Source organism: Chelonus insularis, unplaced genomic scaffold (assembly GCF_013357705.1).
Source record: "Chelonus insularis isolate UGA/USDA-ARS -01 unplaced genomic scaffold, ASM1335770v1 contig_13_pilon, whole genome shotgun sequence".
Taxonomy (NCBI): domain Eukaryota; kingdom Metazoa; phylum Arthropoda; class Insecta; order Hymenoptera; family Braconidae; genus Chelonus; species Chelonus insularis.
The window spans coordinates 34,070-106,158 of NW_023276380.1; the positions used below are offsets into that span (position 1 = coordinate 34,070).

At 31.0% G+C, this 72,089-nt stretch overlaps 5 protein-coding genes and 2 long non-coding RNA genes across 7 annotated transcripts in view; 3 read left to right on the top strand and 4 right to left on the bottom strand.

Annotated features, from left to right (window-relative positions):
• Positions 1-658, bottom strand: part of LOC118074958 (uncharacterized) — a 1,652-nt gene extending 994 nt beyond the window's left edge. Inside the window, exons 1-2 of the long non-coding RNA XR_004691248.1 lie at positions 397-658; positions 14-172 (exon numbers count right to left, since the gene is read on the bottom strand). This is a non-coding gene — a long non-coding RNA (uncharacterized lncRNA). The remainder of the gene's footprint in view (positions 1-13; positions 173-396) is intronic.
• A 689-nt stretch (positions 659-1,347) lies between these two features.
• LOC118074961 (uncharacterized) lies at positions 1,348-2,443 on the top strand. The gene is made up of 3 exons (XM_035096532.1): positions 1,348-1,442; positions 1,953-2,192; positions 2,306-2,443. The coding sequence occupies exons 1-3, from the start codon at positions 1,367-1,369 to the stop codon at positions 2,440-2,442; spliced, it is 453 nt and encodes a 150-aa protein (XP_034952423.1). The 5' UTR covers positions 1,348-1,366; the 3' UTR covers position 2,443.
• A 15,872-nt stretch (positions 2,444-18,315) lies between these two features.
• On the bottom strand, positions 18,316-19,172 carry LOC118074959 (uncharacterized). Its single transcript, XR_004691250.1, has 3 exons — positions 19,040-19,172; positions 18,677-18,939; positions 18,316-18,599 (listed from the first exon to the last, which is right to left on the bottom strand). It is a non-coding gene; the product is annotated as an uncharacterized lncRNA (long non-coding RNA).
• A 1,254-nt stretch (positions 19,173-20,426) lies between these two features.
• Positions 20,427-22,275, top strand: LOC118074964 (protein enabled homolog). The gene is made up of 3 exons (XM_035096534.1): positions 20,427-20,454; positions 20,734-21,036; positions 22,262-22,275. The coding sequence occupies exons 1-3, from the start codon at positions 20,427-20,429 to the stop codon at positions 22,273-22,275; spliced, it is 345 nt and encodes a 114-aa protein (XP_034952425.1).
• A 33-nt stretch (positions 22,276-22,308) lies between these two features.
• On the top strand, positions 22,309-23,215 carry LOC118074960 (uncharacterized). Its single transcript, XM_035096531.1, has 3 exons — positions 22,309-22,438; positions 22,673-22,888; positions 22,970-23,215. Exons 1-3 carry the CDS (start codon positions 22,329-22,331, stop codon positions 23,067-23,069), a joined length of 426 nt encoding a protein of 141 aa, XP_034952422.1. The 5' UTR covers positions 22,309-22,328; the 3' UTR covers positions 23,070-23,215.
• A 14,587-nt stretch (positions 23,216-37,802) lies between these two features.
• Positions 37,803-38,558, bottom strand: LOC118074965 (uncharacterized). The gene has a single exon (XM_035096535.1). It carries the CDS (start codon positions 38,556-38,558, stop codon positions 37,803-37,805), a length of 756 nt encoding a protein of 251 aa, XP_034952426.1.
• Positions 38,559-48,555: 9,997 nt separating this feature from the next.
• Positions 48,556-50,444, bottom strand: LOC118074966 (uncharacterized). Its single transcript, XM_035096536.1, has 5 exons — positions 50,437-50,444; positions 50,034-50,284; positions 49,581-49,931; positions 49,377-49,510; positions 48,556-49,089 (listed from the first exon to the last, which is right to left on the bottom strand). Exons 1-5 carry the CDS (start codon positions 50,442-50,444, stop codon positions 48,757-48,759), a joined length of 1,077 nt encoding a protein of 358 aa, XP_034952427.1. The 3' UTR covers positions 48,556-48,756.
• Between the last annotated feature and the right edge of the window lie 21,645 nt (positions 50,445-72,089).

Here is a 72,089-nt window from a genome sequence, read left to right on the forward strand (position 1 = left end):
AAAAATAATTTACCGAATGAAATTTTGTTTTCTGGAGATATTTGACCGCCAGATCTGACTAGAAAACAACCCTAATACGACGTCCTTGATCATTATTAATAATTATGCTCCATTGATTTTCCCTTTAACATACTTGGTTCCCTCGATAGAGTCAATAAAGCCGCTTATCTCACTAGAAAAAAAAAAATTAACGCTTTTGTTTACTATCCTTCGTTCATTAATTTATAAACATGTTAAGGTTAATGTGTAATGAAATTGGAATAAATTCACTATCAGTTAAAACGGTATCTTAAAAATTAAATTAATAACATTGAAGTAGTAAAAAAATCATTTAAAAATGAAAATATAATACATGAATTATATTGAATGTAATTAGAATTCAATTAGAATTCTTACCTTACATTACTGTTATGCTGAAAATTGTTTATCACACCATTTCTTGTAAAAGGTTCTGACATTTTCCAACTCATTTTAAAAATTATTTAGTTATTTCACTTTAAATACGTACTAAAACTTCTTTTAATTTATCACACTTTTCAAGTAAATTATGAATGAATTGAAAATTCAACTTAACCTCACATTATTTTTTAAGAAAGAAGTTTAGTTTATACAACATACCCTAGTATATCCGATAAAAATGAAACAAATAGGAATTGTCAACAATTCATTTTTGTCCATAAAATAATTACAATCACTGACAATTTTATATTTCATTAATAATTATTAATAAAATATAAAATTGATAAATGAATACTGAATGACGAAAACCCGAGATGTGACAATAACCTCTTACTTGTGTCAAGACCACGGTGTAAGATAATGAGGTGGTTCGACGTCTATCCTTTTACTATTGAGGGACCGAGGACCATTAACGTCTTACTTCGTTGAAAATCCGCTAGGTTTGCTAGCGACAGCCATGAACTAAGACACTAAAGAACTCAAACATTGTCGGCTCGTCGAACTACCTCTTCATCTTACACCGTGGTCAAGACTAAAGTTTGATACTAAACAAAGGCACGTACAATGTTCATATATATATGCTCTGTATGTGAAACATTCATTGCTGATGGTAAATTACAAACATAGTTGATTTACAACCATTTTACCCGCTAATTTACAGACTATTAAATTCAGATATTTGACTGGTTAATAAACAAGATACTATACCATTTTCCGTCATTTACCCTCACTTTCTTATTAACAATAAATTAGTTTATACTCTCGCGCAATGATTAGATGGAGCTAGTATGATACGCAAAACTAACACGCGGATTCCGAAAATTAAAATTAAACGTGTTTTATCAAAAGCGATTTGACAACGAGAAAACCAAGAGACGAAGGGGAGGGGATTAACGTGAAAAAATTAATGAAGAAGTTTCAGAAAGTAATAGTTTTACAGTGCTTACAACAAAGGCAAGTCGCTAAAATGTCCGGACCTAATGGTAAGTTCTTTTTTTTTTATTCAAATAAATACATATTTAACAGTTGTGAATCTAATCTAAATTAATTTAATTTTATTGTGTGTTAATTATTGTTCAAAATAAATCTGTAACTTCTAATTGAAATATATCTTTGATTGATTTGAAAACAAATCAGAGATATATTTTTATTGGAGGTTATACATTTATTTTAGGGAATAATTAACATACATGATGAATGTGGAATAATTATGATAAGATTCAAATTTATTCAATTGTAAAATTAACATTAATATATAAAATACAACAGAAAGTAATATATACATATACATATGTATATATTGATTACTTTCTTCATATCATTTGTTCGCTTCAATTTTGGATATGATTTTATTAGCTATTAACTAATTTCTAGTGCTGATCGGGTTACTAAAGAAATCAGTAACCTGATTGGCATTGAAAATTAGTTAATAATCACTGAAGTCATTTTTAGAATTTAAGAAAATGTTATAAATGAATAAATTTTTTTTTTAGAAAATGAAAATGCACGATTGAATCTCGAACTAACTCGTCAAGTAGCCATCAACAATCAACTTCGAGAAACGGTGGCTACTCTGATGAGTTACTTTAGAATGCCTCCACCACCACCACCAAATGACCTGATACCAGCACAAGCACCAGTTCCTGAGCCAGCACAAACACCAGTACCTAAGCCAGCTCAAGCACCAGTACGCAGGCCAGCTCAAGCACCAACATCTGGATCAGGACAAAATGGTAATTTTAATTTTAATTTTAAAAAAGAGAGCTATTTAATCAAATGTTTGCGTCATTTATAAAAAAAATATAAATTGAATAGTTCTCGATAATGATTCTTCCTTATTTTTTAGGTTTTAGAGGCCGCCGTCGCAATGGCGGGAAGAACAGACAATCTTGGTATGAAAATAATTCGTGGCAGAGGGCGTGGCCAAATAGTTACGGCTCAGCAGGGAGGGAGTTCAAACCAACAAGCCCCAGGACCGGATAATGTCGTGCACTACCATTTTCATATAAATCATGAAAATAAAAAATAGTTATAAATTTTTATTAGTTATTTTTATTAGTTAGCTAATAAATAATATGAATGTACTCAACAATAAAATTAATTATTAATTAAATACAAATAAAAATTTTTTTTTCTATAATAAGGCCAGTAGAATTATTATTAATCTCGTTATCATGAGTTATAGATCAATTTTTTTTAATTTCAAATGTACATTGAGTTAAATGACATTTCTGTAGACCCGTAACGAGAATTTTCGTGATACTTAATGTGTAATGAATGTATGAGATTAATCAAGAGTGTCAGTAAATATTTAAAAATACGATTATTTATCTCTCACAAGTTCAACATCATTAAGAATTAGACACGAGTGTAATTGGTCACTAATAAACAGTTACCGACTGCGGGAGTAATTTTTTTTTTTACATTGAGTTTCCCATCTAGAATTTTTTAAGCTTGGGCTAAACTAAAAAAACGATTGCTCTTATGGTATAAGGAAGCCGAATCATTCGGCCCGAAGGTTTCTTACTATAGTAAATTTTCATACCACCTGAGTGATATAAAAAAAAGAATACATAAGATTATTATTGGTACATGCAAATCGATTTATTATACTGCGACATGATCCTTTCAATGAATGTGCAGATTTTTATCGTTGTAATATATATTGTTGGCTCATCATAATAGCCCAATGAGACCTATATAATCTGTATAGGCTATTCACTCTTGCTATATGGACTCTTGATATATGGACAATTCATACCAACATCCATGGCAAAAACTCCAACTTTCGACCATGGATGAATATTTTTCTGAAAAGTTCTTGACGATGAGTTGAACATAGAAGTGAACATGAAATAATAAAAACATACCTGAGAATTATAGATTATAGATGAAAGTATAACACACAATAATCATCAACAGCTTGCTCAAATCGGATAAACGATCACGTTGTACTATAATGGATAGAGATGAAAGATATATCATTTAAGTGAAATATTATTTACAGTACATCAATGACAATCGAACGTCAATGAGCTTATTGATCATTGAAATTTATTATTATGAAAATTAAAGAGCGCTTTCTATCTGCTACAATAAATAGATCAATAAAAGGGGATGCTATTAATGACTTTATAATTGTATTAAACTGAATATTGATACATATCAATGTGTTAATATGAGAACCACGTATTGCAAAAAGTGCTACTTATCAAAAGACACAAAAAACATTGTAACTATTTTATTTTCGAAAGTTCTAACTAGATCTCATACAGTATCAGGTATATTAGTATAAGACTACAATGCTATCATTAGGATAAAGTGACTCTGAACATGTATATCTAATTATTTCAAAACATTGAAAAATAGATATAAGAAGTTCTTATAGTGAGGCATCAAAATGTGATTATTTTTTTTTGGATTAAGTATAATCTTTGCATGAGAAACACAATATAGAATAGAATCATTGACGTCAAAACACGGCTGAATTATTTTATAGTTTATAAATATATAACTAAGTTAATAAAAGAAAAACTTACCTCAACTTAAATGAATACTCGAGTCGACGAAATTAAACAATTATTGACCATTATTAATTATTAAATATCTTCAAGACCAATTTTTCCGTTAAATATTAAGCGATGTCTATGTAAACCAAAGATTTGTTTATGTAAACAAACTTGCATAAGAGGACGTGTCCAAGCAAATGAATGTACAAATTCACACAACTCGAGACAGTGATGAATATAGGCGTTAAACATTTCATAAAAATTTGAAAATTAGGAAAAAGAATGTTAAAAGATTTAGATAAAAATTTTTGAAAAATTTTTAAATATAGAAATCGTGAACGAGTAACAGAAAAACACGATGATTCCAGAATAAAGATGAAGTGTAACTAAAATATTCTCGTGAGAGATATACATATTAGTCAAATAGGTCACATATCAACAAGAGTTTAATTGACCAAATATATATAATATCTACTCCTTTGAAGTTAGTTCCATACTTTATTTTTATACTTTCAGGTATAAAATAAGGTAACAGGGTTAGTTTCTTCATTCTTGTAAAAGAAAAAAATTTAAAAATTAAAGAAGTCTGAATTATAAGGCAAATAAGTCACAAATCAATGAGAGTTTATTTGACTATAAACTATAATCTGTACTACTTTGGAGTTGATTGATTGTACAATTTATTATTATACCTTTATGTACTGAATAAGGTGACAGAGTTAGTTTTTTCATTATTGTAGAAGTTAAAAATTCATATTCTAAATCTCTTAACATTCTTTGTTCTAATTTTTAAATTTTCATGAAATGTTTAACGCTTGACTGTATTCTGTCTCGAGTTGTGTGAATTTGTATATTAATTTGCTTAGACACGTCCTATTTGGTTAACATTGACATTGATAAATATTTTACGAAAATATTGATCTTGAAGATATTTAATAATTAATAATCGTTCATAATTATTTAATTTCGTCGACTCGAGTACTTGTTTGAAGTTGAGGTAATTTTTTTCATATAATATTGCATATAAAATATTTTTGTCGTGTTTTCTTGTCAATCATTTTCTTATATGTATATTGTCTTTTTCATGCAAACATTATATCCATATAAAAAATAAATATGTATTGATATTTAGTTTAATTTAATCATATATTTACTAAAGCATTTTCTATACATGTTCTATTTATCATTGCAGGTCGGAAGAGTTCTTTAATTTATATGGTTAACAAATTATTTAATAATTTCTTGTATACATAATTCTTTTTTTTCATTTCCCCATTAAAATGATCACATAATCATTTTCTGAGACTTTTTCACCGTCATTACCTAATAGATATAAATTTATTACATTATCCGGTAAAGTATTATCCGCCAAAAACAGATATCGTGCGATATCTGTAAAAAAAAAACGGCGCCATGTCACTGTTGTTTGAAAGTCTAATATTTTCAACTTGTTTTATATGCAAAAAATGTTTGAAATCATAGAATTGCACCATGCTCAATTTGCCATTATCGCAAAACTATGAAATTGTTTTTATATATTAAAAAAAAAAAAAATCTGATTCTTGTTCTAATTTTTCAATAATTTTTTAAAAGAATTTTAAAACAGCAAAAAGATTTGAAATCAAATGGAATGCCATGTCGTCCATGAAATGAAGTCATTTTTTTTTCAATTCCGATGAATAGTGTAAGAAAATACTCTTTCGAATTTTCTTTCAATAATTTAAAAAGTCAATTTGTGGATAAAATATTACTATGAATTATTTTTTTGCAATTAATTTTTACTTAATTAAAAAAAGTAGTTAGTTAAAAAAAAAATTTTAGACGACATGGCCCAAATTTTAAGACTTTCGTCCGGAAATTTTCTATCAATATAAAACGGTTACAAATATTGGGCCATGTCGTCTAAAATTTTTTTGCATATTCTTCTATTGTATCTGCCTCATGGTAATATTGATAAAATCATTCTATCGATGTTTTAATCAGTGACGACTGACGGACATAAAAATTTTTTTCTGTCTAGTTTTTGATTCATTTTTTTTCTTTATCTCCCAGACATCGTAACTGCTGTGACTCTATTGACACTAAGCTATAAAACTTTCAAATGATCTAATCATAACAAATATAATATAATAGGACTGAGCACACTTTTGTCATACTAATGCAACCGGTACATTACCAAAGTCGCATACCATCATTATTATATATAATGTGTTTATGATCTATGAACTTATCATGTTATCAAATAATTATGTCAAATTACAATAAAGACTCTCGATTTCAATAAATCGATTTTTTTCATCGTTTCTAACATTAATATTAATTAATACATATTACGCTACTAGAATAAGAAACTCAACCAATTTGTCAAGTTTTTATCATTTATTAGTATTCTTCATGTTGAACAAAATACAATACCTTTTTTTTTCGTCCAATAACTTGTTTAAATATAAAGTATAGTCATAAAACATTTAAAGTATTGGAGAATACTCACTTTTCTACTAATAAAAATCTTGTCAGTTGGTACTTACTTCCATGGTACTTCTACTGCGCAACATAAAACTAATCAGTAATTTTAAACAAAATATATAATTTGTGAATATGTTTTTAATTATTTGATTAACTCATTATTTTAAAAATTCGGTTTTAGATATAAATCACATCAAGAAAAGAAAATTAATTATTATTAGACTGAAACGGAAGTCAGTAAGAATGCAAACAGTGATTGTCTTTATTCGAAATAGTGTTAAAAAAATAAAATGATTGGACTATAGAAATAAAAAAGTCATATAATTTAGAGCATGTATTTATTTTTTTTTTTACACAAAATTAAAAAGAGAATTTTATTGAAGTAGGCTCGAATGAAGCGTTCCTCTGTTAGCTGTTTGTACTACCCGATTCTTGACAATACCTGTAACTTATAAAATTTTAATCATAGCAAACCACAAACACAAGGAGACTTTATGTTCGCTATCTGGTATTTATTATTATTTTTAACTTCCCAGTGAGAAATTATTGTAATGAGTTCGATTTTGCTAATCCCGAATTTTGACAAATCTCCACGTTTCAAGGTCCACAGAGTCGAATACAATAGTTTTTGAGTAGACATCTGTGTGTGTATGTACGTATGTTCATATACGTGTTCAGAATTATTTTTCGCTTCAATTATCTCGAGAACAAAAAATGATATCTATGTGGGGCCAATTGCATTCGATAGGTAATTATGCAACTTAGAACTGATTAGATTTTGTTGGTCCAGCTATTTTGATGCAGAATAAAAAAACTAAAAGAAACGGTGAACTAGCTAAATTTTATCATTCTTTCCACTAGGAAGTTAGTAGTGCAGACCTTTCGGATCGCACCCGGACCACTAGAAAGCACAGATATTATATTTTTAGTTTTATAAGAATTTAGAATGTTTGTTGTACAAAAATAGAATATAGACCCTTTTACTATTAGGTGGCCATCTTTCATAATTATGATTTAGATCATCAATCTTTATCCATTTAGATGTCCCATTTTCTTTTATCATTGTATAAAAGTGACCGTGGGCTATATGATCACCTTCATAAAATATTGCACTATTCACCGTATAAGCATTATTACAAATATATACTTTTTCTGTCGAAGCAGCTTTAAGCATGCCTTTAGTATAACTTTTATCCACTTTTTCTTTATCAGAAAAGATATTTAATGAAATAACTACGAATGGACCAGTTTTTGAAAGACTAGTTTTACGTATAAGTTTAGTTTTTAGACCACACTGTGTACAAATCCCTTCTTCGTCTCGCCAATGAGAATATGAATTTGCAATTAAAGTATTAATATTAGTCACAATTGAAGGGATAGAAGGTGATAATCGAACTGTTTCCAGAAGATATGTATGAACATACTGACAGTTACTACACTTGTCTACGCACTGCAAGTAATTAGTAAACAATTTTCTAATATCATGGTATTTACCACATAAAGAATCGAACAATATAGCTGGGTCCATTTCATCGTTGGTTACAAAATCATCTCCAACGTCTTGTAACATTGGAAGAGTACTCAAATCACTATGATTATTTACATACATGAAAAGTAATTGTTTAAATAGGCATCCAAATCTTGTTTTCGTAATAATTCGATGTAAGAAAGCAATTAAAAATTGCTTGTACAGTAGCATTTGCAAAACTACTTTTACCATCGTAATTTTCAAACCCATTAGTTATTGTTTTACGATTAAAGCAATTCTTAACTGAACTTTTATCAATATCATCTATATCAAACTCCTCAATTGCCCATTGGTAATCAAAGATTTTCATTCGACGTTTTTCATCTATTATTAATTGCGGTAATTCAGGTTTATATTGTGTCCGTAAACGGTTATATTCATCTATGGCTGAGATACTAGCTTTGATTTGCGATGGATCGAAATTTATTAAATGAAGACCTTGCAAGGTAGTTAAACGTGAAAGTGCGACATATGTTTGTCCACATGTAAATATATGGTTACCAACGTCGACAACTGCATTTGTTAGACTCAATCCCTGGCTTTTATGAATGGTTATACCATAACTCAAACATATAGGGAATTGTTTTCGAATAACATGAGCATTGTTCATAACTTGAAATTTAGCACTTATTCTTTCGATGACATATTCTTTTTTATTACTCAGCTGGACTGTAATAGATTCAATGAGTTCATCATTTCGAGTCGATTTGGAAACTGATGTAATTGTTCCAATTGTACCGTTTACAAGACCAATACTTACATCAATATTACGTCGTATCATGATTTTCGCTCCTATTTTAACTCTTATTATTTTGGCAAGTCCAGCGATTCGAGTATCATCATTTTCTAACTTTTTTAAGATTTTTCCTTCTTTATTAATTAATTGCTTTGTGCAATCAATATTGCCCTCAGCTACCAGTATGAGTTCTTTTGTTGAGATGTTTTCCAACATAGTGGAATTAAGAATATCACATTGACGGCATGTAGGTAACAAACAGACAGTATCATCAGGTAAGTTAGTAATATAATTAGACAATTGTTTCATTCTATCATCGAAATTTAAATTCGAATGATGGATGACGGTTTTTCGTTGTTCTAATACTTTAATATCATCAGAAGTTGTACCAGCAACTCGCAAACGAGCAAGTAAATCACTATATTCAAGATCTGTTTTTTGTCTCATATTGATAATTAATTCATCATAACTAAATAAATTTTTCCAAAGATTATAATTGCCAAGTGAACCTAAAAGTTTTTCTACACTCTTAGATGATAAATCTATAAAAGCTGGATCTTCTCTAACAGGTGGAAGTTGAAGTAAATCACCAAATACGAGAATGTGTATTTTTCCAAACCAACCATCAGCTTCATTTATAGTATTAAAAATTTCCATCAATCTCAGATGAATGTAGAGTGGAACAACATTATATACCATTGATATTTCATCGATAATAACTAATACAATATCAGTAAATTCTATACGTAATACTTTCAATGCGTTATCAGATAACTGATAATATTAAATGCGTGACCGTGTTCAACTGGAAGTTGAAATGCTTTGTATATCGTGATACCGTTAACATTAAACGCTGCAATTCCGGTTGGTGCAGTAACTAGTACTTTCTTTTTCATTTCATTTCTAATCCAATGTTTTATAACATCAATTAGGAAACTCTTTCCAGTTCCACCAGCACCACTTACATATAAACGTAGAATAGAATCTTTCGATTGGAGAGTATGTTTAACTTTTTCAAACACACGAAGTTGATCTTCATTCAAAGCAGAGATAAGATTTGATAATGCAGTGTCTGTCACATCTTTCCCATCATTATTTATAATTTGCGAATATTCAACTGTTTGATCGAGTTTTTGCACATCTCCGTTACTATTATTATTTATTGCAGATTTCAGCTGACTAGATTTTGATTCTGTACTATTTTGTAAATGTTTATCGATTTTTTCTTTCATGGAATCGATTCCTTTTCGCAATTCCGTACATTTTTCATGATACTTTTCAGCTTGTTCTAAATTCTCTAAATTGGCAATGAATGCCTCAGTATAAGTATCATGATCAACTTTTAATTCATTAATATCTCTCCATGGCTTGTATAACAAAAGTAAAGCGTAATAATATTTTTCGGGTTCAGTGCTTTCATTGAATTTATAGTGATTTATCAAAAAAGGCTTGGATCGTTTTTTCACGTACAAAGACTCCCCAACTTGATAGATTTCAACGTTTTTTTCTCTTACAGGTTTTTTTTTCACAATATCATACCAAGTTTCATAATTAAATAATGATAAATCTTCTAACGCTGTAGGGCGTTGAGGGTAATGGTCATCAATAATAGAGGCACAGAATATGTCTTCAGAATCAGGATTTAAATTTTTTATTTTTGAATATTTTTTAACTATTCTATTTCTGAACATTGAAACATTTAACCATCTGATACTAGTGTTCGGATCACTACCATACAAAGAAATGCCTAACAGAGTATCAGCAGCTTCAAGAGTGCCAATTTCTCGATGGCTTAACGCACGAAAAGCAACATTCCACAATTTTTGATTTAACGATTTTGTCGAATTAATGTCATTTGATATTTCAAGAGAATTGGCAGACTCTGCCTTACATGAATATTTAGTACAATACTGAGTTAATATCGTCGAAGATTCCCCAATAAACTGTATGTCCATATTGCCTTCCCACGCAGATAAAATAACGGGATTATAATCATTAATACATGTTTCATCGCGTGTACGCAAAAGATCGTAAAGGCGGCTTTTTGATTTTAAATTTCTTCTACCTGCAATAGATTCAGCAGTATTGCGCAAAACAAAGTGTTCTGTTGCCGGTCGAGGAAATCCAAATCTGCAAATTGATTTAACACCGCCATATTTTTGTTTTTTATTTCGTAAGCAATAACTATTATGATGGTGTTTTTGGTACGGGTTAACTTTTCTATAAAGTTCGGGTGAAATCTGCTTCTTTGGCAAACTACAGGTTACATATTTTAATATGGAATTGATGACTTCTTTATTTGTATTTTTACCTAAAACAGGACTATCTTTAACCCAAAATATACAATGGAAATGTTGTATTCCCCTGCCTTGATATTCACGGCACCAAAAGTAATGTTCTATTTTACCGATTGGATCATCTGATGATAATAGGAATTGAAGCATTGCTTGGAATTTATTATCAATGAATCGCGATACAGAAACTGGGTCTAATGCAATAATTTCATTATTCGATAATTTATCAAAAATGCAGGCTGTTAACAGTACGAACATATTGTATGAGATCACTCCAATTGTATTCTGCAGGAGATAACGTCACAAACCACGTTGCAGGCCCATAATAGAATACCATACATTGTAAGTCACTCCTTGGACGATTCCAAAATTGTAAAGTATTCCGCAACCGCTCGAAAATTGTAGTCAATTTTCCTTCCAATTTCCCATTTTCTAAATTTTCCATGTATTCAGCAACAGTGTAACGTTTCTTGGAATTAACGGTATGCATTAAATGATATATACCACTTTTAACTTGACGAATGTAAGTTTTACTTAGTAGATAAAAGATATATTGCACATTTAAACGGAATCGTGAATCAACTGACATTAAACGTAATTTTGCATATTCATGATCACTAAGAGCAAAAACTCGATCTTCTTCATGCTCACCATTCGTTCCAAAAGGGTACAGATCAGGGAAACATAATAAGTCTAATATTTCGAGTCGATTATCTAAGGGCTCTTCACGAATTTTTTTTCATTTGATATAAAGTAGTTGAATCTTCATTAATTCGTCGATTATACATTGGATATATTGTATATTCTTCTTGAACTTGTTCAAGATCTGTCACTTGAGTAAAAAATGGAGATTTTATATTTTGTGAGAGTTTTGATTCGTTAGATAATGATTCTTGACTGACATCATTTGTATTACTGTGCACATCAGAATCATTTTTTTCAATAAGCTTTGAGTTTATTCGGTATTCTACAGTAGAAGATTTGAACAAATTTTCAGGAAGTTTCGGTAAATTTATTTCTGTATATAAAGGATTGTTAATTTTAAGCCAATTTAAAGCCGTAAAAACTTTTTTTATATCTACCAAACTTTGCCATACTTTTTTGTCATAGGACGGAAGTCCATTTATTAAAATATATAATTCATGATTTTCATTGATTGGCGCTGTTGTGGAACAAATTTTGTTTAACGTTTCCTCTAGTGGTAAAGGTAAATGAAATGTGACACCTTTTAATTTTTGTACTTTCATTCGATTCGGTAATGCTTTTTTAGATACTGTTCCCATTCTTTGTACAACTTGAAATGCTTTAGCACGTTGTATTAAAAGCTTTTCGTAGTCATTCAAACCAGTCATTTCGTTCGGAATATGTCCTATATTTAAATGATTCATTATACAAGTTGGTGGACATTGATTTTTACGTAGTTTATCAAAACAGTATTTACATATGTAATCGGTATCTATTTTTGAATTTGTGTCTTTTAAATACTTTAAAAGACTCTTAAACAATACATTTTCTAACATTTGTTGATTAAGTCTATTTATATCTTTGGTATCACGTCGGTAACATAATTTTTGACAACAAACACATAAAAAACGAGGTGTATCTGTTGATCTTGTTGTAAGAGCAATAAAAGCTTTTTTGTAATCATTCATAATTTGAGTCTCGTTTAAGCATATGAAGTTTGTCTTTTGCACATAAATATGGCCATTCTCTAACATATTTTCATAAGTTTTATTCAAAAAATGATAATTACCATCATTAAGAGCTTGATCTAACTCAATTAAAAGATGTACGATTATTCTCATCTTATAGATTAATGATTTGATAGTTTTCACTGCTGGATAATGAGGTGATAATATTACTACACTTACAAACAAACAATTACAAAGTTCATAACATGAGTAACAATGTTCGAAATGACCATGTTTTCCAGAATTGTGTTGTCCAAAAAGTTGGTCGAGAATTTCATAAACATTGTTAAAAGTCAGAGTTTTCATCTTTTCAAGAAAAGCTACATATGTTTTCATTGTATCAACAATGAATCGATTCCGTGTATTTATGTATTCGTCTACAGAGTTTGTTTCATCACTTTGGAATATTTGATCATCATGCTTGATGTAATACATTTTACAATTGTGATCACATTTCCATTTAATTGTATCATTATTGTGTTCTTTAATTGGTAAAATACTTGTAGTTCGGCCCCGATTATCAATAATGATTTGTTTATTGTTTATAAAAGAATATGCTGTATCATAAAAGTAAGCCTCTGTCGTAGAGTTGTGAAGTGACCTACCACATAAATTGCTCAATTTTGTATCTATCGTTTCAGAAGTACGATATTTCGTGTGGAAATAATCTGACTTATCTTTAAGATTTCTTATGAATCTCCGAAGTTGACTAGCATAGACACTTCGTTGCGAGAAACACCAATTAATTATCCGTTTGGATAATAACCGATTTTCGATTGGATCGTTAATTGATGAACTGTCATGATCAAGAACATCCTGCAATTTTGTTATATAAATTTCTTTATCAAGTGTCGCAGGAATTTTTCTCGATTGGAATAGAGATTTCTTATTTCTATCCATAGTGATTGTTTTATTTGATTTCACTACAACCGGTAATGTTTTATTTATCAGTTGTCGGTCACTTATATCAGTATTTTTAAAATTGGACAAATAAATATTGGAATTTGATTTCTCATTATCGTTTGTCTTTTTCATACACAAACTCTTTTCTTGTTTAGAACGCTTCACCTGTTGGTGAAGTTTCCTGTTATCATCATTGTCTAATTCATCGGAAAATTTTCTCTTTTTATCAGGACGTTTATCTAGAAAAACTTGTGAGTTTTCAATGTTTTTCATATCATTTTCTTTAATTGACATTCCTGATGTATTATTATCGAGTGTAGGTTCATCTGTATTCTTAGATATCATAAATTTTCTATCGGAATATTTCGGCTCAGATGTTACATGAGAATTGTTCTGATTAGTGACTTCATAATTATTCAATTGTAACCGTTTGAATCGCTTTTGGAGCGCCATTTCCTCATTTTTATTGAGCTTGTCTAAAGATAATATATATAATTATCATTATGTTTTTTATCTGTTGCTGGGAAATGCGTGATAACTCGTGATTCAAACATCTTTAATAAATGTTGTCGCATTGAATGATGATAGTAAATTAAATTTTCTGGTTTCTGATGGAATACAATTCAAGTTGCAAAAGCAATTGCGAATACTCCGCAGTCAATCACATTAGGTTGATATTGCACTTTTAAGAAATGAATATGTTTTCTATCTTCAAAATATTGTGGATATAAGGATCGTAAATAAAGTTCTTGATCTTTATCTAGTGTTTTATTGTTTAACGAATCATATACGTAAATATGACGGGCATCATAGTAAGAACATATCCAATGATCACTCTGACGACTGTGTATTATTTGTATATGTTTTTCCCATGACTTTATTGGTACAATTTTTTCAGGGCACTGGATCAACACCGTGTCTTGATGATGAAAAGTAGTATTAGATCTCATCAGCATACCAAAATGAAGCATATGCAAATCTGTTAGTTTTTGATTTTCAGTAATTATTTTCTTTGAAACATCATCTAACAAGGGAACTTTAGATATTTCTGAATTGTTTCTTTTACACGATTTTTTATATGATTTTATCTGTTTATTTTGATCTGATAGTTCTTTTTTAGTATTATGTGCGGACGATATCTTTAATGCAGTTTTGAAATCATTATTATTATTTTCAAATGAATTGTCGGTAGCACTGGTATGTTTTATCTCATTAGTAATTTTTACATATTCTGATTTCACATTAGCAACTAAAAGTACATTACTGCTATTACTTTCAATTTTGTAACTTGGAAATTCAAGGATTGTACGTGAATTTAAAATATTCAACAGATGGTTTCGCATAGACTTTACATCATAATTCTGATGCTGCGGTAATTTTCCATGAGCTAGAGAAGTTGCGAATGCGATAGCGAACACGCCACAATCATACGAATTCATCTGTTGTTGAACATTCGGAAATTGAATCGGGTTCTGATCAAATGAATAGAAAGGATATAAACGTGCTAAATAAGCTTGGAAATCAGGATGAACTTCTTTCGAATTATATGAATCATAAATGTAGATTGATTTTGTATCATAATAGCTACAAACCCAATGACCACCAAGCATCGATATTGCAGCAGGATCATGCAAAGAAACATCCATTTTATGCAATAATTGAATATGATTTTTGTGCTGAGGTATTGGTTCAATTCCATTACATATCTGTAGGGCCCATGATTCACGAAATTCATACCCAAAATGTTGATGTAATAACTGAGCAAAATAATCAATATGATTATCTTCTAACCAATTATTTAATATAATATTCTGCAATCTTTTATCTAACATCTTTGTTGCGTGTCTTAATTATAAAAATATATTATAGTTATAAAAAGGTAAAGCAATTAAAGTTTTGATTTCAAAGTTTTATTTCTTACAAATATACAAATTTTTATTAACTTAATTATATGTGAATTAATAACAATAATAACTTAATATAAAATTTTACAGCAGAATAGAATAAATATATCAATAGTAATGAATTCAATCGCACAGCAGACTAGAATTCTCTATAATAATTAATAATAGAATCCAATCGCACAGCAAACTATGATTCTTTCATAAATATTGATATAAATTTCAATCGCACAGCAGACTAGAATAATTACATCAATCAATAGTAATGAATTCAATCGGCCAGCAGACTTGAATTCTCTATAATAATTAATAATAGAATCTAATCGCACAGCAGACTATGATTCTTTTATAAATATTGATATAAATTTCAATCGCACAGCAGACTAGAATAATTATATCAATAGTAATAAATCCAATCGCACAGCAGACTATGATTCTTTTATAAATATTGATATAAATTTCAATCGCACAGCAGACTAGAATTCTCTATAATAATTAATAATAGAATCCAATCGCACAGCAGACTATGATTCTTTTATAAATATTGATATAAATTTCAATCGCACAGCAGACTAGAATAATTATATCAATAGTAATGAATTCAATCGCACAGCAGACTATGATTCTTTGTAAATTATAATTATTAACAAAAGTTTGCTCACACCAATGAGTATATAACTCTTCACTGAAATAAATTACTAAAAACAAAATGTAATAAAGATAATATTCTGTCTAGACGAAAATTTAATAATTAATACACATGACCAACGATTATACAAACGAAGATAATGTGTTTTTATTAAATTTTTTCGTCAAAACAAAACCTCTTTATTACTTAACCTAAACACTATACGAATAGAAACAATATTTGTTTTACACTATATAACCCAATAAAATATAAGTTTATATTCTAGAGTTACACAAAGTAATATAAATAATTGTTTCAACTCGTAAAATTCATTAAGAGAAATTATTTCTTGCAATTATTGTTCTATCACTGTAAAACACATGTAAATTTAAAGTAAACATACATAAAATACTGTTTATTCCATGAAGACTGTAGACATAGAGTCCAAACTCTCTATATAAAAGTTGTACCAGAAATGTGAAACAATAACGTTGGAGGGCAGAGTGCGCTGAGGTCGCTAAGTTACCGAGGGGGAAATTCCCGCTATATTCAAATGCATAATTGAACCACGTTCGGTTGAAATTCATAATAATTAAAGTATACTCAAATTTTACATCAATATCAAACCAAAGAATACAGACCAAAATTAATTAATATGTAAAATTAAAATATTCGTAAAACCATTAGTGAAAAAAAAGGATTCTTCGAAAATTTTCCCAATGCCTCCTAAAGTAAATGATAGAGAAGTTCAGTCGGAATTAGACTCAATACTACAGAGTATCATTTTCATACAAAAAAAACGACGGGTTGCACTCCGGGAGTGCCGGCAGAAGTGAAAACTTAAGTATTAACGTTGTGCGTTTTGGATATTTTGGAATGGTTAGGGAATAAGTTTGCACGAATTGCTTTAATTATCAGAATAAAAGTACTATCTTTTATATGGTAGAATACAATATTTATTTATTGCGCTATCGTACACAAACATGACAATTTATATTACATTAAAAAGTTTATCTCTCAAAAAGATTAACTTTCATCCATAATTTCAACGACTTTTTCACTATCATTCTTATCAGAACCATCATCGCCAATCTCTAAAACTGATACGATCGGTTTATGATAGCTGAAGTAAGAAACGAACAGTTTCGATTCGAACCTATTCAAATGTCTAATAAAGACCGCATCAATAGCAGTTTTGTATTTCGTTGTGCTAAGATTAAATAATAATAATCAAATTGACGAATGTCAATTAATTTATTAAAAAATTAATTTAATTAATTTAATTATTAATTAATTAATTGACTTAATGTCGCCCTGCTAAGATTAAATTTTAACGACGGGTTGCACTCCGTGAGTGCTAAGATTAAATAATAATAATCAAATTGACGAATGTCAATTAATTTATTAAAAAATTAATTTAATTAATTTAATTATTAATTAATTAATTGACTTAATGTCGCCCTGCTAAGATTAAATTTTAACGACGGGTTGCACTCCGTGAGTGCTAAGATTAAATAATAATAATCAAATTGACGATTGTCAATTAATTTATTAAAAAATTAATTTAATTAATTTAATTATTAATTAATTAATTGACTTAATGTCGCCCTGCGCCGCCTAAACGAAACAGCCGGCGCAGGCATACATTCTCGCCGCGCCGTAGAAAGAGAGGGGGATACTCCCTCTCCTACGCCACGCCAGCTGTCTACTCTCCATCCGTCTTACGAATTTTCGATCAGGTCACGTGTCCTGACGCGAGTTTAACATTTTTTACCCATTACAAAAAAAGTCTACAACGCCGCTAAAGAAGTTTTCACTTCAAAAAAAACAGAATCATCTGATAGCAGTTCGTTTCTACAAAAAAAATCGAAAATAGTTTCAATAGAATCAACTAGATTTAGTTTAACTACAAAGCCAGCATACTTCCGATGAGAGATTCATATTTATTAATTTTACACTACATGCTTGGATACGCAGACTTGGAATTAAGTTCGTTTGTTAACATTTATGCATACACCGAACAAAATTTATATAAAAATTGTATAATAGCAGAATATTAATAAACATTGAATTGTATAGAGGTCTATAATATAATTATTGATATCAAAACAAAATTAATCAGGCTGTCAAACAAATTTAGATCTTATATTCATGCAGTTTGAATAGAACAACTGGGATAAGAGTAACTTTAATTCCACTATCCACACTATATAATTTTTTTTTATTGAAAAAGAGAAAGAAAATTGCAGTGTACTATAAAGATTTCTACTAAAGTAGTTCTTCTGCTACGACTGTTCGTATTATTGTCCAGTTGAATCTCTGATCATTCTCAGAGATGATACACCATTTTTAGATAATGCAACACACAAGTATTGTTTAATTGTAATAACAAACATTTTATTTTATCGTAAGATTGGTCCAGCATTTTGTAAAATGCCTAATAGTAATTGTAACGATAATATTTTAGATCTCAATTCATGTGATCTGAAAAATAAAAATGATAAATGAAAGATAAATTTGTTAATTTCATTATTTAGTTAAATGACTAAAAGCATTCTTACTTGGGATCAGATGTTCCATCTGGTAGAGGTTTCATAGATAATTTACAAAGAGCTCGAAATACATCTTTTTTAAGTACATGTATAAATTTAGCTGTTACCATACAGCTAAATACATCCTGAAGACTATATGGAGAAGCATGAAATACTAATTGACCGTAGTGTAAAATAGACTGACCAAAACCTTCTTCTTTGCCTGACGTATTGATCTTGTAAGCTATAATGCTTATACCATCTTAATTCTGTAGCAACTTGTGAAGCGGTATCTGGATCAGATTGATTAAGCACAATGTTAGCTGTTTGTATAAGAACTGAATGAAATGTATCTGAAATTAATATATCTAATGCTGTACGGATTTCACCAACTTTTAACGAACATCCAGCTTCTTTCAGAGTTTGTGTGCTATCATTTCCAATGCTTTTTTGTGTTAACTCACGACGTAAAGCTGCTTCTTGACTTGGTAACTACTCTCTCCAAATACGTATTGCCTCAGATCACATACCAGCATTCTAAAAAAAGAAAGAAAATTTTTCACCAATTTCGTGACTTACACTCAATATTAATATGTATATTTTTCACAAACTTTTATTAAAAATATTTGACCGGCTTGAAAACCTCAAATTATTGATATTACACTGTATTTTGATTACTATATTAAGCTATATATATATTACACTTAAAATTAATATTTCTACAACGAAATGTTTCATTATGTTGAATAAAAATAGTATTTTTAATATAATGACACTTTTAAAATAAAAACAAAGTCTCTACTGTAATCACAAGAATACAAATAATAATAATAAATCGTCATGCCAATGACACACTAGCAATTCACACCTACCGTAATTAATAGAGAGAAATCACTGTTGGAAAATATAAAACATTACAGCACTCATTGCGTTGAAATATTAAACTAAATAAGATACCCCATATCCGGTACATAATTTTCCGGTAAAGAAGTCTTCTTATAAATTGTGTATAGATATAGTCCCAAACTCTCTTCTCAGTCCGACTATACTATAGTATGTACCTCTTTATTCAGTTTAACAAATTATTTCAATATACATATCTTTTAAAAATATGTATACAACTTACAATTTATAATCAAAGTGGTTTAAAAAGATAGATATATCAGGTATACCACAATCAAATATACAATATTTTAGCTTCATGTAATCAATATAATTGTGATAAGTAAATAATATTATCGGTTCAGAAAACTACATTATCGACGGGAGTTAATATAATTGCTTATGTCAAGTCGACTATGTGCTACGGCACAGTAAATTTGTCCCTATCTGACGTTAAATTTTATTCTAGAGATTGATATAGAATATACGTGTAACCAAGTAACAAATATACTCTTTACCTAAGTATGCTTTATACTTGCAGTAAGTATACGTTACAGAAATCATAAAAATTTTCTCAGTGTAGGATTGCACGAATTCTCATGAAGACTTATGGTCGATACAGTAGGATGTACGATAATCAACGGTATTGTATTAAGTGATCATCTGAGGCATCCTGCGCGGAAAAACACGTGTAAATTGAAGGGTGTAAACATGTGTCCGTAAAACAAATGAAAGCGATGAGAAATGAGATCAATGAGATTTATCAATATTAGTTTTAACGTGGCCATTATCGCAATAAGTTCGGAGGTAAGTGCACGAGAAATTTTTTTGAATTATTCAGTTTTTGTTGTGAATAATGCAATAATTAATATATAAAACTTTTTTTTCAGATACAAAGATGGATCGAAGGATACAAAATATATACGGTAAGTTAATATTTTATTTTGTATATCATAACACCATCAAACACATCAGATTACATTTAAACCAAATTTTTTTTTTTTTCTATTTACAATCAACAATACTAATCATATTGTTGAGCAACAAATGAGAATTATATTGATAAACAACTATTAATAGTTATTTATTATTATAATTTAAATTTGTCACTTAACAATACACGTCGTATTTTATGACTGTAAATAGAAAAAATAACATTTTGTTTCAAATGTAATCTGATGGGTTTGATGATTTTCATTTCACAGATTTAAGAAAAGTGATCCAAGAGGAGATGAGGGCTTCAGAGGCCCGGCTGCAAAACCTCCGGGCCCAGCTAGAATTTATTGATGAGCCGTTCCTGTTGGCTCCACCCCCGCCTCCTCCGGCGCTGCCGCCAACACCACCAGCCCCATCACCAATGCCGCCAGCAACGGCACCACCGATGCCGTCGGCACCGGCACCACCGATACCGCCAGCACCGGCACCACCGGTGCCGTCAGCACCGGCACGTCGCCATCAAAATGGCGGGCCAAAGCGAAACCAATGGTTTCAGCAACGGCGAAATTCCGGTCCACCGAGGAATAATGCCGAGCAGCGCGGCCGCGGCCACGGTCGTGGAAGAGGGCGAGGCAGAGGGCGAAGCTCGGGATCGTCTACAAATAAATATTTTTATTTTTTATAATTATAAAAAAATTATAATGATTCATAATAAATAGTAAATTAAACTAATAACTGTATTTTTTCATATTTTTTATTTTATTAAATTAACAATTAATTACAAGTATATAAAGTCACTCAAACAATAAAAAGAAAAAAAAATTGCTTACGACTGGGATCGAACCCTGGTCAGCAAAATAAAAAATCGTTGCTCTAACCACCGAGCTATTATGATTACAATACGTCAATTTATGCTTGTAAATTATAACCTGCAGGCTTGGGCACAGAGAGTGGGGGTAGAGCTTGCCGGCGTAGTGCCGGAACTCGCCGCGGATTGTTTAAACTATTTTTTATTGTGAATAAGTTGTTAAAAAGTCTATTATCAATGTATTTGTACAAAAAAAGGTTCATGGCCCTGTTCAAATATTTTCTCATTAGTCATTGATTAATTGAAAAATAGTTTTACATAAAAATTGAAATTTAAAACTCATTTTTGGCATGATAAAGTTGCAATTACATGCAATTCAAATAAAAAAAAAATTTTGCCGCAATTGGAATCGAACACCGTTCGGTAAAATAAATGTCTAACCTTCTGACTACAGAGCCAGCATATTTCCATTTGCTTTGTTTACGTTTAGATATCATAAGCTTCAGGCTTGGTAACAGAGGGAGGGGGATGTGCTTGTATTGCTTGTCAACTGTTCGAACTCGCAGTCTTCTCTGAAAAATGAGACGGAGAACGATATATATATTCTGTACTTTGTCTTGCTCGGAACAGATTATTCTGAGATTTGTAAATTTCTTGGTGCCCTAAGGCTCCCTTTTTGTAATGCATCCCTGGAAATTACCATTTTTCAACGATTTCCCTGTTACCTACTCAATTTCAATTGATATCGAGCTTCGGCTTTTCGCCGCACAACGCGAGGGCGTAAAGTTAACCTCGGGAAACTTTCTGACTTCAGCCCAGCCTTAAGAATTGTCTCCCAGTATTTTTTTTAGTCGATAACATAAATTATCATTTACCATTAGATAAAGTACACGGAATTTCATAATTATTCCGTGCGATGTCGACACTATATTTATCACGTGATAAAATGAAATGTGACATGTTAGGTTAATGTTCTTGGTTTGTTTAAGTATTACAACAATAACAGAAACTAAATTAAAGTTTATTATTAACAAAAGTGATTTTAAGAGTTTTAGAATGAGTAAAGGGAAAGAAAATAGAAATAAAAGTGATAAAAAATGGATGAGTGGCGGTTTTTCTTATTATAAAGTAAATGAATATGAAAGAAACGATGGTGTTGTTACGACGTAAGTGAATTATTCAATTCATTTCAATGTGATTGTAACAATAATTAACTTCAATTAATTTCCTACTTTTAAACAATTTTCGTTTTCTCTTTGTATTTGAATATACAAATATCAACATATTTCTTTACATTTTAAATTAAATAACTTCCACTGCTATGAAATATTGTATATTGCAGAAATGATTTTCAATTCAATATTATTTATTTTACATAAAATTATTTTATATTTTCACAGACATTTCGCTTGTATCAAGGAGCACAATAAAAATTTTAACTGCCCAGCAACCGGGCACTTTATTAATAACATTTATTATACAAAAGAAAAAAAACATACAAACGAACCAGATCCGTTGTTAATACAGAGACGAGCAACCTATAAACGTGCGAAAGATTTGAGTGTAATACGTGGAATCAATGCAGGCCAAAATTATAGTACATCTTTCTTATTAGAGTAAGTATTATATTTGGAGTTTTGGTTAATCGAATAAAGTAAGAATAATTCGAATCTAATTTTTTACACTTTGTATTATAGAAATAGTAAAATTGCTGAAGTTACACCACCGTGCAAAGTGCGTAGAACACTACAAAAGAAGCTTAATATTAATATTAAGTGTAATATATATATAGCTTAATATAGTAATCAAAATACAGTGTAATATCAATAATTTGAGGTTATCAAGCCGGTCAAATATTTTTAATAAAAGTTTGTGAAAAATATACATATTAATATTGAGTGTAAGTCACGAAATTGGTGAAAAATTTTCTTTCTTTTTTTAGAATGCTGGTATGTGGTCTGAGGCAATACGTATTTGGAGAGAGTAGTTACCAAGTCAAGAAGCAGCTTTACGTCGTGAGTTAACACAAAAAAGCATTGGAAATGATAGCACACAAACTCTGAAAGAAGCTGGATGTTCGTTAAAAGTTGGTGAAATCCGTACAGCATTAGATATATTAATTTCAGATACATTTCATTCAGTTCTTATACAAACAGCTAACATTGTGCTTAATCAATCTGATCCAGATACCGCTTCACAAGTTGCTACAGAATTAAGATGGTATAAGCATTATAGCTTACAAGATCAATACGTCAGGCAAAGAAGAAGGTTTTGGTCAGTCTATTTTACACTACGGTCAATTAGTATTTCATGCTTCTCCATATAGTCTTCAGGATGTATTTAGCTGTATGGTAACAGCTAAATTTATACATGTACTTAAAAAAGATGTATTTCGAGCTCTTTGTAAATTATCTATGAAACCTCTACCAGATGGAACATCTGATCCCAAGTAAGAATGCTTTTAGTCATTTAACTAAATAATGAAATTAACAAATTTATCTTTCATTTATCATTTTTATTTTTCAGATCACATGAATTGAGATCTAAAATATTATCGTTACAATTACTATTAGGCATTTTACAAAATGCTGGACCAATCTTAGGATAAAATAAAATGTTTGTTATTACAATTAAACAATACTTGTGTGTTGCATTATCTAAAAATGGTGTATCATCTCTGAGAATGATCAGAGATTCAACTGGACAATAATACGAACAGTCGTAGCAGCAGAACTACTTTAGTAGAAATCTTTATAGTACACTGCAATTTTCTTTCTCTTTTTCAATAAAAAAAAATTATATAGTGTGGATAGTGGAATTAAAGTTACTCTTATCCCAGTTGTTCTATTCAAACTGCAGGAATATAAGATCTAAATTTGTTTGACAGCCTGATTAATTTTGTTTTGATATCAATAATTATATTATAGACCTATACAATTCAATGTTTATTAATATTCTGCTATTATACAATTTTTATATAAATTTTGTTCGGTGTATGCATAAATGTTAACAAACGAAAGATTAGATAAAACAGCGATTGGAGATTTCTTAGGATACCACAATCATAATCAAGTTATGTATAATTATTAATGTAGTTAACTACATTGATCAAATGGATTTTGCTAATAGAGATTTAGTTACAGTATTTAATACGAAATTACTTATTGAAACAAATCGATAAATAAGATTTAGAAATAAATTTAGTATCATCAAAGAGAAAAAATTGTATAATTATTATAGGAAATGATAAGCAAAACGATAGAAAATCCTAAAAAAAGCAATAAATATATTTAAATATCCCATAAAAATTGTAACTTGTTTTTCAAACAATTCTTTATTATTTACATCACGGTTTGTACAAAATTTTTTATATAAAATATATGCTTATTAAAAGAATTCTACTCAAAACTAAAATATAAATAAAAATAAAAAAGAATAACAATTAACATTTTATAATTTAAAGGTCTCCAATTTAATGAAATCATCAAAAAATGTTTTTTTGTTTATATTATATTGCACTTTATATTATACACATATTTTTATTAACCATGTTTACTGCGTGAAATCAAAATTGATATTATTTTGTAAAAATCATACTTATATAATAATTATCATTTACATTTTTTATGAATTACTTCTTTTTTAATCATTTGTATATATAATTATTTTATTATTTACACAGGAAAATTGAATAAATTCAGTTGATATTATTTATATTTTTTAATTATACATGAATACAAATTATTATTCATACTCCGTATGAATTTTTAAATTAATATTATATTATTATTTTTTTTTTTATCATTATTAACGTAAAAAGGACATAAACCGTTCATTCGCTCATGTACATATTGGGAGTATACCTATATATATATATCGGAGAAAAATTGTGGCCACGAGAGAGAGGTCCGCGTTAGATGGCATTTAAGTAAGACGGACAAAGAAGACGCTAGAAATCGAACTGAAATGTGCGGAAAACGGAATTAGGGGCGTGGCCTATTCTGTATCTCGATAAATACTCAATGAATGAAATTGATTTTGGAATTAAATGGAAGCCAATGACTATAATTGATCGTATATTAAATATTATCTCGTAATATTACTTAGTTATCGAGATATTTACAATTAAAGATTGTGTTGTGACGTCACGCGCGAACTTTTCAGTATAGAGTAGCGTGTTACTCGGCACTGTAATTGTGAGCCGCGAGAGCGCGCTAGTTGCACGAAGGGTAATAGTTGGGTAAGGGGCAAAAGTGCTGGTGACATGGCGCCGAGTATCTACCGCTACTCTAGATCCTCTCTTGGGAAGTAGTTAATTCTTATCATAATTATATTTTTAAATAGTCAATCAACGTTCGAAAAAAAGGAATTTTTTTTATTTTTAAGACATTAAAACATTATTCATAGCGTAACGGAATTAATAGATGAACACTCTCGACTAGATGACAAAATTGTTAAAAACTTGAATATAAAACGCCGTAAAATATTTTTTTTATCTTTCTGAGCAAGGTCAAATTAACTGAAAAAATTATTCAATTTATTCGATAAATATTCATTGCTTATTTTAAATTACTTTTTAATCAGTTTTTGGCTTAACTGTTTTCCTATTCGTGTTTCTACCCTAGCATTAGAGTATTTTGTCCTCAAACAGTTTTTTTCATGTGCAATTATGCGAACTAAAAAAAAGTCAAAAGAAGAAATAAAAAACGTAAAAATAAGTATGAAGAAATTAAAAACTTTACTAGGAAAAATGAACAATTAACTGACTTTGTGGAAGCCATTGAAGAAGTAACGTACAATGATTTTTAATTGAGGTCACGTTCAAATACAAATGATGAAATATCGGATAATGAAAAAAAAAAATAAAGAAAAATGAAACTTACACCAAATATGAAATGTCTGCAGGTAAAAAATGCAAAAGCTCGTAAACGCATGAAAAAATTACGTTTGAATAAAACGTTCAGAGAAAAAGAAAATGGAAAAACGAGAGAACGAATGAGGAAATTGCGTTCAGATGAAACGTTTAAAGAGAATGAGAATGGAAAAACGAGAAAACACATAAAAAAATTGCGTTCAGATGGAACTTTTAGAGAAAATGAAAATGAAAAAACGAGAGAACGTGTTAAAAAATTGCGTTTAGATGAATCATTTAAAGAGAAGGAAAATGACAAAACGAGCGAACAAATAAATAAATTGCGTTCAGATGAAATTTTTAAAGAGCAAGAGGATATGAAAACGCAAGAGCGCGTTAGAAAATTACGTTCAGATGAAACTTTTAGAGAATGAGAACATAAAAACAAGAGAACGTGTCGAAAAATTGCGTTTAGATGAATCATTTAAAGCGAATGAAAATGAAAAACCGAGCGAACGCATAAAAAAATTGCGTTCAGATGAAATTATTAAAGAGAAGGAGGATATACAAACGCGAGAGCGCATTAGGAAATTGCGTATAAACCCTCAATTCACAAGAATTGAAAAATTGAAAACGCGACAACGTTTGCAGACTTTAAGAACAAATATTAATTTTAAGAATAGGGAAAATTCAAAGACGCGTATAAGAATACGGAAATTAAGACAATGTGCCATATTTAGAGCAAGAGAGAATGAGCATAATCGTTGTCGGATAAATGTTTTTAGAAACCGTACTGATTTTATTGTTGATCGTCGAAAGAAAAATTTTAAACGTGTTAGGTTATTAAAAAGAAATTTATCCTGTGTTCGAAGAGAAGTAATAAATAATAGAAGAAAATTTTTTAAACATTGTAACCTATTAACAGATAAAAATAATAAAAAAGGCAATATAGATTGCGATTAAGAAACTTATACCGTAAATACGATTACATTAAAAAAGAATCAAAAGAATGTGCTTATCTCAATAAAATATTACATTCAAAAAAAAATTTTAGCAATAAATATGCACAAAATGAGTTAAAAACCAAAAAAATAAAAAATTGTGTCGATCGAAAAAACGATTTCATACGTTTTAGAAATATTTTTTTTAATGAAATAGTCACAAGAAAAAAATTTAATGAATTTTATAAATTGCAATAAAAATTTATAAAGCGTAGAAAACAAACTCCTTCACTCATCTGTTGTTGTTGTGAAGGATTGTTTTTGAACATTCTGTTATTAGGTTAAATGAAGAAAAAATCATTGAACGAAATGGTCATGAATTACTTCTTAAAATAAAAAATTATCTATCGGACTACATATGTCGAACATGTAAAAAAAGTGCATTTGCTAATAAAGTGCACAGTTGTCCACTAGTAATGGTCTCAAATTCGTTAATGTACCACCGACTGTCCAAAAGTTAACAGATCTCGAAGAAAAAATGGTAGCACCAGTATTAAATTTTATGCAGATTCGTGCATTAAAACCATATGCTTTAAATCCACAATTAGGTCTTAAAGGCAGTGTGGTCAACATTTTGATAGATGTAAACGATATGCTACAAATACTACCGAGAAATTTTAACGATATGCAAACAATTCAAGTTAAATTGAAAAGACATGTATCCCATAAAAGTGACTACATGTTTGAACGGATTTGACCTGGAGTAATTTGCAAAGCTTTAGTATATCTTATCAATACACCATTATATCAAAAATATAACATTAAAGTAGATGAAAAATACTTTATTTAATTATTATAAGAATATTGGTCTTGAGGAAGAAATAGATTCAGTCATTGATGAAAATGATTTGCATGACATTGAATCTGAAGTCATAGAAGAGACTGATAATAAAATTCATAAGTATAATGGTATTGATAATAAACCTCGCTTAAATTTAAGGAATAATAGTGAAGAAATCGATACTGTCAGAATTACTGACTGTATCGATTTTCAGCAAATTAATAGTGATGAAGTTCTTTTAATAGATCATAATATGGACGTTACCGGTGGAGACATACAAGTTGTTAATGTGATTGCAACAGGACAAAATAAACGTCCCATGCCATGGCATAATGTTGATGATTTAGATGAATTATGTTTTCCGAAAATTTTTGCTGGTCATAAAATGAATACATCAGAAAACATATCTTATACAGATAGAATTAAATCAGAAATCAGACGTTATGATCGTCGATCATGTAACCTATTACGGGTACTTTTTATGGCAAAGAAAAAATTAGAAAAAAATTGTTTATCGACTATAAATATATGTTTAAGAAAAACAACAAAAAATATGAATGGAAATTTGAAAGCAGAAGATGAATTAAATCATGCAAAAATCAATGAAATTATAAAATTTAATAATGGATACCGCATGTTCAAATATATCAGATCGTCTCCTGCATTCCGGGAACAAAAAAAAAAAAGAGTTATTAGCTATGATTCGACAATTAGGCAAGCCAACATTCTTTTTAACATTATCAACGGCTGAATCACATTGGCTAGAATTACTCCAAACCATAATGAAATACAGCCCTGAAGCACGTGTGTTGAATATAAGAGAAGTTTATGAGTTGGATAATAATACTAAAACTTTGTTAATAAGAAATGACCCTGTATCATGCGCCAGATACTTTGATTATAAAGAAGGTAAATTTATGGGGTTGTTAAAACAAAAAATTAGCATATTTGGTAAATATATGGTCGAAGAAAGCTACGAGCGTGTAGAATTTCAGCAACGAGGTAGCCCACATAAGCATATATTACTATGGTTAAAAAATGCACCGGTTTATGATGAAAAAAGTAATAATGATGAATTAATAAATTTTATTGATCGATTCATAACATGCAATAATGATGATAATGATCCATATGTCAAATTCGAATTCCATAAACATTCACATACCTGTTATAAAGGAAAACGGAATAAAGAATGTAGATTCTATGTTCCTTATCCTGTGATGAAGAAAACTATGATATTACCTCCTCTTAGTGAAAACGCATTTGTACTCAAGCCATACGAAACTATAGATAAATTAATGCGATATATTTCTACATGAAAAAAACATTTGTTAGTTACGAAGACGTTCTAAAAAAATTAAATATGACCGAACGGGAATATATCCTCGCAATCCGTAGTACTTTGAAACAAAAGCGTGTTTTTTTAAAGAGGACTAGCTTAGAAGTTGGAATTAATTCCTATAATAGAGATATTTTAAGATTATTTGAATCAAATATTGATCTGCAATTTATTCTTGATGAATATGCTGTTATAAGTTATGTTACAAATTACATTAGTAAAATAAAAGGACGATTTTCAAAGTTATTAAGAGAAGCAGCTGCAGATTGTATAGCTGAAAATAAAAGTATACGAGACAAACTTCGAACCCTTGCAAATGTGTTTCTTAATAGTAATCGAATGTCAAAAATCATAGTGCTCATTTGTGCTCTATCAGGTAAAGCTGCACATTTAATTAATGGTGTAACATTACATTCTGCTTTTGCATTACCTTGCAATCAATTTGGTGTAAATTTACAACAATTATCTAGTAATTTAGCAAATGATATACGGCAAAAATTATCTGAAGTAAAGCTCATAGTCATTGATGAAATTTCTATGGTAGGTTATACAATATTGAGTTACATAAATACAAGATTAAGACAAATCACGGGAATCAATAAACCTTTGGGTGGTATATCGATATTGGCAGTTGGGGATTTGGATCAGTTACCTTCAGTCCGTGATAAACCTGTTTATCAAGTGTCACGACATAATAAAATGGCACCATTTTTGGATGTTAATCCTTTATGGAATCTATTCGACTTTTATGAGTTAACAGAAACAATGCGCCAAAAAGACGATTTATTATTTATCAATGCTCTAAATAATCTTGCTAAAGGAATAGTGACTGATGATGACATAAAATTAATTCAATCTAGGGAAATAAAAAACGAAAAAGATATCCGAGAAACTGCTATACGATTGTATGCAACTAATGTTTATGTAAGGTCGTATAATGCTAAAAAAATATCTCAATTTACTAGTCAATTATTTACATCGACAGCTGAAATTGTATTTTCGGCAAATATAACTGAGAAAGAAAAGAAAATTATGTTACAGAGAATGAAACAGAAAAAAAATCAATCGTCTATTATATTACCAGATGTAATTGAATTGAAAGTTAATATCAAATATATGATAATAAATAATATTGATGTCGAAGATGGATTAGTGAATGGTGCATGTGGCGTTTTAAAATCTATTGAATGCCAAGAAAAAAATGTGCCATCAGTATTGTGGTTCGATTTTCAACAGCAAAGGGTTGGCCAAAAAGCAAGGACTCAATGTCATGATTACATGATTAATCGTAATATAGATGAAACCTTAACTCCAATTACAAAATATTTTATTAGAACAAATATTTTAGATGAAGAAAAATACAGTATTGTAGAAAATCAATTTCCAGTCATGCCCGCAGAAGCATTAACCCCATTCATAAAAGTCAGGGTCAAACTTATGATAGAATATGTCTAGATTTTATTACAAAAGAAAGACGGAATTTATCTCTGTTGTATGTTGCACTGAGTAAAGTTACTAAATTAGATGGATTATTTATATTAGTTGAATTTAAATTACCTAATGAAGATCGTAAACCTCATAACAGGCCAAAAATATATGATAATTTAAAATGTGTAACAGGAACGAAAATAGTGTATCAAAATGTAGGTACATTAAAAAGCAAATTAATTCATATAATTAACGATAAGTGGTATTCTCGAGCCGACATATTAATTTTCAGTGAGACTTTAACCAGTAGTCAAGATAATGTAGACGTGAGTAATTATTATATTGCTTTTAGATGTGATTTGAATAAAGAAAGTCGGGGGTTGATATGTTATGTCAATATCAATATGAAAATAGAAATCATCACATCAAAATCTGTTTCTGACACTAAAGGACATGTGCAGTTACTTACATTAAAAGTACAAGATTATTACATAGTTACTGGTAACAAATCACCTTTAGCCACTAGAAAAATGTTTGAAACTGTTATGGACGAGATAATTAAAACATTACCTCGCCATTGTCCTTTAATTCTTATTGGAGATTTTAACTACAGCACAATAAATCATATTGACCAGACAAATAATTATTTAGTCAATTTTTTAAACAAATATTATTTAACATCAGCTTTACTGCCGGATGATGTAACAACAGATTTGAATTCACAAATTGATATAATCTTTTCTAATGTACAAAATACTAAAACCGGAGTTTATGAATCATATTTCAGTTATCATAAACCACTATATACCGTACTGAATCTTACACATGTTTTGTGTGAATCAGAAAATCTTGACACTATAAAGGATATCGGCGATTTAAATATTGATATTAATGGAAAAAATGACGATCAAGATACGTCTTATAAAATTTCAAAAGTAAATATTTATGACAATTTTTACAATGATTTTTATAATACTCTTGACTTTAATATTTCTAATGACGATAGTAACAACAATGATGTTCAGTTTGAGTATGATATACCAATCGAAGAATGTAACGAAGTATATGGAAGTACGACTTATTTAACCAACAGTCACATAAATTTATTCCAGGAAATAATGAATAGAGAGCTATCAGTCCAAGGCATATTCAACTATGCTAAAAATGTTTGCTTTAGAATGGCTTTTTCTTATCATTTACAAGAGATACCCGATTTAAGTAATAATATTCAAATTGTTTATAGTTGTGATGCAAATCCAGAATCAATAGGCCATTGGATATGTACAAAATATGATGGAAATAGAACGTTTCATGTATATAATAGTTTTAATTATGGATTTTTGGACTCTTACCAAGAAAGTTTCTTGAATAAAATATACAATTTCCCGAAAAAATATCAATTTCATAAAGTTCAAAAACAAAAGAATAACATTAATTGTGGAGCATTTGCAATATATTTTGCAACATTACTGAGTTATAATCAAGACTCTGAACTACAAAGAATATATAAGTACGCATTATGCGGAATCATATCGTGAGGATGTTACGAACAAAAAAATTATTACCATTTCCAGAAAACGGTTATATAGAATCAGATTGAATAATCGAGTACAATTCAGTGAATTATTAATAAAATATTCTCAAGCTTATAAGCATGGAACTTCCACATTGTCGATTGTATTACATATGTATGTACCCAGCTTTCCTAGTGGCCTCCGCTGTTAGAGGCCAAAAGGTAGATTATACATTATATACGGAGATGAAAAGGTATATTGGTTGTATAAAGGTTATTTTTATGACGAAATCGATAACGACTATTTTATAGTACATTATTTTATAAACATTTTCTGGTAATTTCCAAAATGTTCTTGAATTTTTTGTGTCGATTGTCACTAGGTAGCGTAAAGCTGAAACAAGTTTGACTTACAAATGAACATTGTTGCTGATACCTATTGTACGATAATGTTCATGAATTTCAGGAAAGCCAATTTGTAATCGAAATCGTCTAATGGGAAGTTCCTCGTGTGGGCGCCCCGGATGGCCTCACACCAATTTTTTTATTATGAAAATATACATTTTTATACATGATTATTTAATAAGTGTCATTTGCAAAGTAAGCTGTCATCTTTGCAGGGCTGTTAGGTGTTACTGGCCTGAGAAATACAGTTAATTCTATCATATATTTGAGAGAAGATTTTTATGAAATTATGAACTTTTTATTTTTGTCAAATTATTCACTATACCTGCAGGTCGCAAATCGTACTCCTCGATTACTTCTTGCTCGGAGTAACAATGATAATAACCTCGCAAAACTTTGTCAAAGTAGTGGGAATATACTGTCACTTCGTCCAGATATGGTATCGCACAAGGCTCTTCTTCATGCCAAAAAGGGGGTGGTGTATACTTATTGCTATTTTTCTCTGAGGCATACATTTCATAAATTTGATCGTCCACTGACACATAAATATTGGTGCAGCTACTTCAAGGTGTCCAAGGTTCTTGAAGATAGGATAGATCGGATTCTGATTTCTGCTTCCATGTTTCATGATTAGCATCCCATAAGAAATTGTATTCCGTCTCGTAGGAAAAGCGCATTGCTAATTCACAAATTGTTGCTGCCAATGCTAACAGGTGCTGATATTCAGCAAAGCAAATTGTTGACATATAAAGTTCTAGAATTTTTCGTAAAATGATAACTTCTATGTGCTGATGCGCGTGATCGCTGATGTTCACTACAGAAACAACTTGTTTTAGTCAAGTTACCATATTTTATATCCCTATAAACAAAGGCCTCTCAAGGCCGAATGTTTCTTGATGTTCTTGTTAAATGATAAAAAATGTTCTTTAAAATTTTATTAACACTGTTTTTTTTTAAGAGTCTTTCTCATTTTCTTAGAATTCTTTGAAAATTTTCGTGAAAAAATCGGAAAAGAGTAAACCACTTCGTAGTTGTTTTGCGTTTTCTTTTTTATGTTTGAATTTTTTTCTAATAAATTGTTCTTATGTCTTCATATATTGTTCGGCATGATGTACTCGAACCCGTTGCATCTAAATGTAAAAAAATTTATCCTGGATCAAAAGCATGTATTCTAATTGTGGCATAGTATAAAGAATAATGTTAAACGGTGATTAAGTAATTGTTTGTATATTTTTTTTTCATACATTGATTAATCTAGGATTAAGTTATCTAATCTAAATCATTTTCTGAAACAGCTTCTCCTTAAGGTCAGGAAGCTCTAAAATACATCAATTTTCATACTTGTCCACTTAGTAGCTTATATTCTATCATACGATCGTGAATAATTAGACAATAAGCGGATGTATGATACTTGGAAATCTTTATACATTTGTATAACAGTGCATACTGATTGTGTGTTATGTCGAGATTCATGTTGCCGTTTGGATATGACTGTAAATTGTTTCTTAATTTAACATCTTTCAAATTGCAGTGATCAAATTTACTTACATCTTTTGTATCATCATTATTACGTGCAGTTTGGAATGCAAGTATTGCATATCTTTTTTTTTAAGTTGTGTTGATGTCTTTACAACCCACACATGTTTCGTTGTTCTTGGAAACAATGAATATTCATACAATTCTCAAAATCTAAAACTCAGTGTTATTGCCGGATCTTTTGCAATGTAATTCAATAAATTTACTTTGTTTATATCTGAGACCGAGACGTAAGGACGTGTCCATTCAATTTTTATGAACTATCAGAACAGAGAGTGATGAAAAAACTTATAGGCAAATTTTAAGAAGTACTTAAGCATATTATAAACATTATTACCCTGATCGAAGTCTTAAAGAAGATAAATATTAAAAAAAGTATCGTGATATCATCAGTAGATATTTATCGAAACGTGGAGAAGGTTTACCTCGATACATGACAAATCACAATCGACCATTGAATTATATCTATTGGGATGATCCAAATAAACTTGTATATCGATTGCAACTACTCGTTTTATCGCGTGCAGCAGGAAATTTTAGCGATAATAATGAAATAATATCTGTCATCGAAGAATTACGTGAAGCTGGAATTATAGATTAATCAATGCTAATCAAAGAAAACTCATTGATTAATTATCTTTCGAGGAGAGGAGATGAGTGTTGATATTTTTGGACGTCAATTGACCAAAGATGCACAAAAAAATATTATCCAAGGTCTACCTGGCATAGGGTTTAAATTAACAATTGACAATTAGTATGATATAAATAAAAGAAGATTGTGGAACCTTGCGGCGCCAGTGAATCTAAATGATGCTGTATCATTGGACGTATCATTGTATCATTACGTCCTTCAAAAGAATCAGTTTCGAATCTCAAGAAGAAAGTCGAAAGAATTATAGCAAAAGTAAAGACTCTTAATGTTCAAGTTAAACACCTTATAGAATCATCTCAAGAATATCGAAAAATTTTAAGAGAAGAATTGAATAAAACAATTGATCTTCATGAGTTGGATCGATTACGTGCATTAAAAAGAGCAAATCGTAAACAAGCTGAAGTTATAAAAGCGTCGAAAGAGAATATACACAAGTTCCTTCCTCAGCACTGGCGTCTTATAATAATAATAAACATCGTACAATTCAAATGAAACCTGTCAATGTAACTTTAGCTAATGAAAGAAAATTACTCGAAACAGTCTACAAAAAGTTCAAAGTTGTGAGAGAGAGGAATAAATTTAAAGTTGTTGATAAAGTTCGCATAAGTAATTATGAGCAGATTTTTGAGAAAGGTTATACACCTAACTGGACAATTTAAATCTTTACTATAAGCAAACAAATAAATGGATTATAATAAAAAAATTGGTAACTTTAGAAAAAAATAACCAATGAATTTGGATTCCTCACCTCAAAATTTATAAGCAACAGTCAATTTATCTTGAAAATATCAAATAACATCCACGGCTTATGGATGGCCCATGGATCAATTTGAAAAATCCGTCAAATTAGTTTAACTTAAAATTCACACTGAATTGTTTTCAAGCAGACATTTCTATGCTGAATGAGAGATATAAATGCGTCATAATATATAAAACGGCTCGATTAAAACTTAAATCCATTCCGTATTTTAATTAATGATAAAAATTTTCAGCAATTTTCTGGCATGAAAACCATGCATCGCCAAGAAATTCACCCGACTCTAATGATCCTTTACAAGCTAATGCTGATACTCGTGAAAATTCTCCGTCTGGAGGGGAGCCATCAACATCATATCATCAATATTTAAATAATCGTAAACGACGATCGAATTTTTCGTCTTCCATGGTAAAAGTCATGCAAGACAGCACACGTTCACTTTCATTTTGTTGCACTTTTGCGTTTTTTTAGTACTAGACTTTGTAGAAATGATCGATTTTGATAAATTTATCGTTTGAGTTTTCTTCGATGACTGATGGGATTCAGGCATGATATGTTAGTTTTATAGCTTCCCCCTACTATTGGTTTATAAACAATCCTCATCACATAACTTATTTTAAATGTAAACGTATTGTAACAGTTTCACCATGTCAGTTTACCAATTGACTTGATCAACGATGCGCAGTTGTAAATTATGTATTGTTTGTACAGTGATTGGAAGATAAATGACGTTTAATGATCTTATATCCTCGTGGAACTGATGGAAAAAATTCATGAATCATATGTACCAACTAATTATTCATGTATGCTCCTGTCGTAATATTACATTCGATCCTTAATACATTAATTTTTAAGATAGATACTTGTTAATCTGATGTGTGGGTTAATTTTAGTGAAATAAGTTGTCGACTAAAGCTTAACTACCAATGGAATCACGCGGTTTGGTATTTATTGTTGCATTTTCACTGTGAACTTCACGGTGTAGCTCATTATTATTGGGCTTAATAGAAATTAATAATTAAGTATCAGCTTTCTTTAACCCCTGACAAGCACACATCTAAACGGTATACCTCTTTAGGCATTGAGGGTGAAAAGTACCCGACACAATTCATTTTCAAATATCTTGGTCCCTAATAAAGTTCGAGAATTTTTTTTTGGAATTAAAGTTCAAACAATCCCGTATAAAATGAATATAATGATTAATTAATTAGTGTCAATGGAAATAGATAAAAATACCACCAAAGCTAAAAAAAGTGTCTTTTTGAGATTTTTTTGTTTTCGTGCTGTATCTATGATTCTAATAGATCAAAATATTAAAAAATATAGTGTTTTGGAAAGCTCAAAAAGTGCTCTAAAAGATGGTAAAATTCATGTTTCAATCCGCTTCGAAAAGTATAATTATTTTACTACTTAAATGCATTAAAGTAGCGTATATAAAAAAGAGGTATTGGGCAAGTTTTTAAAGAATTCAGAGATCTATTATTTATTGTAATCTTTATTTTCATGCACAAAAATACAAATAATCACAAAATATATATTTCAAATAGAATTTTCGTTACAACACTCTACGCACAAAGGACATCGATGTCTTTTACACATAGATTTTTCACACTGCGGACACATCATGGTTGTTTTAACTCCTAGTGAGTGATGACAATATGAACATCTTGTTTCGGGTATTGATATGACTTCAGAATGATTAACAACAGGTGTTCCGTAATTAAGAAGTTGAGCAATTTCAGTTTTAATGTTTTTTCGTGTTGTGGAATCCCATAGCGTTCAATTAGTAAAGGCTTGATTATCTCAAACGACAAGTCTTTCATGAAAGTGAATCGGGTTTTTTTTTCTTCTATATGATTTAAATTATATAAAATTGTTGCGTTAACATTAGCCGTATTTAGCATTACATAGAAAACTTTTAATGACCATCTCCTGTCCGACGTGCAACGGAATATAATTCAAAAGCTTGATCGAATGAGTCTGTTCCACCTTTGTGTTGATTATATTGCAGTATTAATTTTGGTTTTTTTGTTTCTGGATCAATTTCGGTATCTGTACTATTGCTTGAAAGTATTAAAATTATTTTATTTCGTTTTGGAGCATAAGACAGTAGAGTTTGTTTATTTGCGAAACAGAATTTGGTTGTTGATGGTGAGGCTTCTTCTGTAAAACTACGTGTCATTTCTTTTTTATTTTTACGGATAGTACCTATTGCTCTTAAATTATATTCATCAAGTAGTATTTGAAACAAACCAACTGACGTAAATTAATTATCCATCACAACTGTCCGATTCGAATGCCTAATTGGTTCTACTAATTCTCTTACAAAAAAATTCGCAAGTAGTTCATTACGTAATCTCTCCGTTGTTTTTCTTAGATATAGCACAGCTTTCATCATGTACGAGGTTTTAGAATCATTCAACATCAAAAATTTGATACCATAACGATCAGGTTTGCTCGGTAAATACATTCTGAAAATGCATCTACCTTTAAATCCAACCATTTGTTCGTCTACAGTGCAAATTTCATATGGCCTGTAATATTTTCCACAATTTGTTATGAATTTATCCCAAATTTCTCTTATCAGAGCAAACCTATCCAGTTTCCGACGTTGTTTACGTGTATTTTTGTTATCAAATCTAAGACATTTCAATAAAAACTGAAATCTGTGAGCCGACATAGTAGCTTTGAATATTGTAACAGAAAATTCTTCACCCCACAACTCGTTCACATCTACCGTAGATTGCTTTCTGTATCCTGATATATAGAGTAAGCCAATCAAAGCTTTAATTCCAATAATATCAGTTTTATTATAATAACTCAAAAATTTTTCTATATTAGCACATACACGATCTATTTCTTCATTAGTATGAATAACAATTATCTCGAGAATATCTTCTGAAAAAAGATATGACCATGTATCAATTGGAGTTTTAGTTTGACGAGCTTCTCCAATAACTCCAGGTAAGTGAAATGTTTGCTTAGTTTCTGATAGACGACGTACGGTAGGTTTTAACACCATTCGATTTTATTGTCTCCTTGTCCCCTCCGAATCGAAACTGGTCGACCGTCGGTCGGCTTTTGTTCAGTCCGGCGTAGATTACTAGTAGATGGCTGGTAAATGTCGTGATCCGGGTCGTCATCATCCTCACTTTCTGACAAAGATAAAATTTTATGATTTTCACCTTCACTTTCCCCGTGGTCTTCATCAGTTATCTCGTCATCAGATGTTTCGTCGTTAATAAGCACAAGAGAATTTTTCTTTCGTTTATTCATCTAAAACAAATATTACAATTTACAAAACTGTTCAAAATGTCTCTAAAAAATTTTATATACATCAATATATATGACATATACATTCATATAAATACATAAATTTACATAAGCGTAAAAATATTTTGTGATACAATGTAATCATACATTATTACTTACCGTAAATAAAGAAAAAAACACTCATATGATCCGAGAAAAAACTCTTGAACACTTGACTACACTTAACTGGCACACTGGGTTAAAAGTACCCACAACGTTCCGCGCTCACTGCGTCTTAACAACTGAATCGCATTAACGCCTACTGAACACGCTTCCTCAAGGTCTCAACGAAATATCTCTGGAGGGGAAAGCCCTTTGTTGATACATACAGAGAATTATAACGAAATAAATTTTGGGGGTGGGTACTTTGTACCTTGTGTGCTTGTCAGGGGTTAAATAATTTTCATGTCTTCAATTTCATAGCTTCCTGTGAGTATTTTAATACTCTTATCTTCACTATTAAGTGTATAATAAAATTTATTGTTACCGTTATCAATATTTGAAATGGAATTGAAGTTTAACAATTCCACAAGTCCTAGGGTATATTTTTTAGATGATGATAATTCAATTGATGGAAAATAAAACGCTTCTAGAATGGACGTTTGTCCAGACAATGTTAACGTGAGTGAATCATCCATGACTGATACTTATTGAAAAGTTCATATTACTTTTATACTTTTTACGTAAAAATTTTAAACACAGGTGTCCGCAAGTATCTGTACTGTAATCTTGATGTTTATCATGATTGTACAGTATATTATTAACGTTAAGATATTCCGTAAGCTCATGTGGTGGCTGCAAACTGTCATAATATATCACTTTATTACCACGTTTTCATATGCTACCCAATAAGTTCCAGGTCTAGTTTTATCGTCGAGATCAATAATTGCTCATTCATTTTTCAACGGTGTAGATTTTGGAAGATCATTTCGCATAAAAACACCACGAAAAAGGGGTATTTTCATGATTTTTGCATATTTTTAAAGTTCAATATCAGTCAGTGCACGACGAGGTAAATTTAAGGGTTTCTTTTTTGCTGGTTTTAAATACAATCCTAATCCTCTCTTGTACGGTTTTAGACGTAAACCTTTACCTAAAGCTATTGCTTCCATTTTCTCGTTATATCGTTTAGCTCCTTGCAATTGACGTTTGCCGTCTTTGGCATCATTAATTGCTTTTGCACTTAACCTGCGAATCGAGGTATAAGAGGTAAAATACCTCCCACTTTTTGCGGCATTGGTATAATACGTGGGAATTTGATCTTTTTCTTTCCACCAGCATCGCGAACAGTCTTTCATGCAGCAGCTAATGAAGATTTGATAGGGTCTAAACTGAAATTAAACATAAGCTTTGCTGAATTAATAATTTCTTGCAAATGTTTAACTTCCTTGTCCTTTTTGTTCTTCTCGTCCGAACCCAATCCATATTTTGATTTAACTTTTATGACGTAGGAAATTCCTAAAGTAGCAATTTGTTCAGCAATATCTGCGTCTCTTGCGAAAACTCGTTTTAAAGATTGTCAGCAAGTATTTTATCAGCTGCGTTTCTAGCTTCAATGTAAATAATCACATAAAATTAACTAAATTAACAATTTTCGGATCTCAAAATATATAAATCATAATACACATTTTTGAAAGATCTTAAACTTTAAATCCTACGTATATCAGCACATTAAAAAATATATTTTTTTGCTCCATTCCTATTATTACCGAGTCATCGTCAAAAATTATACTATTGTGGAATTTTGGAGAAGCGATGAGATTTTTCGCACCATACCGACCTTCCGACTGTGTAACATACTTCAAATCTTTATGCTTTCGAACGTTTTCATTGTTTTTCCGTAAACTGCATTATTCATTAATTCATAGAAATCTTTTTTAAAATCATTTTTCGAATTTTTTTCGTAAATCTGTATTTAGATCTACATACTTCTGCATCCATGAGGATTGATTAAATTTAAGGATTCTATGGATTTTGGTTACAATCATTCCTAAATCGAGACATTGTTTTGAATTTCTCTAGTGAATTACATATTTAAGTTCAGGTAATAATGTCGTCATAAGTTTGCTACTATAGTCCAATGAAGGGATGGCCGAAACCACCATATTGCGGAAAAAGAATAAAACCAACGCGAAATGTGCGTGAAGGTTGTAGGAATATTATTGTAAAAAGTCAGCATCCTAAACGTAAAGGAACCCTTGCAAAAAAATGCGAAAGCGTGCAAAAATGACTTTTTCGGTAATATCTCGAGAACGGCTGGAGATATGAAGAAAATTTTTAAGTAAACGTTGTAGAGAATTAAATTCTCTACAAAAAAGTATTTATACATTTTTTACGTATCTCTTACCGCTTATAAATTATATGCTATCAAAGGGACCGTGGAACGTCGAATTTTTCAAAAAATTATTGTATATTTAAAAAATATTTTTTTTAAAAAAGATCAAATCAGAGGGCTTCTTTATTACTCTGACAATATCTTTGAAGGTTAATGAGCGTTTTCATTAATCAATATTAATTTGAAAATTTTAAATTAATTTTTTTTATACTTAATCGAATTGAATTTTTTTTTCTATACCATTCGATTCAGCGTAAAATTTACGATAGAGTATGCTCTCTTACTTGGATTTTTATTTTAATCCACGTGAGAATGATGAAAAAAATTAATTGGGGGGACTTTTCATTTCTTACGTTACTGCCGCTGAGAGAGAACGACATATCTCTCCTTTCATTCGCACTCATTACATTTTTCTGCACCTGCGCGGCGCATAAAAAAGTGTAAGTGCAAGAGAGAACGGCAGTTTCTTCCGTTTCACTCACACTCACTATACTTTTATACACCTGCGGAGTACACTACAAAATATAAGTGCGAGTGAGATCGCATACTCCTCTAGTGAAAGTGCAAAAGATAGAAAAGGGCCCATTGAATCCTACTGTAAACATATAAAATTTTATTACTGCTATTATTATATATGAATAGTCAGCAGCTATGGACATTCTTGGTGTTAAGTCGAAAATGCTTTTTGACTCAAGTTGAAAATCTTTAAAAATTTTTCTAAGTTTTTAAAATAATTAAACTATGGAAAATTGGGTTTAAAAAATAATAATTTTATTGACGATAATATTTTTTAACTGTTGAAGAAGAAGATATTTTTCTTACATAATTTTTTTTTAATTAATTTGATTGTCAACTTCCGGTTATCAGGAAGGTTTGAAAATTTGCACACAAGTATGAAACGATGTTAAATTACATTAACATTGCGAAATGTTGCAAATGTTGATAAATTTTTGTATTCTGCAACATATAAATAAAAAAAAAGTTGATCTCATTCGATAGAGAATTGAATCCTCTATCGATCTGTATATATAAAAATTATTACTTTTTTGCACTTACACTTTTTATGCGCCGCGCAGGTGCAGAAAAATGTAATGAGTGCGAATGAAAGGAGAGATATGTCGTTCTCTCTCAGCGGCAGTAACGTAAGAAATGAAAAGTCCCCCAATTAATTTTTTTCATCATTCTCACGTGGATTAAAATAAAAATCCAAGTAAGAGAGCATACTCTATCGTAAATTTTACGCTGAATCGAATGGTATAGAAAAAAAAATTCAATTCGATTAAGTATAAAAAAAATTAATTTAAAATTTTCAAATTAATATTGATTAATGAAAAGCTCATTACCTTCAAAGATATTGTCAGAGTAATAAAGAAGCCCTCTGATTTGATCTTTTTTAAAAAAAATATTTTTTAAATATACAATAATTTTTTGAAAAATTCGACGTTCCACGGTCCCTTTCATGGCATATATTTTATAAGCGGTAAGAGGTACGTAAAAAATGTATAAATACTTTTTTGTAGAGAATTTAATTCTCTACAACGTTTACTTAAAAATTTTCTTCATATCTCCAGCCGTTCTCGAGATATTACCGAAAAAGTCATTTTTGCACGCTTTCGCATTTTTTTGCAAGGGTTCCTTTACGTTTAGGATGCTGACTTTTTACAATAATATTCCTACAACCTTTACGCACATTTTCGCGTTGGTTTCATTCTTTTTCCGCAATATGGTGGTTTCGGCCATTCCTTCATTGGACTACTATTGCTGTTTGGAGGTTTGTGTTGTTCAGGACACAATGGCGAGTCTTTATGATGCTCGTGTAAGATTTCTGGATACTCTTAATCAACCTCAAAAATGTAACCAATCGAAGAATCCTTGGAGATATTTTTAATTATTACATAGATATTAGAAATATTGATGTCATCTTCCACCCATTCAAATGATCCAGTCGGTGGATACTCACTCATTGTTGCGCCATACAAATTATTTACATCGAAATACATGAGATATGATACATTGTCATTGGGGTTATAATTATTATACATATACGGGTTGTTCGTTTTCGCATATCTATTTGAACGATGTGCCACTCCTCCTCTAATACCTTTTTCTATGAAATGAAGAATTTCTACATTGTCCAAGAGTTCAAGTTCAATTTCTGTATATTTAAACATAGCATTAAAAGTTAATCCAGGTGCAGTGTAGTAATGTAACGGATCAAGCTTATAAGTAGAGATACAAATTTTGAAGAATGTCTGCTGACAGAGGAACGTCTGTTTTTAAATATAAATCTGAATATTCACCAAAGGTGTTTAGTTGAAATTGATCCCAAACGTGGTGTGCATGTTGGTAATCGTCATCGGGAGTGTCCGAATCGTTGAGTTTCGAATAGAATTTCGATTTGTCAGGTAGTTGTCGTTCGTCAAGTTTTTCTTAACTGTCAATAGATCCATATGGGAAAACACCGTTACGAGTTACTAATTAAAATTTATCTGGCTCGGAATAGAAACTTTGGGTAATTGATTTTGCGTTAACATCCAAAAATGATGCAAGTTTCTCAATGCTATTGCTCATGGATCGGAAAGAATCAATAAATCGTAATTTAACAACTATTTCTTTTTTCCTTTTTCCGCAGGAATTTTCTGATTAACTGTTTTTGTAACTGCTATGTATTTTTCTTTATTGACAGGTAATAATTCCATATAATCTTTAAATGATGTCGCCAATGATTTAACAATAAAATGTAAGTCATATCCTGAGAGGTTATGAAAAATGACTGGAATTATGCATGAATTTTGATAATTTAAATTACAATTAACGTGAGCAGCACATCGATAATTACCTGTAAGGTGACAGTGATCATGTACCTTCGTTTTATCATGTAAAAATGGTTTATTACAAATGTAACTGATTTTTGCATTGCGAAAATCGTTCAGTTATTGGGATGTTAATGGTTTCATTGGTACTACATTTTCTAGGTAAATTTAACAGTTTCAGCTATTTTTTTTAATTTAGTTATGGACCAGTTTATGCAATTAACATCACGTATAAGATTAAATTGACATTTTGGATTGTCATACGTACAGTACATATAATAGGCTACACCACATTTTTTCTTCTGCTAAAAAAAAGTTACGAACCGTACGACATGAATGAAAACTCATTTATTTTGATTAAAACAATTACATCTGTTATAAACAATGAAAATAGAGATCTATGCAATATATTTGAATTCTTCCAACGCGTAATTTTTTCTTTTGCTTAAAAAAAGTTAATTGTAAATAAATTCGAAATCCTATTCCAGAATGAATCGTCAGTTTTTACGTGGACGTCTGTGTGTGTGTATATACGTATGTGCGTATGTACGTATGTGCGTATGTGCGTACGTACGTTCGGAATTATTTTTCGCCTCGATTATCTCGAGAACAAAAAATGATATCGATCTGGGACCAATTGCATTCGACGCGAAATTACGTAACTTAGAACTGAAAAAGTTTTCAGGAAAACCGGTAAAGCCAATTATTTTGGCAGAATCAAAAAACTGGAAAAAAAGGAAATTACTTGAATTTTGCAATTCATAGATTATACCATTTTTTGGACAAAATTTCAAGATCATTGCAGAAATATGAATATTAAATGATTGAAATACTTGTACGGATATATGATGACAATATTTCATCGAAAAAAAAATTTAAAAAACAATATCAGCAATGAAAGAATTTCAAACTCGTGTCAGGATTGAGAAAACAGCATTAAAGACGCTATAATAGTCAATAATAATTGTCAATAATATGGAATTGTGTTCATAACAATTGAACATTGTTACTAACAAGTGATTATTGATTATAGTATATTTAAATAATAAGTTTTAAATTGTTATAAACAATAAAAATAGGGACCGTTTCTATATATATGAGTACTTTTAACGCACAATTTTTTCTTTATTGAAATAAAGTAACTAACCATATCAAATGAATAAAAACAGACTTATTTCGTTTATCACAATTCCATTTGTTATAAAAAATGGAAACGGGTTCTATTCACTGTAAAAATAATTCCTGATGACAAACCAGATTCGTTTGGCTCAAGTACTCCGTACGTTTGAATACAGCCAAATGCGCGAACTACTTGAGTCTACTGCGCTGTACGTTTGACAATTTTGTTTATTCCAAATGAAAGTTTCTTGAGTGAAGAGACTGATTAGTTAGAGCCAAGTCTATAGTTCTTGACACAATCGAAAAGATAATTTAATGTAACAAAAATAAAAATTAGTTTGAAGCCATTAATGCTTTTGAGATAATAATAGGTATTATTCTTTATAACTTCACTTAAGTTTCACTTAAATTGAATTTTTAGGTGATTAAAAGTATGTATTTTCAGTGGACTGAAAATTTTATTAAATGAAGTAATTTTAATGTTGAAAGAAATATTTACTTAATTAACAGAAACCATCTTCGCAATTATTATAAAACAAAAATCGATTTATCTCAGGTTGTTTTTAAGTATTCATGCAAAAAAAATAGTGAGCTAGATAAAATATTATATACAATTGGAATAAAACGAACAATCAGTTGACTAGAATGATGATTACTTTTACAGTACATCTCAGATCAATTCATGAAAACTATTTTTATGTTCATAGAACTGTTTTTTATGTTATATCAACAGCAAAAATAGTTTAATTTAATCGAAGATGTAATTCTATAAAAGTAAAATAATAGTTTTGTAAAAATGTTTTAAAATTGTACTCTAATCAACCTCAGATTTAGTACAATACAATTACTATTTAATATAAGTGTGAGGACTATTAAGTTCAATTTATTTATAATTTTGTTAAAATATGAAATTATACTTAATTCAGAAAATTTCATTCGGTTGGAAGAAGCTTATATTATTTTATTGAAAATTTATTGAAGGTTGATTATATGAAGTATAAATGAAAAAATTCATAAATGTATTATCTGTTCATCTACTTTATATTTAATCAGTTTGGTTTAATTGTTACAACTACAATTAACAAAAACTTTTTTAATCTTATATCTAAAGAATACATATAAACTTACAAAAATTTTTAACTCAACAAATGATATAATTTTGTCCATTTGCGATTGCATATTCATCCCTCGGGATTGGATCAATTAAATCCCGGTGGCTCAAAAAACTCCACATTTCTGTGGTAATAATTCTGTTAGCATGATAATGTTTCTCAAAACTAACATCTAACAATGAAATTAGGAACGTTACATTATCTTCATCTACTAAAATATACTTAATTTTACCAAATTTATTTACTTTATTAGTTTTTAAGATCATATTTTTCATATACTTAATACTATTGACCATAGCCCAAGAAGTAATAACAAACGTACCACTTAAATCAAAATTGGTGTTTGTATCATTAACCAAATAATGTTCATTTAAATCTGTTATTTTAGTTTCGATTGATGGACCGATAGAAATAACACATTTTTCAAAACCTTTTTGAGAAAGAAATCTTTCATTTAAAATAAACTGATTCATAAGTGCGAGACTATAACAGATATTTTTTCTATTTTTAATAACTTGAGCGTGATGATGAAAATCACCATGATTTGCTTCAAATCGCATGCAAGATAATGGTAATAAAGGACCTAGTAAGTGAAGAATACGAGCATAATGAAGCATAAAATGTAATTTAGGTTTTAGTAATGTGTCTTTATATAATTTTAAAAATAATTCATGATGATCGGTAATGAGTTGATTTAATGTTTCAATAATACAACCATCAATAGAGTTACTCAACAAAATACTAGCAATTTGTTTAAGTTTTAAAATAACTGCCATGGTTCATTTTCACAAGGAATAAGATGACCAATCATGAAACTGAGTAAATTCAATAATGTTAACATTTCAGAAGCACTGCAAATGTAAAGACCATTCTTTAAATTATTTTCTGTGAATAGTGGAATGTTTTTATTTGAAACATTCCGTCCGTAATTAAAATTTTGCATCCGATTATTCAAGTATGATAATGATAATGATACATTTTTTTCACTAATTAAACTATTGATAATTGTAGGAATTTCGTATCTCAATACACCTTCTAAAAAGTCATGCATAATATCAGCATACAGATTTTTAGTTAAATGGAAATTTGGTAGGTCATGAAATAAGCATGATTTTTTAATACCACACGTTAGATCTCTTAAATCATCATTATAGTTTTTTACTGTTCGAAGAATTTTCGTATTTTCTACTGTTTGTTTTTGCATAATATTCTTTGGTTCTCGACAAAATCTGCAATAATAAGTAGAGTTAAAACTTTCATTGAAACCTAGTAAATAGTGAATCCCCAAATTATCGCCACAAACAATAGCTAATGTAAAATAAACTTGAACTGTACCATTTTCCGTTAGAATTTCAAGGCCCTCACTTTCTAAATATTTCAGTTCGTTAATTAAATTTTTAAATATTTCATTAATGTTCGAATTTCCAAATGAATCTTCTCGATGCATAGTTCGATGTATCAGAGCTAAAAATATATTTTCAATTTTTGATGAATATTCTGGGGGTAAAGAAGTTATTTTATAGTAGATTACACCAATTTTATCTACTGAAATATGAGAACCTAAAGGGTTGTTAATTTCTAGTTCGTCGAAGTAAATAGTTAAAGGGAAGACCTTTTTATTTACAAATTTCAATTTCAGTTCCCGCCAAAGGGTACCTTTTAAAAAACTATCAAGTTCACCCAAACTCTCGCTTTCTTTTTTACACATATATTCATCAATAAATTTGTAAACATTTGGCAGCTCCAGAAATTTTTTTAATACTTGACGCATTGAAATAAATTCTCCCGTAGCATTACTTAAAACATGAATATTTTTTTCTCCTTGAATTTTTTGCCTAAGAACAGTATCGATTGTAAAACGTTGTGGTTTAATGAAACATCCAGTACTTGAAAAAAATTCCTTTCTTTGATGTTCAGTTTATAAATTTTTCCAAGGATTAGTCATAATAGCAAGGATTTCATCTACTTCAGAATCATAAACGTTTTTATTTTGGAGGACTTCTCTAACTAAATGAACACCACACGATTCAAATAATTCGGATGTGTTATTAACTATACCTTGTATTGCAGATCTTGATATATTGGGATTCGCATGTAATTTAGAAAGAAAACTAATCGCTGCACTATGAACTGAATTTTTACATCATTAAGTGTGATCTTCTGACATATATTTTGAGTAGTAGAATTTGATGAAGGTTGTATTATTGGAGATAATGGTATAGTATATATATTATTATCATTGCCACAAGCTACTGAATCTTTAAAATTACTAAAATTATCATTATTATTATCCTCTACAGGAATTTTATGTTTTAAACGAATATGTTTCTTTAAAGAATAATAATCACAATGTAATCGTAAACAGAATGGTTGTTTACATTTAACCGATCGATTAAAATATAAACTGTGTTTTAATTTACAGTGAACAAATAGGTCATTCATTATTTTAAAATGACAATCGCAATATGGACATATAATACCCATTTCTAAACTCAATTTTTCATTCTAATACAACGAGAAGTAATTAAATTAATTTTTAATAAGCTCAAGAAGCTTACTGACATGAGTTATATTTTCATCAGTATCAGTTGTAAATTTCAAAATACCGTGCTGTAACAACGTCCAAATTTGTTTGCTTTGTAACGGAAATCCAACATTCCAGACATAAAATATTTTGAAACAAATTAAAAGTGCTGTTAAAGGTGAATCAAAACGATAAAGAGGTTTATCAAGTATCACCATGAAACTATTCACATCTTTTAAAGTATTTCCTATTCCGAGTATATATGGCTGGACAGTTGTTTTTTTTTTGCGCATCTGTGTTACTTTATCTTCATGAATTTTTTCAATATCTCCAACGTCCTTCATTTTTGAATAAAAATATTATTTACAATGTGTATAAGACAAGTAACTTGGATAATTAAAAGTCTAATTGTTATATATTGAATTGTACGAAATATCATTCAATATTTAAAAATATAATATTTTTAAACATTTTAAATACAACATTGTAACTCCATATGAATGGAAAAAAAAATAATTTTCAATGTACTTAAAAATTCTGTAAGACTGTAAAATAACAATATTCATAGAATACTACTTGAATATTGAATTCCTTGATAATTTTTAATATATATTGTTAAACTTACTTTAGCATGCACTGCAAATCCTTGTTGGCTCTCTAATATTGTTGGTTTCCAATACTCTTTATCAACTTTAGATACACCAGCTCGTGGAGGAACGGCAAAAGGTAATAATAATATTTCAGCAAAACGTTTGGCATCTGTTATGTAACATTTCAATAAATCATCGTAGACATAAGGGAAGATAATAAAATAGTTATTTTCACTTACACAAATTAGTATTTTCATCATCAATTATATTTAACAGCTCTTGAACGTCGTCTGTATAACTTTTTTTCTTTCTAATAGTTTGATCAAACACTTTTGTGACGAAACATTCCCAATGCTCATAGAATTTTGATTCAGAGGTTGTATACAGCTCACAAAAATCAATATTTACTAAACGAAAACCATGATTTGGATCTTTTAGCACTGGATACTTTTTTAGATAGTCGAAGACATTTCCATTTGATTTCATTAATATATCATTACGAGCTTTAGCTGTTATCTTCCAATGATGATCAATTAGTGTAAAATCACGATTATGATCTAACCATACCAAACTTTCAGCTACGTCTTCAGCTGAAACAATAGTAATGTTTTATTCCATCTAACATTTAGTATGTATATACATATATATACATACATATGTGCGTGTGAAACATGTTAGTAAAAAAAGTTTACCTAGTGGTTCAATTTCATCTTCATCTGTATTTTCTGATTGGTCTTTGCGTCTAACTGTACCTGTTAATTGGGCAAATAAAGATTTGCGATTTTTAATTTTATCATACAATCTGCCACCAGGTTTCTTAGATTTTTTGTTTTTGGAAAGACTTTTAGGAATTCCTGGTCGAAAATACGTCGTTGAATCCTCAGTTGGGAACCATTTTTTAATTTGGTTTGTTAAATCGATATAATCTTGCGTCACAAACTTACTGAAAATAGAAATTATTTGTACTTTATTCAAATATTAGTTAATTTGTACAATAAATTTTTGTAATTGATAAATTGAATTAATCAAAAAGAAGACACATATAATAGTCTTAAAATATATAAAAAACAATTCTTACCTATATTTATCAACGACTAAATCATCAGCAATACAATCGCACAGCAAAAAAGATGATACGTCGGACAGTCTATTGTTTCTCTTATAATCAGCTAACAAAGGATCTGCTAAGTTACTTCTTTTACTTAACAAATCATCTAAATAATCTCCTTCTAATTTTTCAAACGCTTTCTATACTCGCTTTCTCCCGTATATGTTCTTTTTTTCTTCAAAATTTAATATTATATAAAAATTATATACATATTTACAACGTAAATTTAAGATGTAAATTGATAAATAACTTACAAAGTTGTTTTTAGGTCGGTTTGTGTAACATAGAGCTGTTTCGGTAGATTCACTCAATGGTGTTGAGTCATCCTTTTATTAATAATAAAAGTATATATTTTATTAAATATGAATTATTTAATTATAATATTACGATGAGTATCCGAAACTGAGTGACTTACAATGACGTTTTCAGACTGAATGACGCGTTGCGTAGTTCCAAATGCTATTTTCCATTGTTCAATAAATTTTATTCTTTTGCCAACAACAGGAACCAATTCCTTGATTAAATCCGTGGATAGCGATTTTAAGCAGTCATAAGTGATTTCTTGTTCTGCCGATTGGAAATGTAAAAGAAGATCGCATAAAATATAAAAAAAAGAAAATGACAGTTTTGTTATATAATCAGAAGTAATAATTGAAAATTCAATGATACTTTATGTACAGAATATCGATAAATTCAAGACAGATGAAATAGTTAAATATATTAATAATGAACCTGAAAATAGATCCACTAAATCACTGAATCCCCAATCATTCAAACACTTCTTTGTTTCCTCATCCGCCATGTAGAACACTTATTTTTTCAAATTCTTTTCGTATAATAAAATACTTTTCACTATAACCAACCAAAATATTTCTTTTTCAAAATTTCCACCACTTTCAAATGTTTAAAAAAACATACAGAATCATTTATACATTTAAGAATTTAATAAGAATAAACGTACCTTTTTTAGCACCACAAATCACTAGTGTATGATGAAACAACTGAACTATATCTGACCAAATTACCAACGAAAATGACTAACGCATCTCTAGCGTCCTATAAGTTTATCATACCGGCACTTTACCTAAACAAAACACAACGCGGCAATAAAAAATATTTAGCTCACTCATGTACACCCATACAACTATACATGTACAACTTACTTATTTCTTATATGGCGATAGCTGCATGTATAGGTGTATGATATTTAAACTAACCGTTATTGATCATTATTTTAGATACAATTTTCATAAGAATTTTAAATAAAATTATTTACTAGAATTTATTTTTACAAACCATACTTAAGTAAACATAAAGTGCTGCTTTCATATACTATGAAGGATTTCAATGAATCGTTTCTCTTTAGAGAAATACACTTATTTTTTATTACTCTTTCGAAATTTGTTTAGGAAATTTCCAAAATAAATATTTTTATTCTTGTTTAAATTAAGTTAAGAATTTGAACAACGTCTTGCAGTCACACACTATATAATAGTTCAATGTTTGTTTATTAAAAAATAAATATATAATCTTCAATTAATATTTACTATAATAAATATTAATGTGAATTTTTTAAGAAATGAATTAAAAATTATATGTTTGAAAAAATGATAACTTATTATATTAAAATTGTCTATCACATTAAGTGAAATAGAGCAAAAATTAGGTTCAAATAATTGTGAATGGTATTATTTTGATTCAAATGCCGTAAAAATGAAATTTTCCTTATAAAAACTTTTTCAATTAAATCAATAATACAAAATCTTTCATAGAAGTATGGCTTGATATTATAACAATTACATTTAAATTCTTGTCAAGTATTTTTGGATTTTTCCGTGATTGGATGAAACTATTGCTACAACCAAACCAGATTCTCGTCTCAAGAAACTGTCGTCGGTTGACAAAAAACTTTTTTTGTTTCATGGAAATATATTAAATCAAACATACCAGAAGTTTCAATGAAACCTCTTTAAAATAAAACGTTTGATTCAAACAATTTGTACTTTTAAGCCACGTGCATACAAAATTTACTTCAAATATACTTTTACATTTTATCAAATATTGTTTTCATTACGCTTAAACTTAAAAACTTTCAGATAAATATCTAAGTAGTTTTTTATTATCGAGTAGAGATTTTCATTCAAAAAAAAGGGTTTTCTGGACACAAACTGTTTTTTTTTGCTTCAAATAAAATTGATTTTACTCAAAAAAAAAATTGTCAAACTCCTAATGAGTTTGAAGCCAGAATTTCATTTTTTACAGTGTTCGAATTGTTTTTTTATTTTTTTCCACTGGGAAGTTCGGGTCGCACTCAGACCACTGCAGAGCACTGATATTTAATATTTATTACTGCTTTTTTTGTTGTATAAATTTTAGTCGAGGTAGAAATGCAGATTGCCCAGCTGATAAAGATTAATAACGATTGATACTGACTTACAGATATTCAATTTCTCTAATTGACCAACCAAAATTTCGTTCTTGAAAATCCTCGACTTTTGTAAGTAGTTTGTCAACAACATTTTTCGGGAAATGTTTTTCTATGTCTGTTTACGGCAGAATTGTTTCATTTTTAACATTATAGTACTTAATTCCTACAACTGTTTTGTCATTTGTTTGATTACTGAATTTACAAGCATAGACAAAGTCACTTTAGTTCAGTCATATTAAATTTTAAATCGGAAAATCTCGAAATGGATAAAATTTTAATAAAATATTTGTAGGGGATGTAGAATTAGTTTCCCCTAAAAAAAAGTGAGCTCCGACACCGGGCAAGGGTTGAAATCGCCCTTTAAAGTCTTTTTTATGCATTTTTTCACGTTTGTTCTCATTTTTTCGAGAACTATAATAAATATGAAAAAATGTTTTAAATAAATGTTGTAGCGGCTACGTTTTTACATGAAAAAGTCCGCATCTTCGCAACTTTACCTGTAACAGGTAAAAAGTTATCAACCTCTAAAGGTTGGTAAAATTAAAACCGGTGAAAATATTGAACACCCTTGGCGTACGATACTGCTGTGAGAGAGACAGAGCGATACGTTCGCGCTTGTCACTCTCATTGCATGTTTTCGGGCCGAAACGCACGCATGTTGAACTTCGCCCTTTGAGGAAACAAGAAGAGAAGATACATGGAGTCAATGAGTTAGAAAAAGAGAGCCTTATTGACTGATTTTGGGCTTCTCCGGAAATATCTGACGAACAAGGTCAGTGTTTTCCTTTTCAATACATTCTCAAGTTTTAAATGTATTGAGTTTTATTTCAATTGAATTGAAATTAAAATATTCCAAGCCAAATAATAATAAATGAATAAATTAATTAATTAATTAATATAATAAAATTAATAGAATATTATATATTTATTGTTATTATAATCACAAACGGCTATTTGAATGGTGAATGAAAAAACTATTTGAGAGTAAAATTTATTTAATTTAAAAATTAAGTATAAAATCATTTTTAACAATAAATTAAACTATATTCGAAATAAATTTTTTTTTCAAGTTATTCATTTTATTTCTATTATAATTACGTAGTGCTATTTAAATTGTAAATAACACAAATAAATCAGCCTCCTCCATTATTTTAATTAAATCAGAATAATAGTTCAGTGCACTCATTTTTTTGGACTGTACTAGACAAACTTTAGGATTACAATGATAAAAAAGCGTGCTCAATAAGATTTATATAGGATTTAGATGACCTCGTAATGATTGTTATAATTCAACAAGAATTTCTTGAAAGTTCGAGAATATCAATTTTGTGTTATTTTCTATGATCAAATACCAAATTTAACTTATATTAAATAATTTTTTTTCTCTAAATGTAAGAGGGGAAATATTTAAATTAAATGAACAATAATTTTAAATTTTTCTTATTTGTTGTGAATTTTTTGATTACATTGATTATTGTAAGATTTACATTTCATCAACTGTGAATTAAAACGAATTATTAGCTCCACCATGGTACAACAATGACAATGTGTTTTTAGTGGCTAACTCAACTAATTTTTCAAATTCTTTATGATTTTCCAAGATTTTCACCGTTCATCATATTGCTATTTTTAACTGTTGCCGCAACTTTTGTTTTACACAGTTTCAAGTTCTTGTAGACCAGTAATTTTGTACGTTTAAGAGGGTTTTAATGTATCCATCTTCTTGGCTGGTAAGTATGTGTCAAACATGACTTGCATGGGTATAAATACAATTCATCCCCTCCAAACAAAGATTCCTGAATGTTTCAATTTTGATGCAATTATATATTAAAACATGCATATGAAAAAATGTTTGTATGATGTTTTATCATTATCTCCCGCTGAAAACGTTCAGAACATGTCAAGGCTGTGAATCAGCCCTGAGGTTATGTTATTTTTTTTGCTTGATTTTCCAAGAAAAATTTAATGCATGATGTTTCATCATCCCTTGCTGAAAATTTTCAGAACATGCCAAGGCTGTGAATCAGCCCTGAGATTATGTAAATTCTTGCCCGATTTTCCAAGAAATATCTTCAGGAAGAGGGACGAAATGATGTTTCATCATTCTTGCTGAACATTTCAGACTAATAAAAATTACATATAATGTAAAAAAAAGAATCCTAAAAATACAATTTTATAGCCAATCATTTGGGCATTTGGGATAAATTACCGGAACATTTATAACTGGATAGAGATATTTTATTGCATCGTAAATGTTACGAACATTACATGCCATTAGATCGTACGAGAACATTGAGAATTAATTGTATATATTGTAAAAGAGAAAAAAACATAAACGTGAAGAATTACAAATCGTACTTCAGGAAATATAAAATAAAAAAAGATAATAATTTTTCGTTTCAATAATTTTTCTACATTTAAAATACGTTCAGCTATGATTACTCATACAGTCATGGAAATACTTCAATTAATTATTCATAATATATATTATGTCTTACTTTAATAAGTAACAGAGAATGAGAGTATAAACAAAGTGAAAGAGATATAAAGGTGAGGAAAATATGATGCAGTCGACCGACTGAGTCGAACGGTAACATTTAAATAATTAAAAAAGAAAAAAAAAAATGTCATCTATAAATTTTTTAGTGAGAATTTTTTCTTGTTGTCGAATTCTTTTCTCTCTTTGTAATTTGATGCTGAGTGATGTGATCAAGGCCTCTCTATATAGATTTGAATCAATATCGTTTAATGATTTATCACCATTGGCCTATCTGAAAAATATAAACATTCAGCCATAGTGTACGATGCATAGGACCAAAATATTTAGTTTATTTCCGACAGTGAAACCGATCGAAACCATACTGAGTAAGTAATGACTTTTTCTTTATTCAAGTATAAAAAGTGTGTTTTTTATTTTTTATTTTTTTTTTTACATCAATATGATTATTTATTGAGTTCAATTGTGAATTTCAAAAATTGTTAAATGATAATTTATCAAGTGGGGAAATTTTTTTTTTCAAGTTTGAAAAAAAATCTATCATAATCGTTATTACTTTTAAAAAAAAGATGTGCACTCTTATTTTTCCGGAGACCTGATTCGACCTATCGATCACCCTCCTAGAAATTATTATTCTAATAGCACTGAAAGATCATTGGGAAGAGACGGAAGGAATAGAAGGCGCTACCATCACACTTTGTGGCGTGACGGCTACCTGCCTAACGTTTCTCGCTAACGTCATATGGTTCCGGATAGAGGGAGATATCTCCATCGTGCATTTCTACCTCCTTCACCTCCAACAATTGATGACGATAATTATAATGATGATTCCACTGACTATGATGATGATTATGATACTGTAAGTCTTGTTTTATAATCGGTTTTCTAGTTTTACTTATATGATAAAATTTTATTAAAGGAAATAATTTTGATTCTTACAGGTGGAATAATGCTACTTAGAAATCATCATTTGAGGGATTATTATTTTTTTTAAAAGAAAAAAAAACTTAACTTGAAAGAGAAATGGTTTTTACTTTAAAACATCTCCCATCATCTAACATCCTTGAGACACATTACCGCTATTTTTTTCTACAGTTATTTTTTCCGCGGATATTTAAATTTTAAACCAAGTCGGTAAAAAATCGGTCTTATAGCTGTCGGTAATTTATCGCCAATCGCGGTCGGTAATTAGTGCGGATCAGAACCCACTTTTCACCTCGGCTGGTATTGCAGGTGAATCTGGAACTCTCCTTATATAACTACTCACGTTTGATGATTTCATAAACATCAGGTACTGTGAAATAATGTATAAGACTATCCGTGTCGGTATACAGAAGTTTGGACGCATTTGAGAAATTTTTCCTAACATAATTATAATGAAAATCATATAAAAATCATTTTGACAGATCTACAATTGTCAAGCTTATGTAAATTGGCTTATTAAAATAAACTTTAAGTCATCTCATCTCTATTATAACCATGTTTTTGTCAAAAATCGTAACACTATGGAAACCCGGTTTTGAAATGAGAGCTCTAGCACTATATCGGCCATTCCATTTGATGATTAGTTTCACATCTTTGGACTTTCTTGCATTTTTACAACATTCTGTATTTTGATGTATGTACGGTTTGAGCCACTGAGACTGTTTGAATTCTAATACTCTATGGATTTTTGTACATATTAAACCTAACTCTGAACACTCCTTAAGATTTTGATAATGGAGTACATATCTGGTTTTTGGATAAAGAGTTGTTGCCAATTTGGATTGTTTGCGGTTCGATGAAATGAAATGCTTTGAGCCTAAGGGCAAATCTTTGTAAAGATCATGAAGTTCTTTCGGATATTCCAAATCAACTTCATTAAATATCCAATATCATTATCACCGCCGAAAAGATCTTCAACAGAGATTTGCTCTTGCACCCATGCAAAGGAACTCTCGGGTATTGACATGGTCATTGGAGCGCCGAATAAATTATTTACATTTAAAAACATATAATTCTACTTTGCTCTGATCGAATACCTTTCTCAATGAATAAGATCATTTCTGGATTCATAAAAAGCTCAAGCTCAACATTCGTAAGTTTTGACATGGAGTCAAAAGCGAGCCTCGGAGCAGTGTAGTAATAATGAGGATCCAAGTCGTATGTTTTTTGACAGCTATGTCGGAAATGTTCAAAAATGTCGACAAGTAGAAGTTCATCTATTTTAAGGTATAAATCAGAGTATTCCCCGAGTGTTTTAATTGAAAATTTATTCCAAACTTCCAAAGCATGTTTATAGTCTTTACTAGACACATTTTCATTATTGAGTTCCGAATAACATTGCCCTTTGGCAGGTAAATGGTAATCTTCTAATTTTCACATTGAATCGATATATATTCATACGGGAATACACCTTTTCTTGTAACCAACGCAAATTGTTTGGGATCTAGATAATGTGATTTTTGTGATTTGTTTACTATTATTGCCGAGATATGAAGCTAATTTTTTAATACTAGAGGCCATGAATCTAAATGAATCGATAAATCTAACAAGGGAAGTTTCAAACTTGGGAATCACAGATTTCCGTCACTTTTATATATATTGTAGGGCAGAGTCCCCTTAACAAATATACCAAGTGGCAAGACGCCATTCGTTTTTATTGTTGAGAAATTCCAATCCAAAGTTCTCGATGAAACTTAAGTAGAAGGAACTTTTATACCGGTTGTAGCAATGGTTTCGTGGCGTAGCGGTAACGCTCTTGCTAACTGTGCGGCCGGTCGGCTGTTCAAGTCCCGGTCGAGTTACTTTTTTTTTTTTCATTTTTTTCATTATTTATAATTATAAATTATTAAATAGAAAAATAATTAATAATAAATAAAAAAAATATTCAACAAAATAATTAATAATCATTCATTATTTAATATGAAAATAAATAATTAAAAATTTTATAAAAAATTTAGTTTTTTATTCATTAAAAATAAGGAGAAGTATAAAAAAGTGTAATTACAATATTACACAATTACAATGAGAATATTATATTTATTCGCTTTCTATATCATCATCAGAATCATTCATAATTATACATTTATTTGGATGATAATCATCATAGAAACATTTAAAACATAAAATTTGATTGCAAACCGCACATTTTATAAAACTATTATTGTTGCAATTACATTTTGTTTTCAAATTATGTATGGAGAAGCACAATTGGTTTACGTTCATAAATATTTTCTTTTCATCAATCAACTTGGAGGCAAACCAAGCATACTGGATCATCGCTGTAAATTTTGGTGAATTTAATTGATGCAATATAAGAGAATGAATTTTTATGATGTCTTCTCTTGATGTTAATTCCCTGTTCTCTGCCAATAGCTCCGGAGCATTTTGAATTTTTTTAATAAATATTTTTATTTGTCGAAAAAAGTAGACGTCACACGGTTGGCAAATGGGTGTACATTTCGGTGGGATAATTTTTACTGTACAAGTAGCTTCACCATTTTCATTAGAAAAAATATCGTCATACACTGTCGTGTCTGTTTGACCACCCCATGAATCTATAATCAGAAGGAATTTATTATGTTGCACATAAGGCAATAGACAAGTTTTCAGAAACTTTTCATACTCTTGTTTAGTTAACTTGTCAGATTTTGTACACGTTATAATAATTTTTATACATCTCACTCAACTGATTAATTTGTTTTTTTATTTGTGGTCCAAATGCTCCACTTGGTTCGCGTAAACATACAAACACAAATGGTAACACTTTCCCGGAAGCCGTTAGTGCATACTGTGCGGTATAAGAATGAGTAGTTAAGCTAATATTCTTTTTTTTAACGGAAATTGTTTTCGCTCCTTTTTCTGCCAATGATCTGTTGTATGTTGATTGATATTGACATCCACTTTGATCAGTGTTAATAATATAATCCAAATCAAATCCAGACATTAATGCTTTCGTTTGCAGACGGAATTTTTCTGCACTTTCCATCACTTCTTCGATAGATGCTACTTCTTTATGACTTATAAACTTTGTAATTTTACGTTGGCGAATTCCGTGTTTTTTTTTTTACCTTTCCACCCATGATTTACTAGCAATGAAATGAAATTCGTCCGATAAAAATTGGAAGGCAGCATTCATTGCCCACTGTTGCAATGTTCTTGTGGTTACCTTGAGAAAAATGACAGAAAAAAATAAAATAACATGAAACCATATGCTTATAAAATATAATAATCAGATCTCATCAAACTGAAAATTTAATACCTGCTCCATATTAGATCGGGCTTCCAAAAATTGTTCGTAAGTATTACTATCAATAATGTTCCACTTGTCAAAATGAGTACCTCCACACTTGACATCTTCCTTCCATCGGTATAAATTCTGCTTATGCTTTAATCGAGATACTCCATGCTTTTGAAGGCTTTTTAAACTCCATTTTGGATGAACTTCGGCAATAGCAACTGCCCTCTCTTTATACCACAGTGGAATATAATCATGTGGTTCGGGGGCAAATTCTTGAGCTATAAAATCATCATCATCTTCCGGTACACCAATGCACTAGAAATACCAAAAAAATATTTTACCAAGCATGAAAAAAATATTATAATTATTAATATAACAACTTTCAAATATTTTTCAATATAATTACATAAATACAAAGAATCATACATAATAACGTTGATAGACATTCGTATGAATCAAATATTGATAGCATCATAATTTTAAAAAATTCAAAACAAAAATAATAGCAGAAATAATTATCCTTCATACTTTCGTATACTTATTTCTCTCATCATCTTCATCTTTTGTAATCAATTCTTCATCTTCAATAATTTTTCTCTCATTTAACATTGTCACAATGCTATTATAAAATTCTTCTCCTATGGCAATAGATGAATGTGATATTTGTGATGGAGGATTTTTGATCAGAAGTTCACTTTCTTCTAATAATGATTTACAATACAAGAATGCATTCGTAATATCATTTTTCATTGAATCATTAAGAATAGATTCTCCATGTAGATCTCCCGAACTCGTACTTGCTTTTTCCATATTATTCACAAACCACTTTGAATAACTAGCACAAAATTATTTTAACGTCTAACGCGTACGAAAACTCGAAACAGAATGTGAACATTTCAGAATGTATGACGTGGCCGAATTGTAAGCAGCTGGGATTTCACTTTCCTGGGGCATGAGAAATTTTTTTTTATGTACATCCCTTGGACAATACATGGTGGAGCAGGTAAACTGTGACGTTCGAAGGTCGCTCAGGTAGTAGGTACCATAGCCGGTAAGAAAAATTAGAAAAAAAATTTTTAATATTTTGTTGAATATTTTTTTTATTAATTATTCATTATTTTTCTATTTAATAATTTATAATTATAAATAATGAAAAAAATGAAAAAAAAAGTAACTCGACCGGGACTTGAACAGCCGACCGGCCGCACAGTTAGCAAGAGCGTTACCGCTACGCCACGAAACCATTGCTACAACCGGTATAAAAGTTCCTTCTACTTAAGTTTCATCGAGAACTTTGGATTGGAATTTCTCAACAATAAAAACGAATGGCGTCTTGCCACTTGGTATATTTGTTGAGGGGACTCTGCCCTACAATATATATAAAAGTGACGGAAATCTGTGATTCCCAAGTTTGGAACTCCCCTTGTAAGGAAAACTTTTGTTTTATAAACTGATTTGTCAATGAAATGTACCGTTCGTTATTAATGGGTAATAGAGTTATTGACCCATCACATGCTGTAGCTAGAGATCTCATAACAAAATATCAGTGCTCTGCAGTGGTCTGGGTGCGACCCGAAAGGTCCACACGACCAACTTCCCACTGGAAAAAATAAAAAAACAATTTGAATAGAACCCGTTTCCATTTTTTAAAACAAATGGAATTGTTATGAACGAAATGAGGCTGTTCTTATTCATTTGATATGGTTAGTTACTTTATTTCAGTAAAAGAAAAAATCGTGCGTTAGAAGAATTCGAATGTACCTCATAGATCCTTTTTTTCATTATTTACAACGAATTTCATTGTTATACACGAAAAAAGTATGTTTTCATTTATGGCATACGGTTGGTAACATTTTTTTAGTAAACGGAAAAATTATGCGTTAGAAGTACTCATATATATAGAAAGGGTCCCTATTTTTATTGTTTATAACAATTCAAAACTTATTATTTAAATATTACTATGATCAATGATCACTTGTTAGTAACAATGTTCAATTGTTATGAACACAATTCCATATTATTGACAATTATTATTGACTATTAGAGCGTCTTTAATGCTGCTTTCTCAATCCTGACACAAGTTTAAAATTTTTTTATTGCTGATTTCGTTTTTTAAAATTTTTTTTTTTTTGATGAAATATTGTCATCATATATCCATACAAGTATTCCAATCATTTAATATTCATATTTCTGGAATGATCTTGAAATTTTGTCTAAAAAATGGTATAATTGATAAATTGCAAAATTCAAGTAATTTCCTTTTTTCCAGTTTTTTGATTCTGCCAAAAAAAATGGCTCTACCGATTTCGCTGAAAATTTAATCATTTCTAAGTTACGTAATTACTCGTTGAATGCAGTTGGTCCCACGTCGATATCATTTTTTGTTCTCGAGATAATTGAGGCGAAAAATAATTCCGAACGCACGTACAAACATACGCACATACGTACATACACACACACAGACGTCCACGTAAAAACTATCGTATTCAACTCTGGGGACCTTAAAACGTGGAGATATGTCAAAATTAGCGATTCGCAAAATCGGACCCATTACTATAACTTCCCACTGGGAAGTTAATTAAGAATCGAAACCGGATAAATTGGGGAAAATGACTGGAATTATGTGAGATTGCTGATAATTTAAGTTGCACGAGTTATGGGCTGGGCCTCGGTATTTGCCGGTAAAAAGACAATGATCATAGCGTTTATCATGAGATGAATAATTTTTTTTTCCGCATATGTGACAGATATCTTATTGATAAAGCTTTCTTTCTTCATTATTTAGTGGTGTCATCAGAGGCAAACGTTTCAAATCGCAATCTACTTCAGTTGCAATATTTTTTAAGTCTTCCATAAACCATCGAATACATGGGGATAATCGATTTAATTAAAAAGATCAGTGTATACTGCGTATGCTACAGGGTATGTACATTCAAAATCCTAAAACTAGTAATCTGATCTTTTCTCTCAGGAAACCTATTCGAACCTTCTTCATTTTAAAACAATCAAGTTTGTGATTTTCATATAACTTTTGTAATCTGAAGTGATTCAAACATCGATCACACAGTAACGGTCCATATTTAGCTTGTTTTATTTGCCATCCGAACAGGCGTAAAATATTTCTAATCGAAGCAAAGTGGAAATGGGATGAAAGTTTCCATCAACTACCTCGCCATCAACAACGAGAAGATGAATTGTCGGTATGTTTGATTCAAAATTATCGCTCAAATACACAGGTATTAATACACTCGTTTCAAAATCTCGGTTGGTAAAATGAAACTCAATATCGTATACGTTGATGGCTAAATTAATTATAGTTTAGAAACGTGGAATGTCTTTCAATGCCATAGAAAATTGTATACCTTCATACTTCAATTCTTTGTTAATACACTTGTATGAAGTTCTTCCGGGATCAGCCACTTCTTGAAGATGTAGAGCTGCAGTAATGCACCACAAGAAACAGTATTTATCAAAGTTTTCAATATTGAGACCCGCACGTTTAATTTGAATACCTAGAAATAATTTAACATATGTTGATAAGCCTCCCTTCAGCGGTATATATCGAGAAATTTTGATCGTCAGGTTTATAATTTCATTTAGACTTTACCCACTATCTTTATAATCGAGGTCTTTGAGTTTTCTGAACAACGGCACAATAACATTATCATCGAACCAATCATTGAACTCTGTACTCGGTAAAATTTCGACATTTTTTGTTTGAACAGATTTTACTTCCACAATTTTCTGGTCTTTTGACACATTTTAAAATTTGCAAGATTGTGCTCACTTTCAAGTTCCCCTCTCGATAAAGTGTGTCTCTAATTTTTTCAATCACCAAAACTTTTGCATCGACGGATAGGCAGGTGAAGCGGCAAAAAACGGGGTTAGGAAAGTAGTTTACCTTCAGGCGGCACTTGTCCCAGGTGGGAAAGACGCCGACTCTGCGACCATAGGCCACCGCGTAGTAAAGCATGACTTGGCGGAATTTATGACCACAATTACCGTGGCGGCCCACGTTTCTAGAGTGCGTGTCGTAGGTGAACTTGCTTAATTAATTGACGGCTTATTACCGCAACTTAACCTAGAGAGTAACATAACCGAAAGACAAATTGTAGAGTAAGGTGCAATTGGTAGTGGCTAGAACGCTGCAGGGGCAAGAGAGAGAACGATCTCTGGGCGGGCAGTGGTCCTCGGCTGTGTTGCCCTTGAGGTGCCAGGGGTAGGTTCGATGGCTGGCCGTGGCTCGGGAGATTCGTTCTTCGGGGTGACGATCTTAAGAAGGGTATCGTTTCCCTGTCTCTCTCGAATGCTCCGGTGTCGTCGTAGCAAAGATCTTGAGCAGATCCAGAGAGGGCTCCTTATAGATACCCAGAGCGGTGAGGATAAAGCTAATTATCCCGACGACCTCAAGCGTGCTGCTGATCCAAATCCTGTTTCGTCGTTCTTGTTGATGGTGGAGACCAACTCGGTTCAACTCGTTCTCGATCTGGTCCAGGCCCCTGCCCCAGCTAGCCCGAGTATCGGCTTCTTGCAGATGGATAGTTGGAGTGTTAATAGACGGTTCTAGGGAAGGGTCATGCAGGATTGGTGAGAGAGACCTGAGGCTAAGAGAGGTCTCGGGAAGTAGGCCAGTGATGTTAGTCTGAAATTCCCCTAAGCTGAGGATAGTCTCGTAACGGTTCGTAGCCATGCAGCCCGGTCGGAGATCCAGCACGCCAGCGCCGTCGAGATGAAGAGTGTGAATTTGCTGGCCTTCGCAGACGACGTTGTAGACTTCCGGCTTGCAATTGGAGAATAGCCAGGAGTTTTGGTGGGTCAGGGCGATTCATTCGGTGGCCTGGGATAGCATTACCATGATATTACAAGTTCTTAGGGTTTCGTTGAAATGGTCCCGAATGATTTCAGTTTCGCAGATAGGCCGGTTTTCCGAAGATTGGACTCCTCGTAACGGTGCGCAGGCCAGGCCGTTGCCAGCGAGCAGGCAGTTGGACAGCTCTTCTCCAGAGGCGAGAAAATAGCGGGCGTTATCGGCTGACAATACCAGAAAGTCTTCTTCCGGCAAGATGGTGAGGACCGATGGCTTTCGCCCCCCCCCCGACTGCGGAATTTTATATGGGTGCAGGTGGTAACTCCTCCACAGATGTTTCTCCAGGAGAGGTATCTCGACGACGGTTGCGAAGATATTACCCACCCGGGTAGCGGTGACACGCAAGATTTTTGAGAGCACTTGGAGGTCGATGTGGTCAAGCGGTTGCAGCGGGTTCAAGTGTGGCCGCCTCCGTTCCATGTCGTTTAAGGCCACCCTCAGGTGTCCTGCTGGGACGGTGATAGAGTTGAGTATGCCTCTCTTAGCTTCTTCGATGGCTGTGATGGCCTGTCGCATCAGGGAGTTGCGCTGCTGTAGGGTGCGGAAAAGGTGGAGGCCCAGCAGCATGTAATCGCGCTCCTTTTCGACCATGTGTCTCAAGTGGTCTTGTTGTTTCGAGATCGCAACGGCGTAGGAAGCTACTTCATCGATTCTTTTGTTAGTTTGGGCAAGGTCGCTCACGAGGGAGTCGACTTCCGTTCGTATGATATGCGTGGCGTTGTTAACTAGGTGGACGATAGACGCCTGATCTTGGTAAAGGCGGGCAATCTCATGAGAGAAGTGTTCGTAATCATTGTAATGCAGGGTGCCGAACAGCTTTCTGAGTCCCGTTCCAATGAATCCAATCCAGGGTGAACGTTTGTTTCGGTCGTTGGAGACGCCCCGGGTAGGGGTGCGCTCAACGACCTGGCGCAGTTTATTGCTCAGTCGGGTACCCTTGTCTAATTCGGCCCGAACTGTGCTTTCTTGAAGTGCCGTGGTGCAGAACTGCGGCGCGCAGGTCTCTCGACAAGTATTCGAGTAATTGTTGAATGCCTGGGCGTCTTGTCCGTGCGCGTTGATGAGAGCATCCACGTCCAGCGTAGAGAGGATTCTCCAGGTTTTGCTTACTAGCTGGACGGACTGGTATTCCTCATAGTACAGGCCAGACTGGTGTTGAAACATTGTAACCCGGTATGAGTCACCAGGGTGAGCGACAGAACAGTGCAGAAGTAGAACCAGACTCAATAATAGTGGCATGTCTGGAACAGATGGCAAAGTTATTGATGGAAGAGGGGGGGGGGAGATTTAGGAGGCACGGACTGGATTGTCCCAACGACGACGTTAACACAAGATGCCCCGTGTAAGCACCCTTGACCGGACTCCTCGGCCAGTATCAAAAGAGCGTTGATGACCTTGACGGTTAATTCCCCCGCTTGGCGTTAGCTATGGCCCAGGCAGGTGAGGGGAGCTGAAGGGACAAGGTGGCGAGGTCCTGAGTAATAACCTCAGTCTCTGTGTCCTCATTGCGCGATTCCGACGAGTCCTGGCGGCCAGTGCTCTGCGATATCTGGAGATGGTTGCCTGGTTGGCGCGGTGGACCTTTGTTTGCTGGTCTATATCAGCAGCAGGGTGCCTTAGTGATGCTTCGCTGATACGGCTGGCTGTTTGGGGTTAGTGACAACTTAGAATAACTTTTCTTAGGTTAGTTACAAGCTGTTTGCGCTATTGAGCAGGGTTAGCACTTAGCCTTACTGTGGGGTATGTTCTGGGAAGAGGGGGGAGGGAGGAAAGAGAAAAAAACACAAAAAGGAAAAATAAAAACACAAATATAGAACATTAACTAATTTTCCGAGTTTATTGCGTTATATTGCATTATAACCATGTATATGTAAAGGAGAAAGGATGTGAATTGGGGTGAGTTCTGCCCGTGGAGTTCTCATCCCATCGGGGTCCGTAGGCGCGTCTACGTCTACGCTGGCGACTTTCCATTTCCCTTTGATAGTAGTTGAGGCGGACGGAGTCTAGATCTCGCACCAGCTGGTAGATGTCCGGCAGCATAGGCTGGAAGTCATCCGGGCCCTGGCCATGGCGTTCCAAGAAGTCGTATACAGCTCGAGTGAGCTGGATGTCACGCCCGATTAGAGAAGAAAATTGAGGATTGGGTTGGTCTGCGAATCTGGGTAGAGGCTAAATCTAGGTGTTTCCCGTAGGCGGAGGAGGAGGAACATCGTCTAGGAGGGGGGTCTGGGTTCCCACGTCCCGGAGATAGGTCCCAGAGGTTGGTGGAACGATGGAGGTGGGTGCGGGGGCCAGTGGTTCATCTTTGATGGTGATTTCATCCTCGAGGTGATGCAGCATCACCCAGGGCCCGGAAGCCCACAGCCGAGGATCCCTCCAGTATTCCTGGGTCTTGGTGCGATGGATTAAGCCAGACATCCGTCCCTGCCTTTCCGACGAACGAGGAAAGGAAACAAAACCAGTCGATTAGGCCCCGAAATACACTTACCTCGCAGCCCGGTGGGAGATAGCAAGCCATCGGCTGGAGTCAGGAAATCCGTTATGATGGAGGGATGATTAAGATTAGTGAACGGGGTGGAGGTACAGTTTATGAATAACGTCAACCAAGTAGAGTATAAGGAGTTATAAAATTTTATTCAGTATGTGTCGGTTTGCAGTATATCAATTAGTGTATATGGCGAAACGGAAAAGCGGTCAGGAAGGAAAGGAAAGACAGAAGAGGGAGGGGGGGGGAGCGTCAAGGGGTTCAGTAGTATGATCCTCCATGACGGCGGCGCTCTCTCCACCGTGATAGGGAGGAAGATCTTTTCGGAGAGCCGGGTGGTTGTATCGACGACACAGGTTTTCTTCGTAAGATCCCGATCGTAGCGATAGGAGGGGGGGGGGTGCTGCCAAAGAAATTTTTAAAAAACTGAATGATACATTTTTTTATGTAACTTATAATTTTTGTATGTTGATCATTACTTTTACTTTTTAGTAAGGTTGAACTCACATTCTTCCGCAGAACGGTAATTTTTGTATGGATTTTTAAATAAAAATTAACGGAATTTTTTCTCCGTGTAAGTAACATGAAGTATGTTAGAGTTATATTTATGTTGTTTTTTTTTAACTGGAATTTCATCAATACTATGAGCCTTATGATTTCGAATGAAACTAATATGTATAGTATAACTTTTTTACTAATTACTAATTTATATGTTGATTTTTTATGAAACAAAGTTAACTACAATTTTAATAAATTACAACATGTAGAAAATATTATTTCAGATAACACATAGGTTACTATAGAATAAATTTTTTATTTTTTATGTATACGTAGCAAAACTATCAACTGCGAATTATATTTAATCTTCAGAAATTTAAGAATTTATTGTCAACTTTTACAACGTCCTTTTCGTCTATCGAATTGTTGTGAGATTTTTTTGTATGCCGATCTTGATTCACATTATGAATCAATATCAATGATTGACTAAATTTATAGGAAAGAATTCGGATTAACTATGTAAGATCTAAAAACACGATTATGATATTTGATCCCAAACATATTTAATTACGATTGGAGCTTAATGTTATACATATGGGGTATCAAGCTGAGTTTGTTTCAATCTTGATATTATTGATTAACAATTAATTGCATGAATTGAAACAAAAATAGAGGATTCGCCTAATTATTCTCAATGAAATAGTATACGCAATTGGTGTGCAAAAAGGTCGGAATATTCCCGGCAAAATTAAGAATATGATCCAAGTAAATAATTATAATAAAACTAAATATAAGTATGTTTACTAGACAACATTTTATGGGATTCGTAGTATCAAACAATCACGCTTTCCCAAAATTATGTCGGCTGAGCCAGTATTAGTAATGATCGAGGCTGCCGATGTCATCCTTAATGTTGCTTTACTCATAATTATAAATCTTTACCATCTACCGATTCAAATTGTCTACCTGAATTTTTATCGAGACAATCGAAGTATTATCGCTACGAATCCGCTACAAAGTTAGAAATAGTGGCCCATGGAGTTTCTTGTAAATTATTGCGTTCAATGACAATGTATTAGTGTATTTTGAGAGAACCGTAAATTATTGAGTAAGTTGATTTATTTAATGTTTTCTGAACGACAGTGGCTTGAAGAAATTAAAGAAGATACAGTATTTAATAACAATAAAACCATAGCTGATTGTCGAAGAGCTGCTATACAATTATTGAAAAATGGAGTCTCGGTGAATCTAAACTTATGGAGTGGAATATTTACAAAAGTTAACAACTGAACGGAAACCACCGAGAGAGTTACTTGTACGATACGTAGTCGACCGTTTAATGATAAACGTAGAAGAAGATATTGATCTTAATTTATTTTTTACAACTGCTATTTTTAAATGTTCCTTATTCTGGGATACAATAGTGCATATTGATGAAAGCGAGAAACAACGTGCAATAAATGAAGGCAAGTTTTAACATTTATTATTTTATTGACAAGTGCAATTAACATGAATTCAGCTGATACTATAAGTCGAATGATTCGTGAGTATTTTTATCCAATATATTAATGAATTATTTGTATCAGTACATAATTTTAATTCATGGATCTTGAATCTAGGAGCATTGCCTGAATCGTTTGACAATGAATGTGTTCAATGCCGCAATATGACAAGACATAAGCTGATGCATTGTCAACACATTTTGTGTAGACGTTGCATTTGTACTCTCCTAGGAAAACTTGAGTTTTACTCAAAGTTTAAATGTATTATATGTAACGTTGAAGTATTTAATGTATCGTCGTTCAATTCCGCTCCGTGGCTATAAGACTCATAACTTGAATACTCCAAGTGAAAACGTACATCTCATTTTTCATGTTTAGTTGTATTCGATAAGTTCATCGTAATTTGAACGGTAAACAATCATTTTAATTATTTGTTAAAGTTCTGAAAATGATTCATATGCTGCTTTTAATTTTTTTCATATTTAGCTCAACGAAATTAATACGATATGCACCTCAATTTTACTACTGTGTATGAGTTGTAAGTGAAGCGTACACAATGTTTTCAATTTTTTTTACTTTGTTAACTTCAATTTTAAAAAGATATTTGAAAATGTTCCATACTTAATTTATCTTTATTTAAAAAAAAATATGCACGTATTAAAATTTCTGAAACAAAGTTCTGATTAACAAGGATAGATAATTTGCTACTTTTTTCTATGTTACTAAGTTCTCAGTCGATATTTTGTTTTGCATTACAATATTATAATTTTAATTTTTAAAATTTCAAATAAACATGATGATACAATAATGCATTTGCTTCACATTAAAATTAACATTCAAAGAATTTCCATGAGAATACTATTACAGAGATAATGCTCAGTTAAAACATACATCGGATGAGCCAGTATCAGCAATGATTGAGGCCGCCGATAACTTTTTTTTTATGCAACGTTTTGATGCATTTAACGATATGATGGAGTACTTTAGAGATTATTGCTTGAGTATAGATAAACCTGAGAATTTTTTTGTTTATGAAGTAACATACTGAACAAGTGACTCTTTATGGAAGTTATCACACAGTATTGTTTAGAAAAATAGGACATCATTCATTAATGTAGCAATTTTTACGTAAGTACATGACTTTATACAAACCTCTATTAAATTTAATAGAAGAATTTTATTTAAATTTTAGAAAATTCATGTTATACTGATACTTCCTATTAGAGACAGTGACACGAAAAGTTAGTTGATTCAAGTGATGGGGTTTTTCTTATACTGCTGAGCCAGTATCAGCAATGATCAAGGCCGCCGATAATTATTTTTCTTATCCCCTTACTTTAACTAATCGTTCCAATCACTGAAATGACATCAAGGCACAGAGACAATTGGGAAGAAGGAAAAATTTTTTATAGAAAATTAATGGCTCTACCATTATCAGACCATACGTGATACTTTTACATGATTAAAAGCTAATAGTACGAAACAACTTCTTGATGCATTCAACGACATTATGGAGTACTTTGAAAATTATTGGTTAAATAGAGTTAAACCTGAGAATTTTTGTGTTAATCAAGTAACACATCGTACAAATAACTTTATAGAACCTTATCATAAAGTATTGTTGACAAAAATGGAAAGCTATTCATCAATCTGGCAATTTTTATGTTAGTACATAAATTTTATCGAAACCTATACTAACTTTTATGATGAAATTTTTTTTGCATCTTACACTATCTTGATTATCTCAAAGAAGTTCAAAGTATTGCGCAAATCGAATTCATGAGTCTTCGAATAAAAAATGAAATCAGACGACGCCAAGAAAATAAATATGTTATGAAAGAAAAATTATTAAAACGCGCATGGGAACTATATGCTTACAATCGGCATAATATATCACAGTCTTTAGCACGTGCAAATCATCTTTTATCAACATTTAATAACCAAGATTAGATCAGAGAAATTGAACAAGTAGATTTTTTTTTATGATCGCTCCTCTTCATAACATAGGTAAGTATTTTATGATTTACTATTTATATACGTTTTTGATACTGTATCACACGTAATTTAAATCTCATGACTGTAACATGATTATTTAATAGCTACTCACTTGGTAAGACCACAAAATTTCATTTTATTATTTGTTGGAGATAATTTTGGTATTCTGAACATAAAATCACTACCATTCGATCCTAATAATATGGATATTTTTGTGCGTAAGTTTTTTACTTCTATTTATTATATAATATCGTAACCTGTAAAAAAATGAAATAAATTATTTGTATAGATCAGCGTATAACTTAACTTTAATTTTACTACATACACATAGATATAGGCAAATCAAATTGTTTTTTGTTTTTGAAATATAAGTAGATCAAGTGGATCTAAAAAATCTTTATCTTCGTATAACTATTTTATGTTTTCCAGGTAATACATTGTAAGAACAATGACATTTTTTTTAAATAATTAAAAAATTTGCATTTCAGTTAATGACTTAAAGTTTTCTAAGTGCATATTATGTGACGAGAGCATTTGTAATTACATTGCTCTGCCATGCTGGCATTAGTTTTTATGTGAAATGTGTTCACATGATTTAGCAAACATTAGTACGACAGAAAATGCAAATATAGGATGTGCAGTAGGCTTTAAAAAAGTTCTGGCAATTACAAAAAAATATGTAAGTGCATTTAATGGCGAAGCGTAACATCATCTATCGATTTTCAAAACTCACAAATAAATTATAATTTCTACAGATCACCTGAATTCTGTATTTACCATCGTATATCTAATCCAGGTTATATGAGTAATATAATTCATTCTATGTTTTTATATTGATATGTTTGGGTTAATTGGTGCAATGCTTTACAAGTTTTTGTAGATTAACAACCGTGTCTTTTCTAAAAATATATGTTATTGATATAAAAAAGTTATTTTGTTGTAAGCATTAACTGTATTTCTTTCACTTAAACACTTGAAAACTATTTTTTAATTGAAAACGATTCATTTATTTATTCAATATAATAGCAATCAGATAAAGTGACTCAAAAATATCGGTTGATCAGAATGATTAGTGTTTTTTTTTATTCGGCTGAGCCAGTGTTAGTAATGATTAAGGCCGCCGAGAATTATTTTTATTATATTTTA

Excerpts from the sequence above, each read along its gene's own strand:
- LOC118074966 (XM_035096536.1), bottom strand. Across the intron at positions 49,932-50,033 it reads AGATGAAATTGAACCACTAG|CTGAAGACGTAGCTGAAAGT; the intron begins GTAAACTTTTTT and ends CTATTGTTTCAG. Across the intron at positions 49,511-49,580 it reads TGATGAAAATACTAATTTGT|ATGCCAAACGTTTTGCTGAA; the intron begins GTAAGTGAAAAT and ends GTTACATAACAG.
- LOC118074964 (XM_035096534.1), top strand. The coding sequence starts at position 20,427 with ATGGATCGAAGGATACAAAATATATACG. Across the intron at positions 20,455-20,733 it reads AAGGATACAAAATATATACG|ATTTAAGAAAAGTGATCCAA; the intron begins GTAAGTTAATAT and ends TTCATTTCACAG.
- LOC118074960 (XM_035096531.1), top strand. The coding sequence starts at position 22,329 with ATGAGTAAAGGGAAAGAAAATAGAAATAAAAGTGATAAAAAATGGATG. Across the intron at positions 22,439-22,672 it reads AACGATGGTGTTGTTACGAC|ACATTTCGCTTGTATCAAGG; the intron begins GTAAGTGAATTA and ends ATATTTTCACAG. Across the intron at positions 22,889-22,969 it reads AGTACATCTTTCTTATTAGA|AAATAGTAAAATTGCTGAAG; the intron begins GTAAGTATTATA and ends TTTGTATTATAG.
- LOC118074961 (XM_035096532.1), top strand. The coding sequence starts at position 1,367 with ATGAAGAAGTTTCAGAAAGTAATAGTTTTACAGTGCTTACAACAAAGG. Across the intron at positions 1,443-1,952 it reads TAAAATGTCCGGACCTAATG|AAAATGAAAATGCACGATTG; the intron begins GTAAGTTCTTTT and ends TTTTTTTTTTAG. Across the intron at positions 2,193-2,305 it reads ATCTGGATCAGGACAAAATG|GTTTTAGAGGCCGCCGTCGC; the intron begins GTAATTTTAATT and ends CTTATTTTTTAG.
- LOC118074965 (XM_035096535.1), bottom strand. The coding sequence starts at position 38,558 with ATGGTGTTAAAACCTACCGTACGTCGTCTATCAGAAACTAAGCAAACA.